At 51.4% G+C, this 61174-nt stretch overlaps 5 protein-coding genes and 1 non-coding gene across 10 annotated transcripts in view; 5 read left to right on the top strand and 1 right to left on the bottom strand.

The window, feature by feature from the left end:
* The window catches only part of HNRNPL (heterogeneous nuclear ribonucleoprotein L), a 16357-nt gene extending 12288 nt beyond the window's left edge, over positions 1-4069 (top strand). For all 4 annotated transcript variants that reach the window (XM_055369312.2, XM_055369309.2, XM_055369308.2 and 1 more), the window contains 6 exons: positions 1-93; positions 1139-1260; positions 1556-1757; positions 2810-2867; positions 2982-3077; positions 3704-4069. The exon at positions 1-93 is cut by the window's left edge. In XM_055369312.2, the coding sequence (XP_055225287.1) occupies positions 1-93; positions 1139-1260; positions 1556-1757; positions 2810-2867; positions 2982-3077; positions 3704-3762 (630 nt within the window). In that variant the 3' untranslated portion in view covers positions 3763-4069. The remainder of the gene's footprint in view (positions 94-1138; positions 1261-1555; positions 1758-2809; positions 2868-2981; positions 3078-3703) is intronic.
* Positions 4070-8553: 4484 nt separating this feature from the next.
* ECH1 (enoyl-CoA hydratase 1) lies at positions 8554-18402 on the top strand. 2 transcript variants are annotated; one of them, XM_004060683.4, is made up of 10 exons: positions 8554-8743; positions 8948-9155; positions 9298-9386; positions 16253-16377; positions 16464-16512; positions 16699-16763; positions 17302-17372; positions 17470-17541; positions 17817-17967; positions 18107-18402. In XM_004060683.4, exons 1-10 carry the CDS (start codon positions 8692-8694, stop codon positions 18209-18211), a joined length of 987 nt encoding a protein of 328 aa, XP_004060731.3. In that variant the 5' UTR covers positions 8554-8691; the 3' UTR covers positions 18212-18402. The 2 variants fall into 2 exon arrangements, with proteins under 2 accessions (XP_004060731.3, XP_055225282.1); XM_055369307.2 differs by lacking the exon at positions 17470-17541 and having other exon boundaries at positions 8580-8743.
* Positions 18403-20617: 2215 nt separating this feature from the next.
* LGALS4 (galectin 4) lies at positions 20618-32076 on the top strand. Its single transcript, XM_004060679.4, has 10 exons — positions 20618-20995; positions 21315-21403; positions 24837-25041; positions 27172-27306; positions 29872-29898; positions 29987-30025; positions 30216-30245; positions 31346-31434; positions 31593-31758; positions 31840-32076. The coding sequence occupies exons 1-10, from the start codon at positions 20951-20953 to the stop codon at positions 31984-31986; spliced, it is 972 nt and encodes a 323-aa protein (XP_004060727.1). The 5' UTR covers positions 20618-20950; the 3' UTR covers positions 31987-32076.
* A 2889-nt stretch (positions 32077-34965) lies between these two features.
* Positions 34966-35073, top strand: LOC115931669 (U6 spliceosomal RNA). Its single transcript, XR_004068117.1, has one exon. It is a non-coding gene; the product is annotated as a U6 spliceosomal RNA (small nuclear RNA).
* Positions 35074-40160: 5087 nt separating this feature from the next.
* LOC101145213 (galectin-7) lies at positions 40161-42712 on the bottom strand. Its single transcript, XM_004060678.3, has 4 exons — positions 42666-42712; positions 42194-42282; positions 41027-41228; positions 40161-40332 (listed from the first exon to the last, which is right to left on the bottom strand). The coding sequence occupies exons 1-4, from the start codon at positions 42669-42671 to the stop codon at positions 40219-40221; spliced, it is 411 nt and encodes a 136-aa protein (XP_004060726.1). The 5' UTR covers positions 42672-42712; the 3' UTR covers positions 40161-40218.
* Positions 42713-58277: 15565 nt separating this feature from the next.
* LGALS7 (galectin 7) lies at positions 58278-60878 on the top strand. The gene is made up of 4 exons (XM_055369305.1): positions 58278-58363; positions 58747-58835; positions 59819-60020; positions 60710-60878. Exons 1-4 carry the CDS (start codon positions 58358-58360, stop codon positions 60821-60823), a joined length of 411 nt encoding a protein of 136 aa, XP_055225280.1. The 5' UTR covers positions 58278-58357; the 3' UTR covers positions 60824-60878.
* Positions 60879-61174: the final 296 nt, after the last annotated feature.

The following is a 61174-nucleotide window of genomic DNA, read 5'->3' as shown; positions in this document are numbered from 1 at the left end:
AGCCCTGTGCTCATGGTCTATGGCTTGGATCAATCTAAGATGAACTGTGACCGAGTCTTCAATGTCTTCTGCTTATATGGCAATGTGGAGAAGGTGAGCTGCCGCCGGGCCCCCTGGGTTCCTCGCTGAGCCTCGTATCTTGCCAGTCAGCACGGGGAAGAACCAGGGGGGAGCCTGGTGTGGCGCTGGGCAGGCAGACCCCAATGAGTGACTCAGTGAGCTCAGGCAGCCTGCTTGCAGACGGGTTTTGTTTGGTCCTCACTGTATGTGGGTGTTGTGTTTTTGAATTACCAATGTTTAAAAAAAAGATTTTATCACATAAAAGTACTAATACCAGTACATGAACATAGAGATTTATAAAACATAAAAATGAATCCATTATAGTGAAACACCATCGTTTAAGGATTTCCTCCTCAAAACTTGAGACCTGGCAACACCGGGCCTTCTGCCTTCCCATGGGACAGTTGACTGGGGCTGGTGGTGGCTGAGTGTCTACCTGAGACCAGGTGGCATTTTGCTTAACATTAAACCCGTCTGGGTCTTGGGGGCCTTTGTGCAGCTCCTGACTTGGCCCATTACTTAGAGTAGTTCGTAACACAGGTGAAGTGTTGTTAGTTACCAGGCACTGTTAAAGATGCTTTACATGTAGTGACCTGTGTAATTTCTCACATTAATCCTTAATGAGATGGACGGGGGAAGTGGAGGACAGGGGGCTTAAATAACGCGCCCGGGTTCACATACCCTTTATGTGAAGCAGGACTCAGAGCCAGACCGCCTGGCTCCAGAGCTGGCACTGCTCTGTTGTAACCCAGCTGAAGGAGTATTTTACCTTGTGACCGTAACAGACAAAATGGTGAAAATGGCTGATTTGATTTCTGATTCCTGCACAGTTTTCTGTCATGCTTCACTAAATGACTTACTGGTGGGTTATGTCCCACAGTTAAAAACATGGCCCAGGCTCTGCTTCTCACTATGGGTTGAGCACTTGGTGTGGGCCAGGCATGTTTTTCTAGTGGTCCCGATTCACTGTGAGGACATGGGAGGCCAGAGCAGGGGTTATTATCACTAACTTGGGAGGGGCAGGAGAGGGGACCCTGGCAGCTGGACAGAGGTGCTGACTGCAGCTACTCTCCCCAAGGTGAAATTCATGAAAAGCAAGCCGGGGGCCGCCATGGTGGAGATGGCTGATGGCTACGCTGTGGACCGGGCCATTACCCACCTCAACAACAACTTCATGTTTGGGCAGAAGCTGAATGTCTGGTAGGTGCTCAGGCTAGGGAGGGCGGCAGAGGTACTGGGGAGAGAAAAGGAGGGGAATGGGGCCCAGCAGAGGAGCACAGTGAGGCCGAGGTGTTGACTCACACAGAAGTGGGATGTGGCAGGTGTGTTCCCAGACGTGTCTCTGACACCACAGGAGAAAGTGAGTCAGCCTTGCCTCAGGTGTAGAGCAATGCCCCAAGGCACACAGGGCAAGCTAAGCCTCTGGAGGCCACAGGGGAAAGCTTCAGGGACAACTTTGGGTATGACAAAGACTCCGCTTTCTTCCTTGCTGCAGTGTCTCCAAGCAGCCAGCCATCATGCCTGGTCAGTCATACGGGTTGGAAGACGGGTCTTGCAGTTACAAAGACTTCAGTGAATCCCGGAACAATCGGTTCTCCACCCCAGAGCAGGCAGCCAAGAACCGCATCCAGCACCCCAGCAACGTGCTGCACTTCTTCAACGCCCCACTGGAGGTGACCGAGGAGAACTTCTTTGAGGTGTGTGCCGTGGAGCTGCGCAGGCAGTCGGGTCCTTGCCACGGCTGTCTGAGTAGGCCATTCATTTCAGTCTTTTCTGCAAATAGCCGTTGAACTCCTGTCCTGCCTGGCCCTGGGTTGAGTGCTAGGGACACAGCAGAGGCCAGGACAGATAGGAATCCGTGCTCTCAAACTGGACAGGGTGAGAATGGCACCAAGTTTCTAGCAACACTGTTTGCCGCGTTCCTTCCTTTTACATTTTTGGCAAGCAGGGCAACTGCTCGTTTGCTGGGAAAGCTGCTTCACAGGCCCAGTGATGAGGGCCCAATTTCACAAGAACCGCATTGGCATAGGCTTCGGGTGCCATCACCCTGATACCATCAGAAGGTGGGGCCCTGTAAAGCTCAGTCGGGGAACTGAGGCAGCGGAAGGGAGGAGGAACTCAAGTGGATCTGGCTGTGGTCTGAAATGTTGACCTTGCATTCAGCAAACAGCGTTCAGCAAACAGCCGGGTGCAGATATCCAGATGGCTGTTGAAGTTGGGAACGAAAAAGCAGCTTCCCAGTCTCAGGCAACTTAATAATTAAAGAGCATTGTTGCTGGCCTTTTTATGACACAGGGATGCCTTAGGGTATGTGATAAAATCTACAAGCCTTTTTTTTTTTTTTTTTTGAGACGGAGTCTTGCTTTGTCGCCCAGGCTGGAGTGCAGTGGCGCGATCTCGGCTCACTGCAAGCTCCACCTCCCGGGTTCACGCCATTCTCCTGCCTCAGCCTCCCGAGTAGCTGGGACTACAGGCGCCCACTACCACACCCGGCTAATTTTTTGTATTTTTAGTAGAGACGGGGTTTCACCGTGTTAGCCAGGATGGTCTCAATCTCCTGACCTCGTGATCCGCCCGCCTCGGCCTCCCAAAGTGCTGGGATTACAGGCGTGAGCCACCGCGCCCGGCCTCTACAAGCCTTTTCTCCTGAAAACTTCAAGTACTGAGTCATGCAGGGCCTGGTCTGCTTGAATCCTGTGTGGCGGCCCTTTTGTTTCAGAGTTCATTTACTACCTGTTTTTTTTTGCAGATCTGCGATGAGCTGGGAGTGAAGCGGCCATCTTCTGTGAAAGTATTCTCAGGCAAAAGTGAGTCGAGTGTGCCCACCTCCTTCCCCTAGTTGCTTGGTGGTTGGTGGGCAGCTGCCTAGTTCCTATTGGGTGAGTCTAAAACCTTTGCTTTTCCCCTTGGTTTGCAATCAGGTGAGCGCAGCTCCTCTGGACTGCTGGAGTGGGAATCCAAGAGTGATGCCCTGGAGACTCTGGGCTTCCTGAACCATTACCAGATGAAAAACCCAAGTGAGTATCTGTGTGTCCTGCAGGCATCAACCTGGTGACCTAATGGGTTGGCTGGCTTCAGGCTAGGGATGTCCTTCCTGCCCTTTGAGATAGGACCCCGGGATCTTCGCACTGTTGGTGACACAGGCAGGTGGGACCTGCTCATCAGGAGAGCAGCCTGTGCTCATCAGGAGAGCAGCCTGTGCTCCTCATGGGAGAGCCAGCCTGACTGCCTGCTGCCACTCACTCTGCCAGCTTGGGAGTTGCTCAGGCTTGTCCTCCAGGGAGGTGGCATTCTCTTCTTTGCATCAGAGACTGGCTTAGGTAGGAAAGCCACTCTGTTACCTAGGAAAGAGGCAACACTATCCAGCAGGTAAAACTTGCCCACCCAGTTGCTGGGAGAGGCCCATTGCCTTGGGCTGGCGAAGGAGATAGGAATGGGATTCTCTATGGGAATGAAGGAAGAGAAGGAGAAACGCTGTGCATAATTGGTAATTGGCTCATCTTGAAGCCTCACGTTGGGCAGTCACTCCTTAGACCCCTGCCGTTGACCTGCAGAAAATGGGAGATGGGTACAAACTTGAGGGGACCTGGGTTTGGGGAGCCTCCAAAGACGGGAACCAACCAAACTTGTCTCTCCTTTGCAGATGGTCCATACCCTTACACTCTGAAGTTGTGTTTCTCCACTGCTCAGCATGCCTCCTAATTAGGTGCCTAGGAAGAGTCCCATCTGAGCAGGAAGACATTTCTCTTTCCTTTATGCCATTTTTTGTTTTTGTTATTTGCAAAAGATCTTGTATTCCTTTTTTTTTTTTAATGCTAGGTTTGTAGAGGCTTAACCTTAATGGAAACGCTGGAAGTCTGCAGGGGGAGGGAGAGGGGAACTGGTATCTCCCAAGATTAACCTTCACTTTTAAAAAATTATTGTACATGTGATTTTTTTTTTCCTGTTCATACATTTGTGCTGCCCATGTACTCTTGGCACATTTCAATAAAATTGTTTGGAAAATAAACACAGCACTTGCTGAGATTCCAGGATGTCTGCTTTCCTCCCTCTCTATCCTGAAGACACAGGCAGGCCTGAGCACAGTCACAGGCCCTCTGGAGGCATACAGAGACCCAAGAGGAGCAGGGTGGGCTGCAGACTGAGAATGGTGCTAGCAATTGAGTCTTTGAGGAAAATCCAGCAGGCTTAGTGGCATTCTTACTGGGCCCTGCCTGAGCAAGCTCTATCAGGCACAGTGGGTCATCACACCTATAATTCCAGCAATTTGGGGAGGCCAAGGTGGGGCAGATACTTTGAGCTCAGGAGTTGAAGACCAGCCTGGGCAGCATGGTGAAACGTCACTACAAAAAGGTGGGTTTGGTGGAACACCTGTAGTCCCAGCTACTCGGGAGGCTGAGGCAGATGGGTCAGTTGAGCCTAGGAGGTTAACAGTGCAGTGATCACATCACTGCACTCCAACCTGGGTGACAGAGTGAGACCCTATCTCAAAAAAAAAAGGTTTCCAGCCTTGCCATCATGGTGAAACCCTGTTTCTACTAAAAATACAAAAATAAGCCGGGCATGGTGGCGCATGCCAGTAGTCCCAGCTACCTAGCAGGCTGAGGTGGATCACCCCAACCCTGGAGGGTGATGCTGCAGTGAACTGTGATGGGGTCATTGCACCCCAGCCTGGGCAACAGGGTGTCAAAAAACCCCAAAACCTTTGTGTTCTGTATCATTTCAGAGTGACTTGTCTTTACCCTTGCAGTATCATTGTGTGGATGTGTCATGATTTAACCTGGTCCCAAAGGGTAGTTTCCAGGTCTATTTTTGCTATTGCAAACAGCACTGTAACACGTATCTACACAAGTATCTTGGCCAGCTTCCCTGATACTGATCAGGAGGTAAATTCCTGCCAGTGGAATTGCTGGGTTAAAGGATATATATAGCTGGATGTAGTGGCCCATGCCTGTAATCCCAGCACTTTGGGAAGCCAAGGCAGGCAGATCACTTAAGGCCGGGAGTTTGAGACCTGGGCAACATGACAAAACCCTGTCTACAAAAAATAAAAAAGTGGGCCGGGCACGGTGGCTCACGCCTGTAATCCCAGCACTTTGGGAGGCCGAGGTGAGTGGATCACTTACGGTCAGGAGTTCGAGACCAGCCTGGCCAACATGGTGAAACCCTGTCTCTACTAAAAAAATAAAAATTAGCCGGGCATGGTGGCACGTTCCTGTAGTCAGCTACTCAGGAGGCTGAGGCAGGAGAATCGCTCAAACCCAGGAAGCAGAGGTTGCAGTGAGCCGAGATTGTGCCATTGCACTCCAGCCTGAGTGACAAGAGTGAAACTCCGTCTCGAGAAAACAAAAAAATATAAAAATGTGGGCATGGTGGCACACACTGTGCCTATAGTCCCAGCTACTCATGGGGGCTGAAGCAGGAGGATCGCTTGAGCTGTGAGCTGTGATGGCACCACTGTGCTCCATCCCGGGCAAAAGGGCGAGACCATGTCTCAAAACATAAAGGATCTATATAATTGCAACATACGGTAGATAGCTTCCCACTTGTAGATGCAAATCTGTGAAGATGCCTTGCGGTGGCGGGTACCACCCGGAAGGATCCTGGTTTAAGGATTTTGACTCCTACTGGAGGGAAGAGGTGACCTGCAGAGGAGCAGGTCACAAACCTTGAAGTTTATGCATGTGTGCTTGAGAATAGCCCGCTCTGGGGAATTTACTGTGAATAAAATTTTCTTTTTTGAGATGGAGTCTTGCTCTGTCACCCAGGCTGGAGTGCAATGGCAAAATCTTGGCTCACTGCAACCTCTGCCTCCTGGTTCAAGCAATTCTCCTGCCTCAGCCTCCCAAGTAGCTGGGATTACAGGCATGTGCCACCATGCCTGGCTGATTTTTGTATTTTTAGTAGAGATGGGGTTTCACCATATTGGCTAGGCTGGTCTCGAACTCCTGAGATCCACTGGCCTCGGCCTCCCAAAGTAGCTACGATACAGGCATGAGGCGCTGCGCCTGGCCTTACATTTTTAACATTTAATGACATCACAAAAGCATCATTTGGCAGATGAGCAAGTTTTGCTTCACTATGGGAAGTTTCAAACAATCTCTAGACAAGGAAAAACTACAGTCATCTTGCAGCCATAAATAAAATCAACTAGGGTTTATTTTTAAGCCAGTCAAGGTGATAAAAAGTGAATTTTACCAGTTTGTCTCCTAGCATCTAATTTCATTTCCTGTTACCAGTTTGAGTCTCCTTCCAGAGATATTACATACATACACCATATTCTGTGCAGGTCCAGCCACACTCTTTTTTTTGAGACATTGTCTCACTCTGTCACCCAGGCTGAAGTGCTGGAGTGCAGTGGCATGAGGTCAGCTCACTGCAACCTCTGCCTCCTGGGTTGAAGCAATTCTCCTGCCTCAGCTTCCCAAGTAGCTGGGATTACAGGTGCCTGCCACCGTGCCCCGCTAATTTTTTTTTTTTTTTTTTTTTTTAAGACAGAGTCTTGCTCTGTGGCCCAGGCTGGAGTGCAGTGGCGCGATCTCAGATCAGTGCAAGCTCCGCCTCCTGGGTTCACGCCATTCTCCTGCCTCAGCCTCCCGAATAGCTGGGACTACAGGCACCCGCCACCACGCCCGGCTAATTTTTGGTATTTTTAGTAGAGATGGGGTTTCACCGTGTTAGCCAGGATGGTCTCGATCTTCTCACCTTGTGATCTGCCCGCCTTGGCCTCCCAAAGTGCTGGGATTAGAGGCATGAGCCAACACGCCTGGCTAATTTTTATATTTTTAATAGAGATGGGGTTTCACCATGTTGGCCATGCTGGTCTCAAACTCCTGACCTGAGGTGATCTACCTGCCTGGGCCTCCTAAAGTGCTGGGATTACACACGTGAGCCACCGCACCCAGCCCAGCTATACTTTCTTACACCAAAGGAACAAAGGATCATACTGAATGTTCTATTACATCTTCACATTTTTTTCTCACACATTTTTATCTTTGCATAGAGGTTTCAGAGTTTTCTATGGTATAAACAGTCTACTGTTGATGGGTAGTTAATGGTTCTGTCTTCCAAAAGAGCCTGCTTTTCTAGTCTGTGAAAACACACAGGACACAGGTTCATTAAGGAAAGATACTTCCTTCAATCTCACTGGCCCAGAGACATCTGTTCACCGCCTTGCTCAATGTCTCCCCAAAGAGCATACTTAAGCAGTTTTACAGTACTTTTTTTTTTTTTTTTTTTTTTGAGATGGAGTTTCGCTCTGTCCCCAGGCTGGAGTGCAGTGGCGCCATCTCGGCTCCCTGCGACCTCCGCCTCCGGGGTTCACGCCATTCTCCAGCCTCAGCCTCCCCGGTAGCTGGGGCTACAGACGCCCGCCACCATGCCCGCTAATTTTTTGTATTTTTTTTTAGTAGGGACGGGGTTTCACTGTGTTAGCTAGAATGGTCCCGATTTCCTGACCTCGTGATCTGCCCGCCACGGCCTTCCAAAGTGCTGGGATTACAGGCGTGAGCCACCGCGCCCGGCCAGCAGTTTTACAGTACTTTTCATGCCTTTTGGTAGCTGGCTTTTCCCAAGGGAATTTCGGGTTTTTTGTTTTGTTTGTTTTTTTTTCAGAACATGAACTTTTTTTTTTTTTTTTTTTTTGAGATCTTGCTCTGTCGCCCAGGCTTGGGTACAGTGGTGCCATCTCTGCTCATTGCAACCTCCGCCTCCTGGGCTCAAGCCATTCTCTTCCCGCTAGGACTACAGGTGCCGGACACCGCACCCGGCTAATTTTTGTATTTTTAGTAGAGACGGGGTTTCGCCATGTTGACCAGGCTGGTGTTGAACTCCTGACCTCAGGTGATCCGCCTGCCTCGGCCTCCCAAAGTGCTTGTATTACAGGCGTGAGCCACCGCGCCAGGCTAAGAACATGAACTCTGGAGCCAGGTAATCCTGCTTTAGCCCTTCTGAAGCCCGCCGACCTTGAACCTAGTGTCTTCCCGTGCCTGGGCCAGTTTCCTCTGCATATAGTAGGAAATAGTACGACCTCCTGGTGGGAGTTCATATTATACAGTCAGCGCTTAATGTTGGCCCGTCTGTACTTATTCCTTTACCTGAGTAAACTCACAGTACTGCAAGTTTTCTTTTATTTTTAGTTAACATGATATATACATGCATGATTACAAGCTCTGCTGCAATTATGTCCTTGGACATTTCAGCTGTCGCCAATTATTCCACCATTATGAAACAGCTGTGTGATGAACTTTAGCGGGAGCTGTTTGCTTTTCTGTTTTTTGTTTGTTTGTTTTGTTTTTTTTAAGACGGAGTCTCGCTCGGTCGCCAGGCTGGAGAGCAATGGCGCGATCTCGGCTCACTGCAAGCTCCGCCTCCCAGGTTCACGCCATTGCAGGAGCTATTTTCTTTGGCCAGGTTCCCACCGGGGCAAAGGGTCCATTTCTGAGCCTAGCTCTAACTATGTAAGGCAACCGGAAATCTACTGCCCTTCGTAAAGATGGCGTGAAAAACGGCGTCATTGCCTGTCAGGTTGCGGCATCGGTGCCCTCGCTCAATATGGCGGCCTTTTGTGCCCGCCCCCTCCGCTAACGGGCACGTTACTCCGTCCGAACGCAGTAGACGAAGGCGTCGGCGATGGCGGCGGGTATAGTGGTTTCTCGCAGACTCCGCGACCTACTGACCCGGCGTGAGTCACCTCTTGCCTTATGGGGGTGCGTCGCGCTGTCGTGCTGTTATAGCAGATGTAGGACGGGGAGGCCTATCCGGGGTCACGAAGGGCCCGAGTCCCCTAAATTCAGGGGTGCGTGTGCTCCCTTTTGAAGGACTCCCTAATTCGATAGGCCTGTGTCTTGCAGTCTGGGGTCATCAAAGGCTGTTCCTTTCTCCCCAGGACTGACAGGCTCCAACTACCCGGGACTCAGTATTAGCCTTCGCCTCACTGGCTCCTCTGCACAAGAGGAGGCTTCCGGAGTAGCCCTCGGTGAAGCCCCAGACCACAGCTATGAGTCCCTTCGTGTGACGTCTGCGCAGAAACATGTTCTGCATGTCCAGCTCAACCGGCCCAACAAGAGGAATGCCATGAACAAGGTCTTCTGGAGGTCTGACCTGCAGATCCTGGAGGCGTGCCTGCGGGGGGAGGCGGGGCTGCGGGACTGGGTGAAAGTGGAACGTTGTGGGAAGATGGTCATGAGGGCAGGGTATTCCCGCCCCATTTGTAACCCTTCACTCATTGCTTCACAGAGAGATGGTAGAGTGCTTCAACAAGATTTCGAGAGACGCTGACTGTCGGGCGGTGGTGATCTCTGGTGCAGGAAAAATGTTCACTGCAGGTACCAGACGCGCTTCACACACCCTGCCAGCCTTCCTAGCTCCTGGCAATAGACAGTGGAGCAGTGCTTCTTAATTAGGGTTTTAAGCAGCTTCTAACTTACACTTTTTTTGTTTGTTTGTTTTGTTTTGAGACGGGGTCTTGCTCTGTTGCCAGGCTGGAGTGCAGTGGCACAATCTCAGCTTACTGCAACCTCCGCCTCCTGGGTTCAAGCAGTTGTCCTACCTGGGACTACAGGCGTGGGCCACCACGCCCAGCTAATTTTTGTATTTTTAGTAGAGACGGGGTTTCACCATGTGGGCCAGGGTGGTCTTGATCTCCTGACCTCATAATCCGCCTGCCTCAGCCTCCCAAAGTGCTGGGATTATAGGCGTGAGCCACTGCTCCCGGCCCCTAACTTACACTTTTATCTGGTTTTTTTTTTTTTTGTCTCAAAGTATCTTTTTGAGACAAGATATTTCTCTGTTACCCAGGCTGGAGTACAGTTGCCTAATCATAAATCACTGTAACCTCAAATACCTGAGCTCAAGGGATGCTCCCACTTCGGACTCCCAAACTGCAGGGATTACAGGCAGGTGCCACCATGGCCAGCCCTATCATTTTTTTTAAAAAAAGGCCTACTTTAAAACATTCAAATATGAAAATGAGTCCAACAGAACACGACAGGATCATAGGCTCTGAAGTCTGGGTTTCCATCCTGGATCTATGGCCATGAACAACATGCTTAACCTCTCAGCCTATAGCTGTGTCAGCATATAATATAATAACATGCTTTTGTGCAACTATTCAGCTCACTAATTGATTTCCAATTACTGGTCAGTTGGATCTTTGGATTGACCCACTGACCTGTTCTACAGATTGGAGAATTTCCACTAATCACAATTACTGACTCTTTCGTCAACTCTATCCTCCTGTAAAGCCCATCCAGTGATATTTTTTGTTTTGTTTTGTTTGAGACGGAGTTTTGCTTTTGTTGCAATGGTGCAATCTCAGCTCACTGCAACCTCCGCCTCCTGGGTTCAAGTGATTCTTCTGCCTCAGCCACCCAAGTAGCTGGGATTACAGGCACCCACCACCACGCCCGGCTAATTTTTTGTGTTTCTAGTAGAGACAGGGTTTTACCATGTTGGCCAGGCTGGTCTTAAACTCCTGACCTCAGGTCATCCGCCCGCCTAGGCCTCCCAAAGTGCTAGGATGACAGGCATGAGCCACCGTGCCCAGCTACCACTCACTGATTTTAAATTTCAGATATTGTAGTTTTCAATTCTCCAATTTCCATTTGGTTCATATTTTATTTTATGTATGTATTTATTTATTTTGAGACAGAGTCTCGCTTTGTCACCCAGGCTAGAGTGCAGTGATGCAATTTCAGCTCATTCCAACATCTGCCTCCTTGGTTCAAGCAATTCTCCTGCCTCAGCCTCCTGCGCAGCTGAGATTACAGGTGCCTGCCACCAGGCCTGCTTAATTTTTTTTTTTTTTTTTTTTTTTTTTTTTTTTTTTTTGAGAAGGTGTCTCACTCTGTTGACCAGGCTGGAGTACAGTGGCACAGTCTCGGCTCACTGCAAACTCTGCCTCCCAGATTCAAGCCATTCTCCTGCCTCAGCCTCCCGAGTAGCTGGGATTACAGGCACCTGGCACCACGCCCGGCTAATTTTTATATTTTTAGTAGAGACGGGGTCTCACCATTTTGGCCAGGCGGGTCTTGAACTCCTGGGCACCAATGATCCACCCACCTCCTCCTCCCAAAGTGCTGGGATTACAGGCGTGAGCCACTGTGCCTGGTCAGTTACATATTTTTTGTCATGCATGTTTTTCTTCCTGCCATTGAGCATAGTTATAATGACTGATTTAAAATCCTTGTCTTCTGGCCAGGCGTGTTGGCTCACGCCTGTAATCCCAGCATTTTGGGAGGTCGAGGAGGGCAGATCTTGAGGTCAGGAGATCGAGACCATCCTAGATAACATGGTGAAACCCCGTCTCAACTAAAAATAAAAAATAAAAAAATTAGCCGAGTAGCTGTAGTAGTCCCAGCTACTCGGGAGGCTGAGGCAGGAGAATGGCGTGAACCTGGGAGGCAGAGGTTGCAGTGAGCCGAGATGGCGCCACTGCACTCCAGCCTGGGCGACACAGCGAGACTCCGTCTAAAAAAAAAACATCCTTGTCTTCTAATCTCAACATCTGGGTCATCTTGGGTCAGACTCCTTACGATCTTTTCTCTTGAAAATGGCAGGCCGGGGTCAGTGGCTCACGCCTGTAATCCCAGCACTTTGGGAAGCTGAGGCGGGTGGATCACTTGAGATTAGGAGTTCAAGACTAGCCTGGCCAACATGGTGAAACCCCGTCTGTACTAAAAATACAAAAATTATCCGGGCGTGGTGGTGCACGCCTGTAATCCCAGCTACTGGAGAATCTGAGGCAGAAGAATCGCTTGAACCCAGGAGGCGGAGGTTGCAGTGAGCCTACATCACACCATTGCACTGCAGCCTTGGTGACAAGGGTGAGACTCTGTCTCAAAAAAAAAAAAAAAAGAAAATGGCTTCACTTTCCTGTTTCTTTGTATTTTGAGTTAGTTTGGATTGTTTCTTGGATATTGGGATATAGGAATAAGATGTGGATACTCTGGATTCTATCATATAATTCCAAAGAGTGTTGAGTTTCCTGTTTTGGTAGCTTAGTTGGAATTAGTTTTTTTGGTTTTTCTGTTTTTATTTTTTTTTTTTGTAGAGATGAGGTCTTGCTACGTTGCCCAATCTGGTCTTCAACTCTTGAACTCAAGCCATCCTCCTGCCTTGGCCTCCCAATATGCTGGGACTACAAACGTGAACCACTGTGCCTGGCTTCTTGCTGATTTACAGACCATACATGCACCCCCAGCAAAAGATTTAAAAACTAATTCTTCAGCTTGGGCAACACACTGAGACCTTGTCTCTTATTTATTTATTTTTTTTGAGACCTCGTCTCTAACAAAAATTAGCTGGGTGTGATGAATGACCACACTCCCAGCTACTCTGGAGGCTGAGGTGGGAGGATGGCTTGAACCAGGGAGGTCAAAACTGCAGTGAGCTGTGGTCGTGCCACCGCATTCCAGCCTGGGTGACAGTGCAAGAGCCCATCTCAAAACAAAAACAACAACAAAAACCTACATCTCCCAGCAAGAAATTAGGCAGAGTTGATACACAGAATTCGGGACTCCTCGCTCTGGCTCTCCCCTCTTTGGGATATCCCCCCTCACTTCCTGGCAGCTATGGTCACCTTGGACTCTATCCTGTGGCTCTTCAAGCACAATTTCAGTCTGCCCTCGGGCTGAAAGCTTTTAAAACCATTTTCAGAAACACCGAGAGAGTGTTCTGCCACTCTCCTAAGTGGTCACTCCCTCCAGAATCTGCCCAGTGCCTTCAGATAATTGTTTGTTTCTTGTCCAGCCAGAGTATGTAGTTGTCTGTGGGAGGGTTGGCCCTTTAGGACTGAACCAGAAGCAAAATATTTCATACACTGATTTCTGCACAGGGCCCAGAGCTGGGAACACAGTCCCAGGCCCTGTCGTCATGGCGTTCCCAACTCAATGGGGAAGACAGACAGTAAACTATTTCTTTCTGTTTTGTCCATTAACATCTTCCCAGGCCCCTTTCTTTCTTTCCCTCCCCTTCCTCCCTCCCCTCCCTTCCTCCCTCCCCTCCTTCTCCTCCTCCTCCTCCCTCTCCTCCCTCCTCTCTCTCTCTCTCTCTTTCTTTTTTGAAACAGGATCTCCCTGTCATGCAGGCTGGAATGCAGTGGAGCAATCTCGGCCCACTGCAGCCTCGGCCTCCTGGGCTCAAGCCATCCTCCCACCTCAGCCCTTCAAGTAGCTGGGACCAGAGGTGTGCACCACCATGCACAGCAAGTTTTTTCATTTTTTGTACAGGCGGGGCTTGCTATGTTGCCCAGGCTGGTCTCGAACCCCTGATCTAAAGTGATCCTCCCACCTCAGCCTCCGAAAGTGCTGGGATCACAGGCATGAGCCACCGTGCCTGGCCTCCTGCTTTCTTTCTACATCTCCCAATGTTCCTCCTTTTGTTCATTTGTTCATTGATTTGACAAACATTCAGTGACACAGTCCAGTGCCAGAGCCCCCTCCTGGGTGCTGGATATGTGGAAATGGAGGCAGCCCCCATTCCTGACCCCTTGCTCTCATAGAGCTCATGTCTGAGAACAGAAAGATGGGGCTTTTTTGTGGCTGTGCCGGGCCCAGGTCCTTCATCTTTCAGCTCCCAGCTGAATGTGGCCATCTTATCTTATTTTCAGCAGCAAGACCCCGAAGGCCAGAAAGAAGAAACTGCGGGTCATGCCGTGACCCAGTGATAGAGTAGAACTACTAATTAGAGAAACAAAAAGTTGGCCACAATTATGTAGCACTCATGGTGTGTCACGCCCCTTTCTAAGCACTTTAAACATATTAATTAATTCTAATCACAGTCCACAAGACAGGTTCTGCTATAAGCCCCATTTAAAGGTGAAACAGATCCAGAGAGAGCAAGAAACTTACCCAATAATCACAGCTTGTAAGTGGCAGAGCTGGGATTTTGGAACTCATGCTGCCTGGCTATAGAGTCCTTGCTCTTAGCTGCTAAATGTCTGTCATCTGAGTAGCTGGCATGCTGGTTAAAAGTAGGGGGGACTTTGGCCTCAGGCAGTGATCTGGATCCTATCTCCGCTTGTCTTTTCACCTCTCTGTCCTGCGATTTTCTTTTCTTTTTATTTTTTATTTTTGAGCCAGGGTCTTGCTCTGTCGCCCAGGCTGGAGCACATTGGCGCGATCCGAGCTCACGGCAGCCTCCAACTCCTGGGCTCAGACGATGCACCCACCTCAGCCTCCGAAAGTGCTGGGATTACAGGCGACCACGCCCAGCCTCATGTGCAGCTAATTTTTTCATTGTTTGTAGAGAAGAGGTCTTGCAATGTTGCCCAGGCTGTTCTCAAAATCCTAGCCTCAAGGGATCCTCCTGCCTCTGCCTTCCAAAGTGCTGGGATTACAGGCATGAGCCACTACGCCCAGCCCCAAAATATACTTTTTTATTCATTTGTTTACCTCCCGATGAGGACGGGGACTGTTGTCTGTATTGATCACTTATGGAGCAGCTCGTGTGCACCAGGCCCTGTGGTAGGCACAGGGGATGCAGCGGTGGACAGAAAGACAAAAACTCCTGTGTTCTCGGAGCTCATATTCTAGAAAGGGAGTCAGACCCTCAAGCAGATAAGGACCTAATTATAGGATAGCAGCCGTGCAGCCCGGAGGTAAGGCGGGGTCAGGATGCGGGGGATGGGGCCACTGTTGAGCCAGGTTGGCCAGCGAGGGCGTCTCTAGGAGGTGACCTTTGAGCTATAGCTGAAGGAAGTGAAGGAGTCAGTCTGGCTATTGCAGAGGGAGGGATGGTTGTCAGCCCAAAGGTCCTTGGCTCCCTCCCTCTCCTCCTCGGGGTCTTTACTCAAGGTCACCTTCTCAATGAGAAGGTCCTGTACCACTGCAGCAGCCCTGTCCATGTGTGTGCATACACACACACACACACACACACACACACACAGAGTTGGAGGCCAGTGTGCCCAAAGTAACAGGTTGGGAACAGTGTTCATGCAGGGTAGTCATGACAAGGACGTTCCATTTTGTTCTAAGAGCCACAGGTGGGAAAAAGAGGGTCTGGGCCGGGCACGGTGGCTCACGCCTGTAATCCCAGCACTTTGGGAGGCCGAGGCGTGTGGATCACAAGGTCAGGAGTTTGAGACTAGCCTGGCCAACATGGCAAAACCCCGTCTCTACTAAAAATACAAAAATTAGCCGGGCGTGGTGGTGGGCGCCTGTAATCCCAGCTACTCGGGAGGCTGAGGTAGGAGAATCGCTTGAACCGGGAGGCGGAGGTTGCATTGAGCCGAGATCCTGCCACTGCACTCCAGCCTGGGCGACAAGAGCAAGACTCTGTCTGAAATAAAAAAAAAATAAAAAGAGGGTCTGACCCAAGAAGGTGTCCACTGGCTTCCCCTGGCTGCCTGTAGGGAATAGACTGGGGACACAGGTGGAAACAGGGAGAGCAGGGTGGGCTCATGGAGATGCAGGAGAGGTCAGATTCGGGATCATCTTGAAGTTGGAGCCACGGAAATTGCTGCATCGTGAGATGTTTCTCATCTCAGGAAACATCACCACCATTGACTGCATTGCTCACGCTGCAGACCTTGAGTCCCGGGCTGTCTGGCATCTTGGGGAAAAGCATGGCCTCTGGAGCCAGCTGCATGGTTCCAGATTTTAAAATCCTACTTCTGATGCGGCATGGTGGCTCACACCTGTAATCCCAGTGCTTTGGGATGCCGAGGTGGGAGGATCGCTTGAGCCCAGGAGTTCAAGAGCAGCCTCGGCACAGTCCCAGCCACTCAGGAGGCTGAGGTGGGAGGATTGCTTGAACCTGGGAGTTCGAGGCTGCAGTGAGCCATGATCGTGCCACTGCACTCTAGCTGGTGTAACAGAGTGAGACCCTGTCTCTAAAAACATTAATGAGTTAATTTAAATAGTTCATTACTCACTACTTACCAGCCAGTGTGACCCCCTTGGGCAAGTGCTTAACCTCTCTGTGCCTTAGTTTACCCAATTGGTAACACAAATAGTAATAGGACCTAGCTGGTACGGTTGCTGTGAGGATTCTGTGAGTAATGACTCCACAAATATTAGCTTTTATTTCCTTCCCACCCAACATGCAATCCCTCACCAAGTCGTGTGTGAGTTGTTTTTTCCGCCTTGGTGGTTTGGGGGTTTGAACCCGCAGCGCCTGGGTTCTGACCCCTGGTTGAGTCAATGGGTGGGGCCTGGGAGCCTGGGTGAGCTCCCTCATGCCTTCTCACCAGGTATTGACCTGATGGACATGGCTTCGGACATCCTGCAGCCCAAAGGAGATGATGTAGCCCGGATCAGCTGGTACCTCCGTGACATCATCACTCGATACCAGGAGACCTTCAACGTCATCGAGAAGGTGACTCTAGGGGTCTGGAGGGCATCTTTCTCCATACGCGCCTCCCCTGGGCCAGCCCTGACCCCACTCTTCCTGTTCCCTCTCAGTGCCCCAAGCCCGTGATTGCTGCCGTCCACGGGGGCTGCATTGGCGGAGGTGAGCCTGCAGCTGTCCTCCTGCTCGGGTGCTCCCCGGGTTGGGCTGCTGCTCTGATGCTGCGGCCACTGGCGTCCAGCCTCAGCTCTGTCCTGGGCCAGACTGTGTCCCAAGAGGCAGCCCCACGTCCCGGGAGCCAGGGTTGGTTCTGGTGGTCATTCAGCGTCCCTGGCCTCTACCTCCTAGGTGTGGACCTCGTCACCGCCTGTGACATCCGGTACTGTGCCCAGGATGCTTTCTTCCAGGTGAAGGTGAGTCATCCTCCCGAGCTCCTGCTTAGAGCTGGGCAGTGGGGTGGGGTTGGGGGGCCTGGAGTGAGCCCCGAGGGCTTCATGGAAGAGTCGGAGTCGAACCCGACAAAGTAAGACTTGCCCATAGAGGAAGTCAAGAGGTGAAGTTGTGAGTGGGTAAGGTATGAGGTGGGGTTGAGGCTGGCAGGTGTCAGAGGCAGAGATTGCTCCTGGGGCCATACTGGTGAGGGTGGGAGGCAGGATGGAGCCGGGGGATGCAGTAAAGGGGTCTCAGGTAGGGTGAGGAGGGTTCCTCCCTCACAGATGGGGCTGCCCTGAAGGAATGGGAGGGTGCATGAGTGGGAAGGTGGGCTCTATTCTAGGTTGAAGGAACTTGCCTGAGTCAAGAAGCTGCCTGGGCAATGGAATGGGACTTTGGAAGTCACCGAGGTGAAGATGGGGCGGGACTCTCCAGTAGACATGAAATTTCATGGACGTTGACATTGCGAGGGGCACAGTATTGGGCAGAAACCAAACACTGACCCGATTCCTCCCCCAGGAGGTGGACGTGGGTTTGGCTGCCGATGTAGGAACACTGCAGCGCCTGCCCAAGGTCATCGGGAACCAGAGGTGGGTGCAGGGGGTGTGGGGGCATGGGCGGGGGACCCCAGAGCGTCTCCCAGCCCCGGGGTGGCAGCCGCCTCCTGATGCACGCTTGCCCTTGCAGCCTGGTCAACGAGCTGGCCTTCACCGCCCGCAAGATGATGGCTGACGAGGCCCTGGGCAGTGGGCTGGTCAGGTAGGGCCATGGCCGTGGTAGCTCAGTGCTGGGGGCAGCCAGGCCTGGAGGGTTGGAGGCCTCTCCGGGTCCCCTTGTCTCCTCGCTCTAGAATTCCCAGTGGCATCCTTTCTTGGTGAGGTCATTTCTTTATTGTGGGGTCAACCCCCTGCTCTGATTGGGCTGTTTCTCTGGGTCTTGGGCCTTCCTCTGTGAGTGGCCACTTCTTCATCTGCAGGAGGCTGGAGGAGAGAGCCCTTCCCAGCCCACCCGGTCCCTGATCTGTTTCACTGCAGCCGGGTGTTCCCAGACAAAGAGGTCATGCTGGATGCTGCCTTAGCGCTGGCGGCCGAGATTTCCAGCAAGAGCCCCGTGGCGGTGCAGAGCACCAAGGTCAACCTGCTGTATTCCCGCGACCATTCGGTGGCCGAGAGCCTCAACTACGTGGTAAGGTGTACGCTCCGACCAGTCTCAGCCCTCCTCTATCCCCAGGCGACCAACCAGGGTGCAGTGTGCTCGCATGCTTTATCCTGATTGGCCCCTGCTAATCTCTCTCCTCGTTCTCTCTCAACACCCTCGGTACCAGGCGTCCTGGAACATGAGCATGCTGCAGACCCAAGACCTCATGAAGTCAGTCCAGGCCACGACTGAGAACAAGGAACTGAAAAAAGTCACCTTCTCCAAGCTCTGAGAGCCCTCGCGTCCCAGGCCCCAGCCAGGGGGCTGGCCTTGTCCCGCCTCATCCACAGAAAGGGAGGATGGGCGATGACAGTTGTTTCTATGCCTTCTGACCCAGTCTCCCAGTTTATAACTTTATGACAATGAGTTTCTCAAGCCCAAGGCCTTATCTTCACCCCACAAACAATAAAGCAAAGTAAAGAACATGGTGCCCTTCTTGGAAAGAGGAGAGGTGGGAGGGGCTGGGATGCACCTGGGGGCTCCAGAGACCACAGTCCTGAAGGCTGGGGCCAGAGGTTGGATGCATGGGAATGGGTGGCATGGAGGTGATGGCCATTCAGACTGGCAGCGGGCAGGCGAGGGGCACAAGGAATTCAGGGGCGGAGGGAGTGAGCAAAAGTTGCTGGGCTCCCTCTGGGTTGCAAGGCTTCCTCGTCTCCCTGCCTGCCCTGGGGTTGAGGGTGGCGTTCATGCCCTGCCTGGCACCTCTCACTGCACAGCACATGGGATCTGATGCTGGCATCTCACACCTGTAATCCCAGCACTTTGGGAGGCTGATGCAGGTGGATTGCCTGAGCTCAGGAATTTGTGACCAGCCTAGTCAACATGTTGAAACCCAGTCTCTACTAAAAATACAAAAATTAGCCGGGTGTGGTGGCAAGTGCCTCTAGTCCCAGCTACTCGGGAGGCTGAGGCAGGAGAATCCTTGAACCCAGGAGGCGAGTTTGCAGTGAGCTGAGATCATGCTGCTGCAGTCCAGCCTGGGTGACAGAGTGAGACTCTGTCTCAAAAAAGAAAAAACAAAACAAAAAAGAACTTTGGGGTTTCTGGCCGGGTGCAGTGGCTCATGCCTGTAATTCCAGTACTTTGGGAAGTTGAGGCAGGTGGATCACTTGAGGTCAGGAGTTTGAGACCAGCCTGGCCAACATGGCAAAACCTGGTCTCTACTAAAAATATAAAAATTAGCCGGGCGTGGGGTAAGCCTGTAATCCCAGCTATTCAGAAGGCTGAGGCAGGAGAATCCCTTGAACCTGGGAGGTGGAGGTTGCAGTGAGCTGAGATGGTGCCACTGCACTGCAGCCTGGGTGATAGAGCAAGACTCTGTCTCAAAAATGAGCAAACAAAACCAACAAAACTTTGGGATTTTTTATCCATATATCATCCCAATCTTCCGGATTTATGTTTGGAATGACTGCAAGAGACCAAGCATTAAGTTAATGACTTCTATATGCCATGTCCTGTTCTGAGCATTTATTATCTTAATGATCAAGGACTCTATGAAGTTGATACTATTATGATGATTATTATGACTATTATTGTTGCTATTTTTAGAGACAGGGTCTTAGTCTGTCACCCAGGCTGGAGTGCAGTGGCATGATCATAGCTCACTGTAACCTTGAAGTCCTGGGTTCAAGCGATCCTCCTGCCTCAGCCTCTGAGTAGCTGGGAATACAGATGTGTGCTACCATGCCCAGCTAATTTTTATTTTATTTTTGTAGAGATGGGGTCTCACTATGTTGCCCAGGCTGGTCTTGAACTCCTGGGCTCAAGCAGTCCTCCTGCTTCAGCTTCCCAAATTGCTGGGATTGTAGGCACAAGCCACCACACCCAGCCCAAGGTTGATACTACTCTTTTATCGATTTATTTATTTTTCTGAGTAGCTGTTGGACCCACAGCTAGAACTTATTTGGCAGATTAATAACATACAGGCATTACTGGATCACAAATTCATTTTTAAAATATTTTGATAGCTATTCAATACTTGTTTCCTCTCTTAGAAATTCTTTTTTTTTTTTGAAACAGAGTCTCCATCTGTCATCCAGGCTGGAGTGCAGTGGCGTGACCTCGGCTCACTGCACTCTCCTCCACTGAGGTTCAAGTGATTCTCCTGCCTCAGCCTCCAAGTAGATGGGATTATAGGCACCCGCCACCATGCCTGGCTAATTTTTGTATTTTTAGTAGAGACTGGGATTTTGCCAGGCTGGTCTCGAACTCCTGCCCTCAGGTGATCCATCCACCTCAGCGGATCCATCCACCTCAGTCAATCAAAGTGCTGGGATTACAGGCATGAGCCACTGCACCCAGCCGATACTACTATATCCCCATTTTACAGATGAGCACATGGGCAAATTGAGGGTAAGGCACTGACCCATGATCAGACAGCTGAGAAGTGGCAAAGGCAGGATTTGAACCTAGAACCTCTCGCTCCACACACTAGTAATCTAAACCACTCTCCCTACAATACAACATACGTGGTAAAGATGTGTGGTGGGCACGCAATCAACGTAGGTCCCTTCACAGTTGCTGGGAGAGGCAGGAATTTGCAGTTCCTCCGCGTTCTCCTCCTCCGCTGCCCACCTGTCCTGGGTCATTCTTGCAGCCTGCCCTGCCCTGCCTGGTCTCACCCTCCCTCTGCCAACAGAAGTCTGGGCAGGGTTTTATGGGCTCTGATAAGGCCCTGGCAGGGCCGAAGTTCATGAGCACTTCCTCTTTGCAGGAGGGCGTAGGGGAGGGGACGCAGGTGATTTGGGTCCTGGCTGGTCACCAGGGAAGCTGGCAAGGGAAGGGAGACTAGGGTGTGCTCTAGGAGAAGCCGACAGCCTGAGAGTTCCAGAAGAGGAGCCCTGTGGACCCTCCCCTGCCAGCCACTCCCTTACCCTGGGTATAAGAGCCACCACCGCCTGCCATCCGCCACCATCTCCCACTCCTGCAGCTCTTCTCACAGGACCAGCCACTAGCGCAGCCTCGAGCGATGGCCTATGTCCCCGCACCGGGCTACCAGCCCACCTACAACCCGGTGAGATGCCAGCTCAGGCCCCACCCCGCCCGCAGCTCCGTCCATAAGCCCTCACACCAATTTTCCCCACTCTGATCCTGGGGGGGGCCCATCTGACTCTGTGGTCTGATTTACCCAAAGCTGGCCCCGACCCTCGATTTACTCCTACCCTGACCTCAGGCTGTGTCCACGTCTAACTGTTGGCCCTCGTCATCTTCAGCCTGGTCCTCCCCCATGGTTTCCTCTCTCCTGCTTAAGGGACTGGGGGGCTTTTCTGGGAGGGGTAAAGGCTGCAACAGGCAGATGGCTTGTGAGTCCCCTCACCAGGCCTCTTCTCCAGACGCTGCCTTACTACCAGCCCATCCCGGGCGGGCTCAACATGGGAATGTCTGTTTACATCCAAGGAGTGGCCAGCGAGCACATGAAGCGGTAAGACCCTCCCCAAGCCAGGCCGGGCTGGCAGGGGACTTCCAATTGGGTGCTCTGGGCCCGGCTGTTGGGGGCTTTCTGCCCTTACCCCACCCTGGTGGAGAGGGGACTCTTTTTCTGCCCCACCCAATAGCCAGAGATGAATCTGGGGCAGATCAGGAGTGGGGACGTGGGGGCCAGAACGTTCAGGGAGGGCTCACCTTGAGAGGCAGCCCCTGAGTTGGAGATTAGACTGAAGCTGATGGGTGCAATGGCAGGAATTCAGATCACAGGCTCAGAGCCGGGTCCCCGAGTTAAAATCCCAGCTCTGCCACTCCCCAGCTCTGTGTTGGTGAAAGAGTGAAAGTGACTATGCCTCTCTGTGCTTCATTTTCTTTTCTTTTCTGTTTTCTTTTTTTTTTTTTTTTGAGATGGAGTTTTGCTCTTGTCGCCCAGGCTGGAGTGCAATGGCATGATCTTGGCTCACTGCAACCTCTGTCTCCCAGGTTCAAGCGATTCTGGGATTCTGGCTAATTTTTGTATTTTTGGTAGAGACAGGGTTTCACCATGTTGGTCAAGCTGGTCTCAAACTCCTGACCTCAAGTGATCCGCCCATCTCGGCCTCCCAAAGTGCTGGGATTACAGGCGTGAGCCACTGCGCCTGGCCCAGTCTTAGCTTTTTAAAAAGGGCCTTAACACGTTGATAATAATTGGCCTCATCGGACTTTTTTTTTCCTTAGAGATAGGGTCTTGCTCTGTTGCCCAAGCTGGAGTGCAGTGGCACAATATTATAGCTCACTTTGGCCTCCAACTCCTGGGCTAAAGTGATCCTCCTACCTCATCTTTCCAAGCAGATGGGACTACAGACATGTGCCACCATGCCCAACTAATTTAATTTTTAATTTTTATGTATTATTATTATTTGTTCTGTAGAGACAAAGTCTTGTTATGTTGCCCAGGCTGGTCTTGAACTCCTGTGCTCAAGCGATCCTCTAGCCTCGGCCTCCTAAAGTGCTGGGAGGATCAGGCACTGGTGTGAGCCACTCTGCCCAGCCTGTTGTTTATTTATTTATTGTTTACTTCTTCATTGAGTGCCCATTCTGTGTCCTGGCACTAGGGATGGAGGAGTGAACAGGACAGAGACCGCTGCCCTCGTGGAGCTGATGTCCTCGTAGGGGAAACATAAAAAATAAGTCCAGGCCGGGCGCGGTGGCTCAGGCCTGTAATCCCAGCACTTTGGGAGGCCTAGGCAGGCGGATCACCTGAGATCGGGAGTTTGAGACCAGCCTGACCAAAATGGAGAAACCCTGTCTCTACTAAAAATACAAAATTACCAGGGCGTGGTGGCACATGCCTGTAATCCCAGCTACTCAGGAGGCTGAGGCAGGAGAATCACTTGAACCTGGGAAGTGGAGGTTTTGGTGAGCCGAGATCGTGGCATTGCACTCCAGCCTGGGCAACAAGAGTGAGACTCAGTCTCAAAAAAAAAAAAAAAAAAAGTCGAATATCTAAGATGTCAGATGATATTAAGTGCTATGAAGAAAATGAGGAGGGAAGGGAGATGGGGAGTGTATGTGCGGACAGAGGTTCCCTTTAAATTGTCCCCTTAAATAGGGTGGCCTGGCCGGGCATGGTGGCTCACGCCTGTAATCCCAGCACTTTGGGTGGCTAAGCCAGGCAGATCACCTGAGGTCAGGAGCTCGAGACTAGCCTGGCCAAAATGGCAAAATCGCATCTGGCTGGGCGTGGTGGCTCATGCCTGTAATCCCAGCACTTTGGGAGGCAGAGACGGGCGGATCACGAGGTCAGGAGATCAACGGGCGGATCACGAGGTCAGCAGATCGAGACCATCCTGGCTAACACAGTGAAACCCCGTCTCTACTAAAAATACAAAAAATTAGCCGGGCATGGTGGTGGGCGCCTGTAGTCCCAGCTACTCGGGAGGCTGAGGCAGGAGAATGGCGTGAAACCAGGAGGCGGAGCTTGCAGTAAGCCAAGATTGCGCCACTGCACTCCAGCCTGGGCGACAGAGCGAGACTCCATCTCAAAAAAAAAAAAAAAAAAAAAAAGGCGAAATCTCATCTCTGCTGAAAATACAAAATTAGCCAGGCATGGTGACAGGTGCCTGTAATCCCAGCTACTTGGGAGCCTGATGTGGGAGAATCACTTGAATCCTGAAGGCAGAGGTTGCAGTGAGCTGAGATCGCATCACTGCACTCCAGCCTAGGTGACAAAGGGAGACTGTCTCAAAAAAATTAAAAAGGTGGCCAGAGAAGGCCTGCCTGGGAAGGGAACATATCAGCAAAGAACAGAAGGAACGGAGAGAGGGATCCCCAAGGACAGCTGAGGGAAGGGCCTTCTAGGCAGAGGGAACAGCCAGTGCAAAGGCCCTGAGACAGGCCTGTCCTGGGGAGTAATTTCAAGGATGCTGGTGTGCCCAAGGGTGCGGAATGTGATGGGTCATGGGTGTACACAGGGACCCTCTGGCTGCATGAGGGAAACGATCTTCAGGGCCAGGAGGGGAGCAGGGAGACCCAAAGTGCATAGGACAGGGCCTGGCCCGTGGCAGACTTGTAGCAGTCATAGCTGGAAGTTGGGAAGAGGCGGGAGGAGGTGGTCTAAGAAGGCAAGGTGGGCTGGGTACAGCAACTCACACCTGTAATCCCAGCACTCTGAGAGGCCGAGGTGGTAGGATTGCTTGAGCCCGGGAGTTTGAGACCAGCCTGGGCAACATAGTGAGACCCCATCTCTAAAAAAAAAAAAAAAAAAAGCCAGGCATAGTGGCATGTGCCTGTAGTCCCAGCTACTAGGGAGGCTGAGGCAGGAGAATCAGTTGACCCAGGAGGTTGAGGCTGCAGTGAGCCACCATCGTGGCCACTGCACTCCAGCCTGGGGAACAGGGTGAGAACACAAGACCCTGTCTCAAGAAAAAAACGTCAGGCACGGTGTCTCACACCTGTAATCCCAGCACTTTGGGAAGCCGAGGCAGGTGGATCACCTGAGGTCAGGAGTTTGAGATCAGCCTGGCCAACATGGTGAAACCCTGTTTCTACTAAAAATACAAAAATTAGCCGGACGTGGTGGTGCACGCCTGTAACCCCAGCTACTCGGGAGGCTAAGGCAGGAGAATCACTGGAATCCAGGGGGCGGAGGTTGCAGTGAGCTGAGATGGCGGCACTCCAACTCCAGCCTGAGTGACAGAGCAAGACTCCATCTCAAAAAAAAAAAAGAAGGAAAGGCTGTGAGCGAAGGTGTGGTGGTGGGAATCTGCCCCCCTCAGAACTCAGGTCCTCTCCACGCCGTGGCCCACAGTGCCAAGGTTGCCCCTCAGAGCTGGTGCTGAGGTCCGGGCCAGGGAGCCCCAGGACAGGGCGGCGGGGAGAGGGCTTCCTGGAGGAGGCCCCCAGGCAGCGGGAGGTGGTACCAGGGGAATGAGTCCTTTGTGTCCCGCCAGGTTCTTCGTGAACTTTGTGGTTGGGCAGGATCCAGGCTCAGACATCGCCTTCCACTTCAATCCGCGGTTTGACGGCTGGGACAAGGTGGTCTTCAACACGTTGCAGGGCGGGAAGTGGGGCAGCGAGGAGAGGAAGAGGAGCATGCCCTTCAAAAAGGGTGCCGCCTTCGAGCTGGTCTTCATAGTCCTGGCTGAGCACTACAAGGTCTGCATGCTTTCTCTCTTGTTTCCCGAGCTGGAGTGCAGTGGCGCCATCTTGGCTGCTTCCTTCCTTCCCGCCTTCCTTCCTTTTCTTTCTTTCTTTCTCTTTTTTTTTTTTTTGAGATGGAGTTTCACTCTGTTGCCCAGGCTGGAGTGCAGTGGCATGATCTCAGCTTACTGCAACCTCTGCCTGCTGGGTTCAAGAGCTTCTCCTGCCTCAGCCTCCCGAGTAGCTGGGATTATAGGCGGGTGCCACCACACTCAGCTAATTTCTGTATTTTGAGTAGAGATGGGGTTTCACCATGTTGCCCAGGCTGGCCTCGAACTCCCGACCTCAGGTGTTCTGCCCTCCTCGGCCTCCCAAAGTGCTGGAATTACAGGCGTGAGCCACCACGCCCAGCCCCTTCCTTCTTTTTCCTCTTTTTCCTTCCTCTTTCTCTGTTCTTTCCTCTTTCCTTCCCTCCTTCCTTCCCCCTTCCCTCCTCTCTTCTTCCTTCTCTCTCCCTCCCTCCTTCATTTATTTCCTTTTTCCATCCCCACTTTTTATGTCAACTTCTTTCTTTTCCTTCTTTCCTGCCTATTTTATTTTATTTTTTAATTTATTTTTATTTATTGATCATTCTTGGGTGTTTCTCAGAGAGGGGGATGTGGCAGGGTCATAGGATAATAGTGGAGGGAAGGTCAGCAGATAAACACGTGAACGAAGGTCTCTGGTTTTCCTAGGCAGAGGTCCCTGCGGCCTTCTGTAGTGTGTTGTGTCCCTGGGTACTTGAGATTAGGGAGTGGTGATGACTCTTAAGGAGCGTGCTGCCTTCAAGCATCTGTTTAACAAAGCACATCCTGCACAGCCCTTAATCCGTTTAACCCTGAGCTGACACAGCACATGTCTCAGGGAGCATAGGGTAAGGTTACAGATTAACAGCATCTCAAGGCAGAAGAATTTTTCTTAGTACAGAACAAAATGGAGTCTCCTATGTCTACTTCTTTCTACACAGACACAGTAACAATCTGATCTCTCTTTCTTTTCCCCACATTTCCCCCTTTTCTTTTCGACAAAACCGCCATCGTCATCATGGCCCGTTCTTGATGGTCGCTGTCTCTTCGGAGCTGTTGGGTACACTTCCCAGACGGGGCGGCCGGGCAGAGGCGCTCCCCACCTCCCAGACGGGGCGGCCGGGCAGAGGCGCTCCCCACCTCCCAGACGAAGGGCGGCCATTTCCTGCCTATTTTAAAAAATCCTCTTTTAGCGCTTTTCCTTAGTCCCATTACCCGACTGCTGAGAGTCTTGTAATATATTTCATGTGTATTTCCTCCTCCACTTTGTGTTTTTTGCAAAACGTGTACTTTTTTTTTTCCTCTTGAGACTGGGTCTCGCTCTGTTGCCCAGGCTGGAGTGCAGTGATGCAAACAGCTCACTACGGCCTCAACCTCCCCGGGCTCAGGTGATCCTCTCACATTAGCCTCCGGAGTAGCTGGGACTCTAGGTGCACACCATCACGCCCGGCTAATTTTTGTATATTTTTGTAAAGACGGGGTCTTGCTATGTTGCTCAAGCTGGTCTCGGACTCTTGATCTCAAATGATCCCCCACCTTGGCTTCCTAAAGTGCTGGGATTACAGGCATGAGCCACTGCGCCCGGCCAGTGAGCTGACTTTTGACCTTAGCTTGACCTCTGAGCTGTGGACTCCAAGGTTCCTGATGCTGAGGCTGTCCCAGCTCATCCCCAAGACTATCGACTCCCAATGAAAAAGATCCCTGTTCCTTGCTTTTTTTTTTTTTTTTTGAGACAGAGTCTTGCTCTGTCGCCCAGGCTGGAGTGCAGCAGCGTGATCTCCGCTCACTGCAACCTCCACCTCCCGGGTTCAGGCGATTCTCCTGCCTCAGCCTCCCGAGTATCTGGGATTACAGGTGCCCGCCACCATGCCTGGCTAATTTTTGTATTTTTAGTAGAGATTGGGTTTCACTATGTTGGCCAGGCTGGTCTCAAACTCCTGATCTCAAATGATCCACCCACCTCAGCCTCCCAAAGTGCTGGGATTAGAGGCGTGAGCCAGGGCGCCCTGCCCTCGCTTCCTGTTTGTATCTTCCCAGGATCATGGGTGCTGACTCCTGACCTCCCATCTCTGCCCTCCAGGTGGTGGTAAATGGAAATCCCTTCTATGAGTACGCGCACCGGCTTCCCCTACAGATGGTCACCCACCTGCAAGTGGATGGGGATCTGCAACTTCAATCAATCAACTTCATCGGAGGCCAGCCCTCCCGGCCCCAGGTGTGAGGGGTCCCATCCCTTCTTGCGTCCTTCCTTTCTAAATTCAGTTCCACATTCATTTTTTTTCTTTTTGAGACGGAGTCTCGCTCTGTCACCCAGGTTGGAGTGCAGTGGCGCAATCTCAGCTCACTGCAAGCTCTGCCTCCCGGGTTCACGCCATTTTCCTGCCTCAGCCTCCCAAACATCTGGGACTACAGGAGCCTGCCACCACGCCCGGCTAATTTTTTTGTATTTTTAGTAGAGACAGGGTTTCACTGTGTTAGCCAAGATGGTCTCGATCTCCTTACCTCATGATCCACCCGCCTCGACTTCCCAAAGTGCTGGGATTACAGGCGTGAGCCACCGCAGTTGGTCTATTTTTTCTTTTTGAGATGGAGTCTTGCTCTGTCACCCAGGCTGGAGTACAGTGGCATGATTCTGGCTCACTGCAACCTCTGCCTCCCAGTTTTAAGCGATTCTCCTGCCTCAGCCTCCCAAGTAGCTGGGATTACAGGCACCCACCATCACATCTGGCTAATTTTTGTATTTTTAGTAGAGACGGGGTTTCACCATGTTGACCAGGCTGGTCTTGAACTCCTGGCCTCAAGTGATCTGCTGGCTACAGTCTCCCAGAGTGCTGGGATTACAGGTGTGAGCCATGGTGCCCAGCGCGTTCCACATTCATTTATTTCCCAAGCATCTCCCTCTGCTGAGTTATGCCAAGAGCCCAGTGATGATCAAGGGAGCCCACTGGGAAGACAGACCCATCACTGCAAGGGATCAAGGCCGGGATGGGGAGGCCCAGGCTGAAGGGTTGTAGTTGGGTTTGGGCCCAGACAGAGGGATCAGGGCCAGGATAGGGGGGTGGGTGGAGGCAGGCAGAGGGGTCAGGCCCAGGGCTGGAGACAGGAATGACTGAGATATCTCTGGACCCTGACCTCACTGGGCTCACAGACATGGCATCAGAGAGTGACAGCCCAGAAATGGTCAGGGCTGTGATAGGGAGGGCACAGGCAGAGGGGCAGGGGCTGGGATATGGAGTATGCAGGAGGTTTGGGAGCCTAAAGGAAGGGCTTGACTAGTCATGGGTCAGGAAGGAAGTGCTTCCTGGAGTAGGAGGAAGTGTGTAAGGTGAGTCAGAAAGTGAGGATAAGGAAAGGCAAAGAACACACGATAGTGAATGAATTCCCTAGAGGTTGCTTAACACAATCATTAAAAATAAATAACATACAATTAAATTGAGTTTATCAATTTTATTTAATATTATTATTATTATTATTATTATTATTATTATTATTATTATTTTTGAGGCAGGGTCTGGCTCTGTCACCCAGGCTGGAGTGTGGTGGTGCAATCACAGCTTACTGTATTCTTGACTTCCTGGGTTCAAGTGATCCTCCCACCTCAGCCTCCTGAGTAGCTGGGACTACAGGCACGCACCACCAGCCCCAGCTAGTTTTTAAATTTTTTGTAAAGACAGAGGGGAGGAATTTTCCTATGTTGTCCAGGCTGGTCTTGAACTCCTGACCTCAGGTGATCCACCCACCTCAGCCTCCCAAAGTCCTAAGATTACAGGCGTGAGCCACAGCGCCCAGCTTATAAAGCTACGTTTATTTGTTTGTTTGTTTTTGGTTTTTTGTTTTTTTTTTAGATGGAGTCTCGCTCTGTGGCCCAGGTTGGAGTGCAGTGGCATGATCTCAGCTCACTGCACCCTCTGCCTCCCAGGTTTAAGCAATTCTCCTTCCTCAGCCTCCCAAGTAGCTGTGATTACAGGCACCTGCCACCACGCCCGGCTATATAAAGCTACTTTTAAAAGGCCTTCAGAATAGCTGGCTGAGAATAGAAGTCAAGGCAGAAAGGAGTTAATTACAAGGAGGAGAAAAGAGAAGGTAACAGAGAGAAAGAGAGAGAGTAAAAGTTAAAGGTGTTAGACTTGGGAGGGTGAGGCGAGCAGATCACCTGAGGTCGGGAGTTTGAGACCAGCCTGACCAACATGGAGAAACCCCGTCTCTATTAAAAATACAAAATTAGCCGGGCATGGTGGCGCATGCTTGTAATCCCAGCTACACCGGAGGCTGAGGCAGGAGAATCACTTGAACCCGGGAGGCAGAGGTTGAGGTGAGCAGAGATCGTGCCACTGCACGGCACCCTGGGCAACAAGAGCGAAATTCCATCTCAAATAAATAAATAAAATAAAATAAATAAAGGTGTTTGGCAGAAGGAAGCCCCTGCGCTGAGGTGTGGCCAAGACAGAGAGAGAGGCAGAGACACAGAGACAGAGGCAGAAACTGAGATCAAGATCAGCGAGTAAGGGCCCCGGGACAGCAGGAAGACAGCAAGGGGAAGGGCACAGAGAACGAAATGGACCAAGCATTGTCCTAAAGCTTTGGGGTGACTCACTCAGGGATCCCCGAACATGGGGTGCCCCTCTCCGTGAATCTGTGATTGGGGTGCCACCCTTTGATGCCAGAGTTCTCTGGCATAGTGGTGGTGGTGGTGGGCCACCCCAGGGCAGGCACTCTCGACATCTTTCAGTCCCAAATCTGGGGACCCTCTCATAACCGCTTTCTCTTTCTGTGCCCACAGGGACCCCCGATGATGCCACCTTACCCTGTAAGTACTTGCTGATGGGTGAGGGTCTTCCCCCCTAGTGGGGTCCCTCAGCCCCTCTCACCCTTCCTGCCTTCCATCCATCGTTCAGGGTCCCGGACATTGCCATCAACAGCTGAACAGCCTGCCCGTGAGTGGGAGGGCTGGGAGGGCCCCGGGTGGGGAGTGGGAATGGTGAGAATTGGGGTAGGGGGAGCTAAGAGGGGTTGCAGCCCAAGGTGTACTAACCCAGCACCTAGAGAAACGCCAGAGTCTAATGGGTGTGTCATAGATATCTGTCGACTCTTGGAGAATAATATCGCTTCTTCCTCACTTCACAGACCATGGAAGGACCCCCAACCTTCAACCCGGTATGGCTTGGGGAAACAGAGATGGATGGTGGGGAGGGGGCACGGATCTCCAGGGAACCTGAGACAGCCAGAAAGAGAGTGGGCTGAGGGTTTTGGGGTGGGAGGTCGGGGAAGGGTAGATAGAGTTCGTGGTCAGGTTTAGGGAGCAGAAGGAATTGGGGATGTTTTCCAGGAGGAGTGGGACCTCTCAGAAAATTTGTTCTTGGCCTGGACGTGGTGGCTCACGCCTGTAATCCCAGCACTTTGGGATGCCAAGGCGGACGGATCACGAGGTCAGGAGATCGAGACCATCCTGGCCAGCATAGTGAAACTCTGTCTCTACTAAAAATACAAAAATTAGCCGGGCATGGTGGCGCGCGCCTGTAATCCCAGCTACTCAGGAAGCTGAGGCAGGAGAATCGCTTGAACCAGGGAGTCGGAGATTGCAGTGAGCCGGGATCGTGCCACAGCACTCCAACCTGGTGACAGAACAAGACTCCGTCTCAAAAAAAAAAAAAAAAAAGAAAGAAAGAAAAAGAAAATGTATTCTTGGCCAGACACGGTGGCTCATGCCTATAATCCCAGCCCTTTGGGAGGCCAAGGCAGGTGGATCACTTGAGCTCAAGAGTTCCAGATCAGCCTGGTCAACATGATGAATCCCCTCTCTACTAAAATGACAAAAGTTAGCCAGGTGTGGTGGCGCACACCTGTAATCCCAGCTACTAGGGAGGCTGAGGCAGCAGAATTGCTTGAACCTAGGAGGCAGAGGTTGCAGTGAGCTGAGATTGTGCCACTGCACTCCAGCCTGGGTGTCAGAGGGAGACTCTGCCTAAAAAAAAACAAAATTTGTTCCTTTGTTCCTGCAAGGCTGGGCGTGGTGGCTCACGCCTGTAATCCCAACACTTCGGGAGGCTGAGATGGGAGGATTGCTTGAGCCCAGCAGTTTGAGGCTGCAATGAGGCTTGATCATGCCACTGCACTCCAGCCTGGGTGACAGAGTAAGACCCCATCTCTTATAAGAAAAAAAGAAAGGAAAGAAAAGAAAAGAAAAATAAAATTTCTTCCCACATCTGGCTCTGCTAAGCTGAGAGAGAATGGGACCCCCTGTTCTCTTCCCACAGCCTGTGCCATATTTCGGGAGACTGCAAGGAGGGCTCACAGCTCGAAGAACCATCATCATCAAGGGCTATGTGCCTCCCACAGGCAAGAGGTATAACGTAAACTAGGTGGGAACCCCCAGCCCCCTCCTCCCTCAGACCCAACAGTCTAGACCCTCTGTCCCCTCCTCCTTTAGGGATTCAGAGGTCCAGCCCACAGGCCCCTTCCCACTGGACTCCATCTGACTCCCCCCTCCCTCTCTGTCCCCAGCTTTGCCATCAACTTTAAGGTGGGCTCCTCAGGGGACATAGCTCTGCACATTAATCCCCGCATGGGCAACAGTACCGTGGTCCGGAACAGCCTTCTGAATGGCTCGTGGGGATCCGAGGAGAAGAAGATCACCCACAACCCATTTGGTCCCGGACAGTTCTTTGATGTGAGTCTGAGCTCTCTTTTCCCACTTCCTTCCAGGGCCTCAGTCCTGGCCCTGGCCTCATGCCCACCCCTCTCCCTGCAGCTGTCCATTCGCTGTGGCTTGGATCGCTTCAAGGTTTACGCCAATGGCCAGCACCTCTTTGACTTTGCCCATCGCCTCTCGGCCTTCCAGAGGGTGGACACGTTGGAAATCCAGGGTGATGTCACCTTGTCCTATGTCCAGATCTAATCTATTCCTGGGGCCATAACTCATGGGAAAACAGAATTATCCCCTAGGACTCCTTTCTAAGCCCCTAATAAAATGTCTGAGGGTGTCTCATGAGTGTGTGTCTCCATCTGCTCCCCGGCTACTCTTCCCTTCCTTGGTTCAGTCATGCACTTCATCTATCCTTCATCCACCCAGTCATCTGACCATCCATCCTCCTGTCATCATAAATCTGGTTATGCCCCAAGCACTGATTTAGGGCTCATTCACTTCTCACAGCAACCCCAAGAGGTAGAAACAATTATTATCATCCCTCTGTAACAGATGAGGAAACAAAGGAAAATAAAACAAATTGCCCAAATTATACATTGCACGAATGGCAGAAGGAGGATTCAAATCCAGCTGATCTGGCTCCCAAGGATCTGCACACTTAACCACTATACAGCCTGTCATTCCATCCATCCATGCATCCATCTCTCCACTCATGTATCCCAACATCCATCAATCTCTCCATGTATCCAACCAAAAGTCCATCCAACCATCCATCAATCAAACATCCAACCATCTAGACCTCATCAATCCATCCATTGAGCTGATTGTTCGACCATCCTTTCATCCAACCCTTTATCCATCTACCCATCCATTTACCTCTGCACCCATCATCTCATCGTCAATCTCTCCAAACATCCAGTCAACCATATGTTCACCCGTTCATCCAAACATGCAACTATTCATCTACTCACCAGTCTATCTAGCTCTATCCAGCTGTTTATCCATCCATTCTTTCATTCAACCTTTTATCCATCACCCATGCATCTGATCATCCATCATCTTCTCCATCCATCCAAACATCTAGCCATATACCAGTCTATCTGTCTATTCACTCAGCCATCCTTACGAAGTCTAACTTTCGTCCATCCATTCATTTATTCATCCCTCCATTTGTCCATGTAATTCTCTGCTTTCCATCACAGTCATCCATTTGTCCTCCATATGCCCATTCATCCCTCCATTCAGCAATTCATCACTTTTCCATCTCTTCTCTTTCTATCCAATTATGCATTCATCTCTTCATTATCTATTTTTTTCCAGCCCTTTTCCAACTCAAGCTGGAAAGTTATCCATTCATTTATATTTTCTTCTCTCCATCTGTCCACCCAACCATGCTTTCATCAAATCACTCTTTTGCTGATTTCATCATTCATTGATTTCTTGTTTTTATTTTTATTTATTTATTTTTTTGAGACAGAGTTTTGCTCTTGTCACCCAGGCTGGAGTGCAATGGTGCTGTCTCAGGTCACTGCAACCGCCATCTCCCGTTCAAGCGATTCTCCTGCCTCAGCCTCCTGAGTAGCTGGAATTACAGGCACCCGCCACCACGCTTGGCTAATTTTTGTATTTTTAGAAGAGACAGGGTTTTGCCATGTTGGCCAGGCTGGTCTTGAACTCCTGACCTCAGGTGGTGCGCCTGCCTCCGCCTCCCAAAGTGCTGGGATTACAGGCGTGGGCCACCGTGCCTGGCCCATTCATTGATTTCTTTCTTTTTCTTTCTTTCTTTCTTTTTTTTTTTTTTTTGAGACGGAGTCTTGCTCTGTCGCCAGGCTGGAGTGCAGTGGTGCCATCTCAGCTCACTGCAACCTCCGCCTCATGGGTTCAAGTGATTCTCCTGCTTCAGCCTCCTGAGTAGCTGGGGCTACAGGCATGCGCCACCATGCCCAGCTAATTTTTGTATTTTTAGTAGAAACAGGGTTTCACCATGTTGGCCAGGATGGTCTCGATCTCTTGACTTGTGATCCGCCCACCTTGGCCTTCCAAAGTGCTGGGATTACAGGCGTGAGCCACTGCCCCCGGCTGATTTCTTTACATTTTCATTCATCCATCTATTCTTTATTCACTCTTGTGTTTACTTATTCACCAGTCACTGACTCATCCACTTTCAAATTAGCTGGGTTGGCTTTCTGATGTAATGGGTTAGCAAGCTTCAGGACAAACCATGAAGTGACGAATTAAACCCTCTATATTATTAATTGGATAAAATGCTGTAAAACCGGTTATTAGCATGACTCAAACTAAGTTTAAATGTTTGCATGTCTAAAGCAACTTTCTGGAGTGATGGATATGTTCCATACCCTAGGTCACACAGCTCTGTGCATTTGTTAGAACTCATTTGCTGTATATTTTATTTTATTAAATTCTTTTTATTTTTGTTTTTATTGAGACAGGATCTCACTCTATTGCCCAGGCTGGAGTGCAGTGGTGTGATCACAGCTCATTGCAGGCTCAACCTCTGGGACTCAAGTGATCCTCCCACTCCAGCCTCCCAGGTAGCTGGGACCACAGGTGTGCACCACCATGCCCAGCTAGTTAAAAATATATATATTTATAAAGACGGGGGTCTCCTTATGTTGCTCAGGCTGATCTCGACTCCCTGGGCTCAAGCAATGCTCCTGCCCTAGCCGCCCAAAGTGTCGGGATTACCGGCGTGAGCCGCTGTGCCCAGCCAACTGTACATTTTAGATTTGTGCATTTCACCGATATAAACAAAGAATCTTTCCACAAAGCTTACCACAAGGAAAGAATCATAAACAAATATTGTACTCTAGCTAATGATGTACTTCTGAAATGTTTAGGGGTGACAAATACTGATGTTTACAATTTACTTCGAATGGATAAGTAAATAAAATGATGGCTGGGTGAGATGGCATGAGCCTGTAATCCCAGCACTTTGGGAGACGAGGTGGGAAGATTGCTTGAGCCCAGGAGTTCAAGACCAGCCTGGGCAACATGGCGAGACCCTGTCTCTACAAAAAATAAAAAAGTAAGCCAGATGTAGCAAACATCTGTAGTTCCAGCTGCTAGGGAGCCTGAGGCAGGAGGTTGGCTTGTGCCCAGGAGTTCAACGCTGCCATGAACCATAATCAGGCCACTGCACTCTAGCCTGGACAACAGAGCAAAACTCTGTTTCTAAAAAAATACAAAATATTAAAATAAAATAAAGAAATAGTGCTCGCTTCGGCAGCACGTATACTAAAATCTGGAATGATGCAGAGAAGATTAGCATGGCCCCTGCGCAAGGATGACATGCAAATTAGTGAAGTGTTCCATATTTTTTGGCCAGGTGTGGTGGCTCACGCATGTAATCCCAACACTTTGGGAGGCCGAGGCAGGAGAATCACAAGGTCAGGAATTTTTGAGACCAGCCTGGCCAACGTGGTGAAACTCTGTCTCTACCAAAAATACAAAAAATCAGCCGGGCATAGTGGTGGGTGCCTGTAATCCCAGCTACTCGGGAGGCTGGGGCAGGAGAATCGCTTGAACCTGGGAGGCAGAGGATGCAGTGAGCCGAGATCGCGCCACTGCACTCCAGCGTGGCAACAGAGTGAGACTCCTCTCAAAAAAAAAAAAAAAAAAAAAAGAAGAAGAAGAAGAAAAGAAAAAAAGAAGATGGTGATGGATGGATAGAAGGGTGGATACATGGATCTATGTGTGATAAAGCAAGTTGAGTAAAATGTTATATAGAATCTGGTTAGGGTATATGAGGTATTCATAGAATAATTCTTTTAACTTTTCTGCATGTCTGAAAAAATTCATAATAAAATGTTGGGGGAAACCTTTGCATACAAACTTTGCAAACATTGTATCATACAATGATATGAACTGTAAATTTTTTAGGAGTTAGAATGGTAATGAGGTTTTGTTTAAAAAGAGAGCCTTCCAGGGGTGGTGGCAGATGCCTGTAATCCCAGCTACTTGGGAGGCTAAGGTGGGAAGACTGTTTGAACCTGCGAGTTTGAGACCAGCCTGGGCAGCATAGTGAGACCCCATCTCGAAAATAAAAATTAAAAAATAAATATTGTTTAGAATTATACACATATTTATGGATAAGATTATATAACACCTTTTAAAAATCCAATTTAAAATGGGCAGAAAATTTCGATAAACATTTCTGCAAAGAAGATATATAAACGGCAACCCATGTCATTAGGGAAATGCAAATCAAAACCACATGACATATCTCTTCACCAAGTGGTGAAGCCAACCTATTAGGATGGCTATAATAAAAAAGACAGATAGGTCAGGTGCGGTGGCTCATGCCTGTAATCCCAGCACTTTGGGAGGCTGGGGTGGGAGGATCACTTGAGGCTAAGAGTTCAGGACCAGCCTGGGCAACATAGCAAGAACCTGTCTCTACAAAAAATTTTTAAAAATTAGCCAAGCATGGGGACGCACACCTATAGTTCCAACTAATTGGGAGGCCTGAGGTAGGAGAATTGCTTGAGCCCAGGAGGTGGAGGCTGCAGTGAGCCATGATTTCACCACTGCACTCCAGCCTACACAACAGAACAAGACCCTGTCTCAAAAAAAAAAAAAAAAAAAAGGACAATAACAAGTGTTGGAGAGAACATGGAGAAATAGGAACACATATGCTGCTGATGGTAATGTAAAATGTTACAGTTACTTTGGAAAATGGTTTGGCAGTTCTTTGAAACGGAACTTAAAAGAGTCATGTGACCCAGGAATTCTTTTCTTTTTTTTTCTTTTTTGAGATGGAGTTTCGCTCTTGATGCCCAGACTGGAGTGCAGTGGTGCGATCTTGGCTTGCTGAAACCTCCACCTCCTGGGTTCAAGCGATTCTCCTGCCTCAGCCTCCCAAGTAGCTGGGATTACAGGCATTCACCACCACGCCTGGTTAATTTTGTATTTTTAGTAGAGATGGGGCTTTTCCATGTTGGTCAGGCTGGTCTCGAACTCCTGACCTCAGGTGATCCATCTGCCTTGGCCTCCCAAAGTGGTGGAATTACAGGCATGAGCCACAGCACCTGGCCTGACCCAGAAATTCTCCTAGGTACTTACCCAAGAGACATGAAAACATGTTCACACAATAGGTTCATAGCAGCATTATTCATAATAGCCAAGATGTAGGAACAACCCAGATATCCACTATTCACCATGATGAATGGGTAAACGCGTACGTTCGATCCACACATTGGAACAGCATTCAGCCATGAAAAGGAATGAAGTGCTGATGCATGCTATGACATGGACAAACCCTGAAAACATGATGCTCCGTGGAAGAAGCCAGATACACAGGGCCACATATTGTATGATTCCACGTGTGGAAAACAAGCAGATTCACAAATCCATACAGCTGGAAAGTAGGTTAGTGATTGCCAGGTGCTGGGGGAGGGGCAAGTTGGGGAGTGACTGCTTACGGGTATGGGGTTTTATTTTTAGTTGTTCTTTTTTGTTTTGTTTTGTTTCTGAAACAGGGTTTCACTCTGTTGCTCAAGCTGGAGTGCAGTGGAGCGATCACGGCTCACTGCAGCCTCGACCTCTCCAGCTCAAGCCATCCTCCTAGCTCAGCCTCCCGAGTAACTGGGACCACAGGTGTGTACCACCATGCCCGGCTAAAATTATTTTTTGTAGAGATGAGGTCTCCCTATATTGCCCAGGTTTTTTTTTTTTTTTTTTTTCTGAGACAGAGCTTTGCTCTGTCACCCAGGCTGGAGTGCAATGGTGCTATCTGCTCACTGCAGCCTCTGCCTACCGGGTTCAAGCAATTCTCCTGCCTCAGCCTCCCGAGTAGCTGGGATTACAGGTGCGTGCCACCATGCCTGGCTAATTTTTTGTATTTTGAGTAGAGATGGGGTTTTGCCATGTTGGCCAGGCTAGTCTTGAGCTCCTGAGCTCAAGTGATCCGCCCATCTCAGCCTCCCAAAGTGCTGAGATTACAAGTGTGAGCTACCGCGCCCGGCCTTAGGCTGGTCTTGAACTCCTGGGCTCAATCAATCCTTCTGCCTCAGGCTCCCAAAGTGCTGGGATTACATCTGTGAGCCAAGGTCTTTTGAGATGATAAAAATGTTCTAAAATTAGATTGTGTTAATGGATGCACAACCGTGTGAATATACTGAAAAACATTGACTTGTATACTTTGAATGGGTGACTTGTATAGCATATGAGTTATATGTCAATATAGCTGTTACAGAAAGATCCAGGAGGATGGGGAGGAGAGAAGGGAAGCTGAATCATAAATTCTAAATTTCTTTGAAGACAAACTTAATAAAGAAGGATTTAGGTTGGGCACCATGGCTCACACCTGTAATCCCAGCACTCTGGGAAGCCTCGGTGGGAGGATCGCTTGAGCTCAGGAGTTTGAGTCCAGGAGTTCAAGACCAGCCTGGGCAACACAGCAAGACCCTGCCTCAACAAAAAAAATTTTTTATTTAAAAATTTTTGATGAACTGTTACCGATGGAGGGTGTTCAGGTGCTTGGTCTCTTGAATGAAGAATTGGGCAAAACGCACAAAGCAAGGAAATAATGAAGCAACAAAGGCAGAGATTTATTGAAAATAAAAATACACCCCACAGTGTGGGTGCGGCGGGAGCATAGGGGCTCAAGGGCTGGGTTACATAATTTTTTGGCATTTAAATACCCTCTAGAGGTTTCCATTGGTTACTTGCTGTACGCCCTATGTAAATGGAGAGGATGTTTCCTGTCATAGCTGAAGTGTGAATCAGCCTTATGTTCCCTGTCTCCAGACCCTATTTTCCTGCCTCAGAACCATTTGAGAATAAGTCGCAAACATGCTGCACCACCAAATACCTAACTCTATTTTCCACAAACAGGGACAAGTTCCCACATGTACACTGTCAGTCAACGGTGAAATTCAGGACATTAACACGGCTGGATCGCTACTGTCTAATCCGAAGACCCAACCACATTCACCACTTGTGCCAATAATGTGTGTTCATTTCACTGTATGTTTTGAAATGTATACCAGATGCATTTATTATCTTTATGAAAAAACTGATATTTTAAAACCACTCGACACAGCCAAATGAAATCAGAGCGAACTCATTCAAGCAGGAGCCCCGGAGGACTGGGAGAATCCGGCCTCTCACAGGCCTCCTCACCTGAGCTAGGCTCGCTCCTGGCCACCGCCCACCCACTCCAGGGCCGGACACGGGAAGGGACCGCCCAGACCGAAGGTCGCAGGGGCCTAAAACCCCGGGTCCTCAACGCTCCTGGGCCCTGCAGCGAACCTGGCGTCCCCACCTGACTCCAGAATCAGATTCAGGCCGGGCCAGGAACCACCCCAGCTTCCTGCATCCGCGTTGGTCCAGGCAGCAATGCGGAAGGCGGACGCCAGGGGGTAGGAGGCTCAAGGGCGGGGATCGAGACCCAAGCCCTGGCGCGCCCACCAAGATGTGGCTCTGGAGTAAGGTTCCGGAACAGCCGGCCCTGAACACCCACGTGCAGCTTCCGATCGCAGCCCTGGCCTGGCTCCTCGGTCCCCGGTTGAGAGACCCGCGACCGCTGCAGGGTGCCTCGCCGAGGGTGCGGGCTCGAGGCGCACAGTGCTCCCAGCCTCTCCCACCCCAACCCCGCCATTAATGGGAGCCCCAGCGACGCCCTGAACCCTGAAAGTCACACTGGGGCCGGGGCTGCACTTGGCGTCCGCTTCCCCTCCCGTCACAGTGACCAGGGCTAGGACCGGGGTCGGGGCCGTCGGAGAGAGCGGAGGGCGCGTGGGAATGGGGCTCGCTGCGCCAGGGAAAACCCACGCCGTCCTTCGAGTCCTCCCAGCTGCTCCGCAGAGCCGGGGCTGCTGCCATCGCGTCTGCCCCGAGGGTGCGCAGGCGGGTACCTGTCCCGACTTGGGGAACAGCGGGAGCCCGGAGACGCCCGTCGGGCTTCCCAGCCCCACCTGGGACGTCTCTAGGGGCGGGAGGCCAGGAGAGAAGAGGGTGGGAGAGATGAGCTGCAGGGGGATACCGGACCCAGGGACCCGGGATATTATAACACGCTTTCCACCCGTAGGATTGGGGCCCACAAATGACCAGAAAGGTGGGACTCATTCGCCCCCTTTGCAGATGGACCCATGTTGGCGCCCCTTAGATCTGCAGTGGGGGCACCAGGACCTGCGGGGAGCGCCCCTGCGCCCCAAACGCCAGCAGGTCCGCCCGACCGCATTCCCACCTGGCTTCCTTTGCACAAATGCTGCATCAGGACACGCCCCAGACCCACTCCTTCCCAGATCGCGACCCTCATGCCTTCGCAGACAGAAAGTGTCCTAAGCACAGGCAGGCTCAGAGCCCGCCTCCGCCTCGGATTCGCTGTGTGGCCCGGAGCCAGTATCTTGGCCTCTCTGGGTCTCAGTTTGCTCATCTCAGTGAATGGGACACAGACACAGTCGCGCTGCGGGCTAACGCTTTATTTGCCAGCCAAGGCCCTGGGCCCGCCTGGGCTTCTGCTCAGAAGATCCTCACGGAGTCCAGCTGCACGTCCCCGCCCACCTCCACCAGGCGCACGCGCGCCAGCGGCAGGCGGTGGCGGAAGTGGTGGTACTGGGCGTCCCCAACCACGGCCTGCAGGGGAGGGTCGGGTGGTGAGGATTCCGGAGGCCCATGCTGGGTGGCCCTGGGGAAATCACTCATCCCCTCTGGGCCTCAGTTTCCTCACTGGGAAAATGGGGCTATTGTTCATTCTAACTCTTGCGTGAGGATCAAACGAGTTTACTGTGTGGCACAGTAAAAAACGGCTTTTTGAGTGCTGGTAATGGATATTCTCATTTCAGCGACCATTACCCGCTATTAAAGCGCAGAGGAGGGAGGTGAATTCGCGTAAGGTCTGGGTGGTGGAGGATCTGCCGCCACCCCCGCCCGCCAATCCACTTGCTAGGACGAGTTCCTGAGCGCTGTTTCCAACCCATCCCTCCCCATGCCTCAAACCCCGGACCTCAGGAAGGAATGAACTGGGAGTAGGGTCTGGGATGGCGAGTCTGGGCCACGCCTTCCCGCTAGGACGCCCCCCCTCCTTGGACACTTGGCTGGTGCTCGCCTCGTCCAGACCCTGCTGTCTCTCTGTCCCTCAGACCCAAGTGGGAGTTGTTTAGGCGAGAGAGAGGGTCGAAGGACACCCTTCTCCGCCTTGGCCACGACTTCCCTACCCCCCTCACCCCGCCCCGAACCTCCCTGCCTTCCACCAATAGCCTGGCTTTGCCCAACCCTCTGCTCCAGGGACCTAAGTCTTGGCGTCCACGCCCCTGTCGCAGAGACGCACCTTGAAGCCATCGTCTGACGCGATGATGAGCACCTCGAAGGGCTGCCCGCGCTGGAAAGGAACGCCCGGCCCGCGTTCCTCGCGGCCCCAGGAGCCTTGCTCCTTGCTGTTGAAGACCACCTCCGACGTGTCCAGCCGGGGGTTGAAATGCAGGGCGGCATCGGAGCCCTGCTCCTCCCCGCACAGCAGGTTTACATGGAACCTGGAAGAGGGGGATGGTGGCCATCAGGGCAAGAAATGTTGAGGGTGAGGAATACCAATGTCTACAATTTACTTTGAATGAATAAGTAAATGAAATGTTGGCTGGGTGCAGTGGCTCACCCTGTAATCCCAGCACTCTGGGAGGTGGAGAAGGGAGGATTGCTTGGGCCCGGAAGTTAAAGACCAGCCTGGGCAACATAGCAAGACCCCATCTTACAAAAAAACAAAAGAACAAACAAAACATAAACCACCCAGACCAAAGTGAAGGGCTTATGGGCTGGCACTCCCCATTCCCAGAGTACCCCCAAATTAACAGGGACCTAAAGACAGGCACACACCGCAGAAGGAGAGGTGGCCGACTAATGACCAGGGAGCTTAGATTCCCAAGGCAGCCAAAACATCATGAGGCCCTTGGCAGAAACCTACCCAGACCAAAGTCACTATGCTTAGGGCAGGGTGCCCTCATTTCCAAAGAGCCTGGGAGCTGCCCAGGAGGTCTGGGTGATAGCCAGGGTGCTCCTGATGCTCAGGGAGCCCTCAGGTTCTACAGGACAAAGAATAATACCAGGAACCCCAGTATTTCCAGGGTACCTCAGAATCCAGAAGGCCCGAAGTTCCTTAGCCAGGAAGTCAAAGGATGGCTTGGCAAGGACTCCCAGGGTCCAGGGTGTCTCCAGGACTTGGAGTATTTCCAGAGTTCCCTGGGACTCAGACATGGAAGTCATAGGACTATATCTAGGAACCCTGAGATCACCCAGGGACCTCAAATGCTTAGGGAAACTTAGGGACCCCAGCCACAAAGGCATGGGGCAAATACGAATACATCAGATTTGAGGTCAGAAATGGCCTCGGACTCCTAGCCTGGTGGATACAGGTGGCCTCGGGCCCCTACTTCTGGACTGCAAAAATTGGGAGTCAGCTGATCCTGAGACCTGTACCCTTTACCCCTAGGGCCTGGGGCCTCACCTGCTGGCATTGGGAGGAACCAAGCCGCGAATTCTCAGCACCGTGCCAGGGCGGATGCCCTCGGGCAGCGAGGACTTGTGGGGGACGTTCTGCAAGAGTGGGGTGCGGGGGCCACTGTGAGCCGGTGAGACCGAGGGAGGGAGGCAGAAGGTGGGTCAACCCTCAGAGGAGCCGACCAGGGCTGAGACTGGCAGAAATCAGTGGAAGAGGAAAGGGTGGCGGAGAGGCAGGGAAGAGACCAGAAACAGACAGGGAAACAGATGGGGAGAGCAACAAAGACAAACAGAAAGATCCTCAAAGAGGGCCCCAGAGGAAGCCACAAAGAGGTAGAGGGGACAGTCGGGATGGGGGTTACCCGGAGGCCACAGCCCAGGCCAGTCCATGGCACAGTCACTGCCCACTTGCTCCTTTGAAAGAGGAGCCCCCAGCCCCCTCCCTGCTTGGCCCCGCCCCGGGCTCCTGGAGCACTCACGGACATGGCTGGGACCGGGTTGGGCAGCCGTGGTGGTGGGGCCTGCTGGGGACCTTAAATAAAAGCAGGGCGGGGCTGGCCCTGATGACTCACCCCACCCCTTCCCACCCACCACCCACACCTGGCACGGACCCTGGCCCTGGGGCAAGCCCGGCGAAGCGGGAGTGGCTCCTCTTCTTGGGGGCCCTGATCCCCCCATCACCCAGGGCCCGGGTGCACTGCCCCTCTCCTAGGAGCTGCTAATAAGAGGGAATGTTTAATAGTAATAAACTCACAGCAGAGAAGGCTCCTTGTGCCACCGCCCCTCCGCCCCTGTCTTCCCGCTGCCTGGCACACGGAGAGCCTCTATCTCATTTCATGTATTTATTTGTTAGTAATTTCTCTTATTTTATACACAGACATATTAGGTCCTGGGAGGCCAATCTGGGTGGGAACTCCAGACCCTTCTCTCCAGCTGAGAACCTCCTGCCTGGACTGATCCGCGCTGAAATCTAAGCTTCTGCCTCTATAATGGAACAGCGGCCATAACAGGAGCACTAGTGACTGACAGGGTGGCTTCACGGGTTCACAGGGGGCCTGCCTGATCCCCTCAGCGCTGTACCCCTGGGTCCTGGAGTGTGCCCAGTTCATGGAAGTCCTCAGTCAGGAGGGGTGAAAGGAGGGGATCCACTAGGACTATGCCTGTCATTTCCGAGGCCCCTTGGCTGCCCAGGAGATGCAGGAAATCACTGATTGGGACCCCATCATTCCAACAGGGAGGAGTATGGGTCACCCCCATTGTACAGAGGAGGAGGCTGAGGCTGGGATGGGAAGTGATTTGCCAAAGGCAGGAACGTGCAGGACCCGCTGCCCCGACCTCTGGCTCTCCTCACCTCTGCTCGCACCTCTCCTGTGGGTTCTGTCTCTGGGGCTGGCTGTCTCACTCTGTCCGTCTCTGCCCCTAACTCTGTCTACCACATATTCCTGTCCCACTTCTCTCCTTCAAGTCTCTCTTCTTCCTCCTACCAGGACTGCTACCATCATGCCACCAAGTTTGCAGGTCAGGATGAGGCGGGTTTTGGGGTGGTGGGTGGCCTAGCATTCCATCACCACCTAGATCAAAAGCAGAGCAAGGTGGGGACCCTCCCGCCAGGCCCGAAACAGCCCCCTTGGGCCTAAGACTCTGCAAGAGAACTAAGGGTTGGGGAACTGGCTTGGTGGAGGGGCGGGTAGGGCTGAAAGATGCTTCTGAAAGGCAGGGATGGTGTGGGAGCTGAGCAGAAACCACTCCTAGCAGCCCAGCAGCCCTCCTGGACCTTTTCCACTCGCCACTCCAGCTCCTGCCCCACCCAGCAGGCTGCTGAGAGGCCTGGGCAGAGGCAGGCTGGCAGTGGAAAGTTTGGGTGGAGACACCAGACCCAGAACCGTCCTCCACCCTCTGTGTCCCAGGCCCCCAGCCTCTCGCCCCCTCCCCACACACTCCAAGGCACCAAGCTCAGGGACCAGTTCTTGGGAACATGAGCTCAGAGAGGGAGGCTGGCAGCTGCATTTCAGTAGGGACTGCAAACACCCCCATTCTGCAGAGGACAAAACTGAGGCTTAGACAGGGGCCACCTCTCAGTCAAGGAACAGGCCAGGCCCTCAGCCCCAGAGGGGTCTTTGCGCCAAGGACATGTCATGGGCACGGACAGAGAGGATAGCAGGGTGTCCAGTGATCATACCACCAGCCCAGCTCAGCTAGTTCCCGAGAATGTTCCCCTGAATGGTGGACTCCATTGTTCTAACATTATTGACCATTCTAAAGAAGACACTCTTGCCTGGGCAATACAGCAAGACCTCATCACTACAAAAAATAAAAATAAAATAAAATAGCCCAGTGGGTTGGCGCACATCTGCCTGTAATTCCAGCTACTTGGGAGGCTGAGGCGGGAGAATCGCTTGAGCCCAGGAGGTCAGAGGCTGCAGGGAGCTATGATCACACCACAGCTCTCCAGCCTGGGCAACAGAGTGAGACCTCAGTCCACAAAAAGAAAAGACACTCCTTACATTACTTGATACATCATTCTTTACCTTGCTATTGTTTCCCAAGAACATCTTTTATTTATTTCTATTTCTTCACTGTGGCTGGATATGACTTCACACCCAACCAACGTGCAAGTCCCAACTTGCCTTAAGTGATTGGCCAAATGGTTGCAGTCAATCTGTTATCAGTCTAAAAGGCTGGCTCCTTTCCTGTAACTGAGATATGCATCCTCAATGGGCTCTTATTCATTAGTGTTGGTTATGTTTCTCATCAGTTGTGAAACAATATTTTCTTTTCTTTTCTTTTTTTTTTTTTTTTTGAGACAGAGTCTCACCCTGTCACCCAGGCTGGAGTGCAGTGGTGCGATCTCGGCTCGCTGCAACCTCCACCTCCCGGGTTGAAGTGATTCTTTGGCCTCAGCCTCCTGAGTAGCTGGGATTACAGGCACCCACCAACATGCCTGGCTAATTTTTTTGTTTGTTTGTTTTTGGTTTTTTTTGAGACGGAGTCTTGCTCTGCCGCCCAGGCTGGAGTGCAGTGGCGCCATTTCGGCTCACTGCAAGCTCCGCCTCCCTGGTTCACGCCTTTCTCCTGCCTCAGCCTCCTGAGTAGCTGGGACTACAGGCTCCCGCCACCACGCCCAGCTAATTTTTTGCATTTTTGGTAGAGACGGGGTTTCACTGTATTAGCCAGGATGGTCTCGGTCTCCTGACCTCATGATCCGCCCGCCTCGGCCTCCCAAAGTGCTGGGATTACAGGCATAAGCCACCGCGCCTGGCCTAATTTTTGTATTTTTAGTAGAGACAGGGTTTCACCATGTTGGTCAGGCTGGTCTCGAACTCCTGACCTCGTGATCTGCCCTCCTCGGCCTCCCAAAGCGTTGGGATTACAGGTGTGAGCCACTGCGCCTGGCCTGAAATAATATTTTCGTGAGCCTTTTTTCTTTTTCTTTTTCTTTTTTGTTTTTTGAGACAGAGTCTCACTCTGTTGCCCAGGCAGGAGTGCAGCGGTTCAATCTTGGCTCACTGCAACCTCTGCCTTCCAGGTTCAAGTGATTCTCCTGCCTCAGCCTCCCAAGTAGCTGGGATTTCAGGTGCCTGCCACCACGCCTGGCTACTTTTTGTATTTTTAGTAGAGACGGGGTTTCACCATGTTGGCCAGACTGGCCTTGAACTCCTGACCTCAGGTGATCCACCTGCCTCAGCCTCCCAAAGTGCTGGGATTGCAGGTGTGAACCAACGCACCTGGTCACCTTTTTTCAATTTTAAATAGTTAATGTAGGCCGGGTGTGGTGGTGCACACCTGCAGTCCCAGCTACTCGAGAGGCCGAGGCAGGAGAATTGCTTGAACCCAGGAGGCAGAAATTGCAGTGAGCCAAGATAGCACCATTGCGCTTTAGCCTGGGCAAAAAGAACAAGACTCTGTCTCAAAAAGTATATATAATAATAATAATAATAATAAATGTATGTATTTCTCAATAGTCTTTCTATCAAGGTATCCTTCCCATAAAATAAAAGATGCAGATATTAAAGCTATAGTTCACTGATTTTGAGAACTGTGGAGACCTATCTAACCACCTCCTCAATTAAGTTTCCTGGTGTCCAGGAAATAGTGGCCTCTCTTCTAGTTCCAGGAAGCCACTGGCCAGTGTCACTCCTGACCATTTTTTTGTTTTGTTTTGTTTTGTTTTCGAGATGGGGGTCTCACTCTGTCACCCAGGCTGGAGTGCAGTGGTGCAGTCTCCGCTCACTGCAGCCTCAACCTTCCAAGCTTAAACCTCCTGGGCTCACCACCTCAGCCTCCCGAGTAGCTGGGGCTACAGACACACGCCACCATGCCTGGCTAATTGTGTATTTTTTGTAGAGAGAGGGTTTTACGATGTTGCCTAGGCTGGTGTTGAACTCCTGGAGTCAAGCGATCTGCCTGCCTTAGCCTCCCAAAGTGCTGGGATTACAGGCATGAGCCACTGGGCCTGGCCACTTCTGAGCATTGACTAGCCACCAAGGTTCTTTTGTCTCAAAATAAAGAAGAGGGAGTAGACTGATTTTTCTGACTTTATGCCTCTTTTAGGAAATAATTTAGATGAAAAGTAGCTAATTGCACACTAGTTGGTTGTAGAGATTTAAAATTCAGGCTCCATGAATGTCATTTGTTGGTCACATTTTGGTTATTTTTTAAATACAGTGAAGGTAATTCTGGGGCTGCTTTTTGTAAATCAACATTCTGATGATGAAAACGACACTTAGAAATCTCACTTTGGCTGGGCGCGGTGGCTCATGCCTATAATCCCAACACTTTGGGAGGCCGAGGCGGGCGGATCACCTGAGGTCAGGAGTTTGAGACCAGCCTGGCCAATAGGGGGAAACCCCGTCTCTACTAAAAATAGAAAAAATTAGCCGGGCATGGTGGCAGGCACCTGTAATGCCAGCTACTCGGGGGGCTGAGGCAGGAGAATCACTTGAACCTGGGAGGCAGAGGTTGTAGTGAGTCAAGATCACACCATTGCACTCCAGCCTGGGGGACAAGATCGAGACTTCCTCTCAAAAAAATAGAAATCTCACTTTGTTCTTGGCCAGGCGCAGTGGTTCACCCTGTAATCCCAGCACCTTGGGAGGCCAAGGCGGTGGATCACCTGAGGTCAGGAATTTGAGACCAGCCTGGCCAACATAGTGAAACCCTGCCTCTACTAAAAATACCAAAAAATTATATATATCTATATTAGCTGGGTGTGGTGGCACACACCTGTGATCCTAGCTACTTGGGAGGCTGAAGCAGGAGAATCACTTGAACCTGGGAGACGGAGGTTGTGGTGTGTGATCGCACCACTGCACTTGAGCCTGGGCGACAGAGCAAGACTCCATCAAAAAAAAAACCAAACAAAAAAACAAAAACAAAAAAACCCCAGAAACTCACTTTGTTCTTAAGCTTTTATGCCCATTGGAAATCTTACAACTCTATTTTTATAAATATAGTAAATATTAATAGAACAATCCAATTGCCGCTAAGAAAAAGTCTATTCTCTAGTGTTCAGTTCCATTTATAAACTTAGTTAATTAAACTCTCTTAAATATTTTAAACTGAATGCATAATTTTAGAGGTTATTCATTTTTCAGTGTTTCAATTGCTCTATAAACTTATCCAAGTAATTCTTGTAAGTTTCCTAGTGATTCTTGTACATTTCAATGCTTAAACAGTAAAATACATGCATAGCTTTTTCTTCTTCCTTCCTTTCCTTCCTTTGCTGAACAATTGGGCCCTAAATCCATTATGTGGGGCTGAGCAAGGTCGCGGTGGCCCTGAATGGGCTGATTGGGGTGGGATGTCCTTGGGGGAGGTGTTTGGGGGTCAGGGCTGAGCAGGATGAGGAGCGCTCAGCAGAGGCTGCGCGTAAGTGCCCAGTGAGGGCCAGCAGGACACGTGACAGGGAGCCTGCGCTCCCAGCATGGGAGGAGGACACCTGTGTGGGGTGGGTGCCCGCCGAGGGGCATTGGAACCAGCCTGGTGGGGGAGGTGCTGTGTGGGAGTCAGAGATGAGGACTGGAACTGCTTTTTTTTTCTGGGAGGGAGTTACAGATATGGAAAGGGAGAGGCAGGCACCAGCCCTGTGGAGCTGGACCGGAAGTGGAGGCATTAGCGTGAGCTAATGGTTTGAGGATTGGGTTATTTGGTGGGGCAGGTTTGGACTCTTTTTATTTTTATTTAATTTAACATATTTATTTATTTATTTAGACAGAGTCTTCTCTGCCACCAGGCTGGAGTGCAATGGTGTGATCTCGGCTCACTGCAACTTCCGCCTCCCAGGTTCAAGCAATTCTCCCACCTCAGCCTCCCGAGTGGCTGGGACTACAGGCATGTGTCACTGCGCCTGGCTACTTTTTGTATTTTTAGTAGAGACGGGGGTTTCACCATGTTGGCCAGGCTGGTCTTGAACTCCTGACCTCAGTTGATCCACTTGCCTCGGCCTCTCGAAATGCTGGGATTACAGGCGTGAGCCTTCTTATGCCAGTTTTTTTTGTTTGTTTGTTTTTGTTTGTTTGTTTTTTAGACAGAGTGCAATGGCGTGATCTCGGGTCATTGCAACCTCTGCCTCCTGGGTTCAAGGGATTCTCCTGCCTCAGCCTCCCAAGTAGCTGGGATTACAGACATGCACCACCATGCCCGGCTAATTTTGTATTTTTAGTAGAGACAAGATTTCTCCATGTTGGTCAGGTTGGTCTCAAACTCCCGACCTCAGGTGATCCGCCCGCCTTGGCCTCCCAAAATGCTGGGATTACAGGAGTGAGCCCTGCGCCTGGCATTCTTATGGTAGTTTTATACTCAAGCCCACTCAAGACCGTAGGAGGGAGAGGTAAAGTTTTCTTTCCCCTGCAAAGGACATTCGAGTTGTTTCCACTGTTTGGCTGTTATGAATAATGAATGCTTCTATGAACATTTTGTTTAAATATTTAGCGTGAACATGTTTTTATTCCCCTTGGGCATATCCCTAGGAGTAGAATGCCTGGGTCCCAAGGGTAACTTATGTCACACTTTCCTCCCTTATTCAGCAGTCAATAAAGGCTGGTAAATTTCATCCACCCTTTTTGGATGAACAATCATCCACCCTTTTTGGTTTATATGACATTGACTCTTCAAAACTCCCAACTATGGCCGGGTGTGGTGGCTCACATCTGTAATCCCAGAACTTTGGGAGCCTGAGGTGGGCGGATCACCTGAGGTCAGGCATTCGAGACCAGCCTGGCCAACATGGGGAAACCCTGTCTCCACTAAAAATACAAAAAATTAGCCGGGTGTGGTGACGCACGCTTGTAATCTCAGCTACTCTGGAGGCTGAGGCAGGAGAATCACTTGAACGCGGGAGAATCGCTTGAACCCGGGAGGCGGAGGTTGCAGTGAGCCAAGATCACGCCATTGCAATCCAGCCTGGGTGACAGAGCGAGACCTTGTGTCAAAAAAAGACATGGGACCTTCATTCAATTAACATTCATAGTATGCAGCAAGATAGAACCCCCTAGTAGGGAGCGGTGGCTCACACCTGTAGCACTATGAGAGACTGAGGCAAGAGGATCGTTTGAGACCAGGAGTTCAAGGCCAGCCTGGGCAACATAGCAAGACCCTCATCTCTAGAAGAAATAAAAAGCTGGACATGACCAGGCGTGGTGGCTCATGCCTGTAATGCCAGCATTTTGGAGGTGAGGTGGGTGGATCACCTGAGGTCAGAAGTTTGAGAACATGGCAAAACCCTGTCTCTACTAAAAATAGAAAAATTAGCCAGGCGTGGTGGTGCTCACCTGTAGTCCCAGCTACTCGGGAGACTGAGGCAGGAGAATCACTTGAACCTGGGAGGCAGAGGTTGGTTGCAGTGAGCTGAGATCCTGCGCTCCAACCAGCCTGGGCGTCAGAAAGAGACCTTGTCTTAAAAAAAAATCCCCTGTTTAAGACAGATGGATTAATTCCTTCTGTTTCTGTCCATAGGCTCTTGATTTCTTCTTAGGACTTCTCCAAAAGTGGAAGAAACAAGAAAACGTTGTCATTCTGAAACATCTTTACTATTTTTCTGAGGCTGCAGCCTTGGCCAGCCCGCAATCTGCCTTTCCAGGCACAGCAGGTGACAGTGTGAGTTGATAATTTGTTACCATGTAGCAAGAGACACTGGCTTTCCACCCTGCAATACAGGAGTCCTTCCTATCAGCCTCTCCTCTATGTCCTCCAGCCACGCCCTCATTTTAAGTTCTGCTGCCTGTATCAGCCACTTCTCCCATTGTCATGTTGGGGTTGCTGGTTGCTGGCAACAGAACCCTCCTCCGCTAGTTTACAGAGATTATTAGCGGCTATGACAGCTTACAGAATTTTTTTTTTTTTTTTTTGAGACGGAGTTTCCCTCTTGTTACCCAGGCTGGAGTGCAATGGCACGATCTTGGCTCACTGCAACCTCCGCCTCCTGGGTTCAAGAAATTCTCCTGCCTCAGCCTCCCAAGTACCTGGGATTACAGGCATGAGCCATCATACCCAGATAATTTTGTATTTTTAGTAGAGAGGGGGGGTTTCTTCGTGTTGGTCAGGCTGGTCTCGAACTCCCAACCTCAGGTGATCCGCCCGCCTTGGCCTCCCAGAGTGCTGGGATCACAGACGTGAGCCACCATGCCCGGCAATAGCTTACAGAATTTTCAGAGGACTAGGGAATAAGCTTCCGTGCTGCAAAGCTGGAGGGTCGATGCAGAGAGCATTCCCTGGCCAGAGCTTCCTAGGCTGTTCTAGATAAAAATAAATACCTCCATCACCTAACTAGCCAGAAGGCTCATCTCCCTCCTGTAAGTGTTACCTCATTTTCACCTTCTAAATTTTGCAGGGGGTGGAGTGCAGTGGCTTATACCTGTAATCCCAACACTTTGGGAAGCTGAACTGGGAAGACTCCTTGAGGCCAGGAGTTTGAGACCAGCCTGGGCAGCAGAGGAAGACCCCGTCTCTACAAAAAAAAATTTAAAAATGAGCCAGTTGTTGGCAGGCATGGGGGCTCACACCTGTAATCCCAGCACTTTGGGCAACTGAGGCTGGTAGATCGCTTGAGCCCAGGAGTTCAAGACCAGCCTGAGCAACACAGTGAGACCCTATCTCTACAAAAAACAAACAAACAAAAAAAAAACGTAGCTGGGCACAGTGGCACATGCCTGTAATCCCAGCTACTCAGGAAGCTGAGGCAGGAGGATTGCTTGAACCCGGGCTGTTGAAGCTGCAGTGAGGCGAGATCACACCACTGCACTCCAGCTGGGGTGACAGAGTGAGATCGTGTCTCAAAAAAAGAAAAGAGCCGGGCGCGGTGGTTCACACCTGTAACCCAGCACTTTGGGAGGCCGAGGCGGGCAGATCACGAGGTCAGGAGGTCGAGAACATCCTAGCTAATACGGTAAAACCCCGTCTCTACTAAAAAATACAAAAAATTAGCCAGGCGTTGTGGCGGGCGCCTGTAGTCCCAGTTAGTTGGGAGGCTGAGGCAGGAGAATGGCATGAACCCAGGAGGCGTTCAGGGAGCCCAGGGAGCTTGCAGGGAGCCCAGATCACGCCACTGCACTCCAGCCTGGGCGACAGAGCGAGACTCCGTCTCAAAAAAAGAAAAGAAAAGAAAAGAAAAAATTAGCCAAGTGTGGTAGCACACAACCGTTGTCCTACCTACTACTCCAGAGACTGAGGAAAATTGCTTCAGCCTAGGAGTTCTAGGCTGCAGTGGGCTATGATGGTGCCACTGCACTCCAGGCTGGGTGACAGCAAAACCACAGAGCAAGACCACTTCTTTCTTGGTTGGCTTTCTTTCTTTCTCTTTCTTTCTTTCTTTCTTTCTTTCTTTCTTTCTTTCTTTCTTTCTTTCTTTCTTTCTTTCTTTCTTTCATCTCTCTCTCTCTCTTCCCTCCCTCCCTCTCTCCCTCCCTCCCTTCCTTCCTTCCTTCTCTCTCTCTTTCTTTTTGGACAGTCTTGCTCTGTCACCCAGCCTGTAGTGCAGTGGCACAAATTCTGCTCACTGCAACCTCCACCTTCTGAATTCAAGTGATTCTTGTGCCTCAGCCTACCCAGTAGCTGGGATTACAGGTGCGTGCCACCATGCCAGGCTAATTTTTTGTATTTTAGTAGAGACGGGGTTTTGCCATGTTGCCCAGGCTGGTCTCGAACTCTGGAGCTCAGGCAATCTGCCCACCTCAGCCTCCAAAGTGCAAGGATTACAGGTGTGAGCCACAGTGCCTGGCCACGAGGGCATATCTTTAAAAAAAGAGTTTTCCAGGGGTGCAAACTCAGCTTGGGGAAACCCAGTCCTATGTGAATCTAGCTACAAACAGCTCTGGGAAATGTAGTTTTTAATTGCCTAATGCAAGAAAGCAGGCCAGGCTGGGTGCGGAGGTTCACGCCTGTAATCCCAGTACTTTGGGAGGCCAAGGCAGGAGGATACTTGAGTTCCGGAGTTTGAGACCAGCCTGGGCCACATAGTGAGGCATCAGCTCTACTAAAATAAAATAAAAAAAAATTAACTGGGGGTGGTGTCACATGCCTGTAGTCCCAGCCACTTTGGCGGCTGAGGCAGGAGGATCGCTTCAGCCCAGGAGGTTGAGGCTGCAGTGCATGATGATCTTGCCTGGGCAATAGATTAAGGCCCTGTCTCAAAAAAAAAAAAAGGTGGGCCCGCTGGGGAGTGAGTTAGAAGCTGAGTAAGCCAATCTTCAGTGGTGGTTACCAAATTACTTGGAAAGATATAATTAGTTACATAGTGGGTAAATGTCTTTAACTGTGGGAACAGTTAGAATTCACTAAAAAGATTTTTACCTGTATCATTTTCATCACTGGAATGTTAATATATAAAACCAAAGGAGTCCGTGAAGTATCTTCACTGTGTTTAAAAAATAACCAAAACCACAGGGCGTGGTGGCTCACGCCTGTAATCCCAATACTTTGGGAGGCCAGAGGTTGGAGGATCACTTGAGCCCAGGTTCCAGACTATCCTGGGCAACATAGGCAGACCCTTGGCTAGGCACAGTGGTTCACATCTGTAATCCCACCACTTTTGAAAGCTGAGGTGGGTGGATCACTTGAGGTCAGGAGTTCGAGACCAGCCTGGCCAACATGGTGAAACCCCATCTCTACTAAAAATACAAAAATTAGCCAAGAGTGGTGGTGCATGCTTGTAATCCCAGCTACTAAGTAGGCCAAGGCAAGAGAATCGCTTGAACCCAGGAGGCAGAGCTGAGATTGAGCCACTGCACTCCAGCCTGGGCAACAGAGTGAGACTCCATCTCAAAAGAAAAAAAAAAAAAAAGAACCCATCAAGGACGTAGATCTGTTATCAGAAATGAGTCAGGACTTCGGGCTGATAACAGAGTTAATGTGCAAACCCTTGGCCAATCAGCAAAGGCACATTGGGACTTGCAGTATGTTGGCTACATGTGAAGTTACATCCAGCCACAGTGAAGCAATCACTAAAAAAAATCAAAAACAAAACAAAAAACAATAACCCAAAATATCACTAACAAAATGGCATTGACAGAACCTGGGGTTTTAAATCCCTACAAACACTTAGTGTGCAATTAGTTACTTTTCACCTAAATTATATCCTGAAAGAGGCCTAAAATCAGAAAAATCAGTCTGTCCCAACCCACTTTCTCATTTTCACAGCAAATGAACTTATTTTTCTTTTCTTTTCTTTTTTTTGAGACGGAATCTTGGAATCTTGCTCTGTTGCCCAGGCTGGAGTGCAGTGGCGCGATCTTGGCTCACTGCAAGCTCCACCTCCCCGGTTCATGCCATTCTCCTGCCTCAGCCTCCTGAGTAGCTGGGACTACAGGTGCCCGCCACCACGCCTGGCTAATTTTTTGTATTTTTAGTAGAGACGGGGTTTCACCGTGTTAGCCAGGATGGTCTCGATCTCCTGACCTCGTGATCCGCCCGCCTCGGCCTCCCAAAGTGCTGGGATTACAGGTGTAAGCCACCGCGCCTGGCCTTTTTTTTCTTTTTTGAGACCGAGTCTCGCTGTGTCACCCAGGCTTGAGTGCAGAGGTGCGATCTTAACTCACTGCAGCCTCCGCCTCCCAGGTTCAAGTGATTCTCTTGCCTCATCCTCCCCAGTAGCTGGGACTACAGGCAGGCGCCAGGCTGTCGCATTGGCCAGGCTGGTCTCAAACTCCTGACCTCAGGTGATCCGCCCGCCTTGGCCTCCCAAAGTGCTGGGATTACAGGTGTGAGCCACTGCACCCAGCCTGACCCCCCCTTTTTTTTTTGAAACAGGATCTCACTCTGTTACCCAGGCTGGAGTGCAGTGGTGTGATGTTGGGTCACTGTAGCCTCGACCTCCAGGGCTCAGGTGATCCTCCTGCCCTAGCCTCCCGAGTAGCTGGGACTACAGGCACATGCCACCACAATGGATCAAAGGAAACTTTGTGGCTACTAACTGCTCAGGAGTGACAGTGGCTTCATGTGGCAGAAGGAACAGTGACTGTTTCTAGGGGCACCAGGAAACTTGATTGGGGAGGTGGTTACACAGGTGACTATATGTGTCAAAACTCATTGAACTATTCCATTAAAATCTGAACCCTGAGCAGGGGCTCACACCTATAATCCCAGCACTTTGGGAGGCCAAAGCAGGTGGATCACTTGAGTCCAGGAGTTTGAGAACAGCCTGGGCAACATGGCGAAACCCCATCAGTACAAAATAATACAAAAATTAGGCAGGTGTGGTGGCACACTCCTGTAGTCCCAGCCACTCAGGAGGATGAGGTGGGAGGATCACTTGAATCTGGGAGGCAGAGGTTGCAGTAAGTTGAGATCATACCACTGCACTCCAGCCTGGGCGACAGAACAAGACCCTGTCTCAAAACAACAACAACAACAACAAAATCTGAACCTTTTATTTAATGGGAAAAATGCCTCAATGAAATAACAATTGGGAAATAAACACATTAGTTATTTAAAACCAAGAAAAGACACACAAATATTACCGTGGCCAGGCCTGTAATCACAACATTTTAGGAGACCAAGGTGGGAGGATCGCTTGAGCCCAGGAGTTTGAGACCAGCCTGGGCAACATGGTGAGACCTCCTCTCTAGAAAAAAAAAAAAAAAAAAAAAAAGCTGGGCGTGGTGGCGTGCAACTGTAGTCCAAGCTACTCCAGAGGTGGGAGGATTCCCAGGCCCAGGAGGCCAAGGCTGCAGTAAGCCATGATCACAGAGAGAGCCAGACCCTGTCTCAAAAAAAAAAAAAAAATATTGCACAACTAATGAGAAAGATAACACAATTGAGTAAGAACCCAACAAGGGCTGGGTGCAGTGGCTCATGCCTGTAATCCCAGCATTTTGGGAGGCTGAGGTGGGTGGATCACTTGAGGGCAGGAGTTCAAGACCAGCCTGGCCAACATGGTGAAACCCTGTCTCTACTAAAAATACAAAAATTAGCCATGAGTGGTGGCACATGCTTGTAATCCCAGCTACTCTGGAGGCTGAGGCAGGAGAATCACTTGAACCTGGGAAGCAGAGGTTGCAGTGAGTCAAGATCGTGCCACTGCACTCCAGCCTGGGTGACAGAGCAAAACTCTGTCTCAAAAACAAACAAACAAACAACAACAACAACAACAAAAACCCATCAAGGATGCAATCAAGGATGCAGATCTGTTACCAGAAAGGAGTCAGGACTTCAGGCTAATAACAGAGTGAATGGAAAGCTTTGGCCAGTCAGCAAAGGCACGTTGGGACTTGCAGCATGTTGGCTGCATGTGAAGTTACATCCAGCCACAGTGAAGCAATCACTAAAAAGTTGAGTTCCTGGGAAACACGGTACACAGCACGAGGCATCAGTAATGTGAGGCGTGTGTTGTTTAGAATGGTCAATAATGTTAGAATGATGGAGTTCACCATTCAAGGGAACATTCTCGGAAACTAACTGAGCTGGGCTGGTGGTGTGATCACCAGACACCCTGCTGTCCTCTCTGTCCGTGCCCATGACATGTCCTTGGCACAGACACCCCTCTGGAGCCCAGGGCCTGGCCGCTTCCTTGGCTGAGAAGCTGTCCCTGTCTAGGCCTCAGTTTTGTCTTCTGCAGAATGGGGGTGCTTGCAGCTCCCACTGAAATGCAGCTGCCAGCCTCCCTCTCTGAGCTCACGTCCCTAGGAACTGGTCCCCCACCTTGGTGCCTTGGAGTGTGTGGGGAAGGGGTAGGAGGCTGCGGGCCTGGGACAAAGAGGGTGGAGGATGGTTCTGGGTCTGCTGTCTCCACCCAAACCTTCCACTGCCAGCCTGCCTCTGCCCAGGCCTCTCAGCAGCCTGCTGGGTGGGGCAGGAGTGCAGGAGTCGGGTGGGGAGTGGAAAAGGTCCAGGAGGGCTGCTGCATTGCTAGGAGTGGTTTATTTTTATTTATTTATTTATTTGTTTGTTTGTTTGTTTATTTATTTATTTTTGAGATGGAGTCTTGCTCTGTTGCCCAGGCTGGAGTGCAGTGGCGTGATCTCGGCTCACTGCAAGCTCTGCCTCCCAGGTTCATGCCATTCTCCTGCCTCAGCCTCCCGAGTAGCTGGGACTACAGGCGCCTGCCACCATGCCCGGCTAATTTTCTTTTGTATTTTTAGTAGAGACGGGGTTTCACCGTGTTAGCCAGGATGGTCTCGATCTCCTGACCTCGTGATCCGCCCGCCTTGGCCTCCCAAACTGCTGGGATTACAGGCTTCATTTTTATTTTTTGAGACAGAGTCTAGCTCTGTCGCCCAGGCTGGAGTGCAGTGGTGTGATCTCGCCTCACTACAACCTCCGCCTCCCCAGCTCAAGCAATTCTCCTGCCTCAGCCTCCCAGGTAGCTGGGATTACAGGTGTCCACCATCACGCCTGGCCAATTTTTTGTATTTTTTGTAGAGAAGGGGTTTCACCATGTTGGCCAGGCTGGTCTTGAACTCCTGACCTCAGGTGATCCACCTACCTTGGCCTCCCAAAGTGCTGGGATTACAGGCGTGAGCTACCATGCCCAGCCAGGAGTGGTTTCTGTTCAGCTCCCACACCATCCCTGCCTTTCAGAAACAGATTTCACTCCTGCCCGCCACCCCCTCCGGCCTCCCCCAGTCTACTTCCCCAACCCTGGATTCTCTTCTACAGTCTTGGACCCAAGTGGGCTATATTGGGGCTGGCGGGAGGGTCCTCACTTTGCTCTGTTTTTGTTCTAGGTGGTGATGGAATGCTAGGCCACCCACCACCCTAAAACCCACCTCATCCTGACCTGCAAAATTGGTGGGAAGATGGTAACAGTCCTGAAAGGAGGAACAAGAGAGACTTGAAGGACAGAAATGGGACAGGAATATGCGGTAGACAGTTATAGACAGAGACAAACAGAGCCAGACAGCCAGCCCCAGAGACAGAACCCACAGGAGAGGCACGCCCAGAGGTGAGGAAAGGCAGAGGCTGGGGCAGTGGGTCCTGCCCGGCTTGTGGAAAATCACTTCCCATCCCAGCCTCAGCCTCCTCCTCTGTACAATGGGGGTGACCCATGCTTCTCCCTGTTGGAATGGTGGGGTCCCAATCAGTGATTTCCTGCATATCCTGGGCAGCCCAAGGGCCTGGGAAATGACAAGCGTAGTCCTAGTGGATCCCTTCCTTTCACCCCTCCTGACTGAGGACTTCCCATGAACCCGGCACACTCCAGGACCCAGGGGTGCAGCACTGAGCCAACCAGGCCGCCCCCCGCCCCCCTCCGACCCTGTGAAGTCGCCCTGTCTGGCACTATCGTCGTTGTTGTGGCTGCTGTTCCATTAGAGACTCAGAAGCAGGGATTTCAGCGCAGACATTTCCAGTCCAGGCAGGAGGTTCTCAGCTGCAGAGAAGGGTCTAGAGTTCCCACCGGGCTTGGATTCTCAGGACCCAACATGTCTGTGGATAAAATGAGCATGAGAGACTCTCCTGTGTGCCAGGCAGTGGGAAGACAGGGCTGGAGGGGCGGTGGCTCTTATTAGCAGCTCCTAGGAGAGGGGCAGTGCACCCGGGCCCTCGGTGATGGGGGGATCAGGGCCCCCAAGAAGAGGCGCCACTCCCGCTTCGCCGGGCTTGCCCCAGGGCCAGGGTCCGTGCCAGGTGTGGGTGGTGGGTGGGAAGGGGTGGGGTGAGTCATCAGGGCCAGCCCCGCCCTGCTTTTATTTAAGGTCCCCAGCAGGCCCCACCACCACGGCTGCCCAACCCCGTCCCAGCCATGTCCGTGAGTGCTCCAGGGGCCCGGGGCGGGGCCAAGCAGGGAGGGGGCTGGGGGCTCCTCTTTCAAAGGAGCAAGTGGGCAGTGACTGTGCCATGGACTGGCCTGGGCTGTGGCCTCCGGGTAACCCCCATCCCGACTGTCCCCTCTACCTCTTTGTGGCTTCCTCTGGGGCCCTCTTTGAGGATCTTTCTGTTTGTCTTTGTTGCTCTCCCCATCTGTTTCCCTGTCTGTTTCTGGTCTCTTCCCTGCCTCTCCGCCACCCTTTCCTCTTCCACTGATTTCTGCCAGTCTCAGCCCTGGTCGGCTCCTCTGAGGGTTGACCCACCTTCTGCCTCCCTCCCTCGGTCTCACCGGCTCACAGTGGCCCCCGCACCCCACTCTTGCAGAACGTCCCCCACAAGTCCTCGCTGCCCGAGGGCATCCGCCCTGGCACGGTGCTGAGAATTCGCGGCTTGGTTCCTCCCAATGCCAGCAGGTGAGGCCCCAGGCCCTAGGGGTAAAGGGTACAGGTCTCAGGATCAGCTGACTCCCAATTTTTGCAGTCCAGAAGTAGGGGCCCGAGGCCACCTGTATCCACCAGGCTAGGAGTCCGAGGCCATTTCTGACCTCAAATCTGATGTATTCGTATTTGCCCCATGCCTTTGTGGCTGGGGTCCCTAAGTTTCCCTAAGCATTTGAGGTCCCTGGGTGATCTCAGGGTTCCTAGATATAGTCCTATGACTTCCATGTCTGAGTCCCAGGGAACTCTGGAAATACTCCAAGTCCTGGAGACACCCTGGACCCTGGGAGTCCTTGCCAAGCCATCCTTTGACTTCCTGGCTAAGGAACTTCGGGCCTTCTGGATTCTGAGGTACCCTGGAAATACTGGGGTTCCTGGTATTATTCTTTGTCCTGTAGAACCTGAGGGTTCCCTGAGCATCAGGAGCACCCTGGCTATCACCCAGGCCTCCTGGGCAGCTCCCAGGCTCTTTGGAAATGAGGGCACCCTGCCCTAAGCATAGTGACTTTGGTCTGGGTAGGTTTCTGCCAAGGGCCTCATGATGTTTTGGCTGCCTTGGGAATCTAAGCTCCCTGGTCATTAGTCGGCCACCTCTCCTTCTGCGGTGTGTGCCTGTCTTTAGGTCCCTGTTAATTTGGGGGTACTCTGGGAATGGGGAGTGCCAGCCCATAAGCCCTTCACTTTGGTCTGGGCGGTTTATGTTTTGTTTGTTCTTTCGTTTTTTTGTAAGATGGGGTCTTGCTATGTTGCCCAGGCTGGTCTTTAACTTCCGGGCCCAAGCAATCCTCCCTTCTCCACCTCCCAGAGTGCTGGGATTACAGGGTGAGCCACTGCACCCAGCCAACATTTCATTTACTTATTCATTCAAAGTAAATTGTAGACACCGGTATTCCTCACCCTCAACATTTCTTGGTCTGGGTGGTTTCTGAGCCCTGACGGCCACCATCCCCCTCTTCCAGGTTCCATGTAAACCTGCTGTGCGGGGAGGAGCAGGGCTCCGATGCCGCCCTGCATTTCAACCCCCGGCTGGACACGTCGGAGGTGGTCTTCAACAGCAAGGAGCAAGGCTCCTGGGGCCGCGAGGAACGCGGGCCGGGCGTTCCTTTCCAGCGCGGGCAGCCCTTCGAGGTGCTCATCATCGCGTCAGACGACGGCTTCAAGGTGCGTCTCTGCGACAGGGGCGTGGACGCCAAGACTTAGGTCCCTGGAGCAGAGAGTTGGGCAAAGCCAGGCTATTGGTGGAAGGCAGGGAGGTTCGGGGCGGGGTGGGGGGGTAGGGAAGTCGTGGCCAAAGCGGAGAAGGGGGTCCTTCGACCCTCTGTCGCCTAAACAACTCCAGTTTGGGTCTGAGGGGCAGAGAGACAGCAGGGTCTGGACGAGGCGAGCAACAGCCGAGTGTCCAAGGGGTGGGCGTCCTAGCGGGAAGGCGTGGCCCAGACTCGCCATCCCAGACCCTACTCCCAGTTCATTCCTTCCTGAGGTCCGGGGTTTGAGGCATGGGGAGGGATGGGTTGGAAACAGCGCCCAGGAACTCGTCCTAGCAAGTGGATTGGCGGGCGGGGGTGGCGGCAGATCCTCCACCACCCAGACCTTACGCGAATTCACCTCTCTCCTCTGCGCTTTAATAGCGGGTAATGGTCGCTGAAATGAGAATATCCATTACCAGCACTAAAAAAGGCCGCTTTTTACTGTGCCACACAGTAAACTCGTTTGATCCTCACGCAAGAGTTAGAATGAACAATAGCCCCATTTTCCCAGTGAGGAAACTGAGGCCCAGAGGGGATGAGTGATTTCCCCAGGGCCACCCAGCATGGGCCTCCGGAATCCTCACCACCGACCCTCCCCTGCAGGCCGTGGTTGGGGACGCCCAGTACCACCACTTCCGCCACCGCCTGCCGCTGGCGCGCGTGCGCCTGGTGGAGGTGGGCGGGGACGTGCAGCTGGACTCCGTGAGGATCTTCTGAGCAGAAGCCCAGGCGGGCCCGGGGCCTTGGCTGGCAAATAAAGCGTTAGCCCGCAGCGCGACTGTGTCTGTGTCCCATTCACTGAGATGAGCAAACTGAGACCCAGAGAGGCCAAGATACTGGCTCCGGGCCACACAGCGAATCCGAGGCGGAGGCGGGCTCTGTCTGAGCCTGCCTGTGCTTAGGACACTTTCTGTCTGCGAAGGCATGAGGGTCGCGATCTGGGAAGGAGTGGGTCTGGGGCGTGTCCTGATGCAGCATTTGTGCAAAGCAAGCCAGGTGGGAATGCGGTCGGGCGGACCTGCTGGCGTTTGGGGCGCAGGGGCGCTCCCCGCAGGTCCTGGTGCCCCC

The sequence above is a fragment of the Gorilla gorilla genome, chromosome 20 (assembly GCF_029281585.2).
Source record: "Gorilla gorilla gorilla isolate KB3781 chromosome 20, NHGRI_mGorGor1-v2.1_pri, whole genome shotgun sequence".
Lineage (NCBI taxonomy): Eukaryota > Metazoa > Chordata > Mammalia > Primates > Hominidae > Gorilla > Gorilla gorilla.
This window is presented reverse-complemented; position numbering and strand designations above follow the sequence as displayed.

Excerpts from the sequence above, each read along its gene's own strand:
- LGALS7 (XM_055369305.1), top strand. Across the intron at positions 58,836-59,818 it reads GTTCCTCCCAATGCCAGCAG|GTTCCATGTAAACCTGCTGT; the intron begins GTGAGGCCCCAG and ends CCCCTCTTCCAG. Across the intron at positions 60,021-60,709 it reads CGTCAGACGACGGCTTCAAG|GCCGTGGTTGGGGACGCCCA; the intron begins GTGCGTCTCTGC and ends CCTCCCCTGCAG.
- LGALS4 (XM_004060679.4), top strand. The coding sequence starts at position 20,951 with ATGGCCTATGTCCCCGCACCGGGCTACCAGCCCACCTACAACCCG. Across the intron at positions 29,899-29,986 it reads CGATGATGCCACCTTACCCT|GGTCCCGGACATTGCCATCA; the intron begins GTAAGTACTTGC and ends TCCATCGTTCAG. Across the intron at positions 31,759-31,839 it reads GTCCCGGACAGTTCTTTGAT|CTGTCCATTCGCTGTGGCTT; the intron begins GTGAGTCTGAGC and ends CTCTCCCTGCAG.
- LOC101145213 (XM_004060678.3), bottom strand. Across the intron at positions 41,229-42,193 it reads GTTCCTCCCAATGCCAGCAG|GTTCCATGTAAACCTGCTGT; the intron begins GTGAGGCCCCAG and ends CCCCTCTTCCAG. Across the intron at positions 40,333-41,026 it reads CGTCAGACGATGGCTTCAAG|GCCGTGGTTGGGGACGCCCA; the intron begins GTGCGTCTCTGC and ends CCTCCCCTGCAG.
- ECH1 (XM_004060683.4), top strand. The coding sequence starts at position 8,692 with ATGGCGGCGGGTATAGTGGTTTCTCGCAGACTCCGCGACCTACTGACC. Across the intron at positions 9,156-9,297 it reads ATGAACAAGGTCTTCTGGAG|AGAGATGGTAGAGTGCTTCA; the intron begins GTCTGACCTGCA and ends ATTGCTTCACAG. Across the intron at positions 16,764-17,301 it reads ATGCTTTCTTCCAGGTGAAG|GAGGTGGACGTGGGTTTGGC; the intron begins GTGAGTCATCCT and ends TTCCTCCCCCAG.